This window comes from Labrus bergylta, chromosome 15, assembly GCF_963930695.1.
Source record: "Labrus bergylta chromosome 15, fLabBer1.1, whole genome shotgun sequence".
In the NCBI taxonomy this organism is placed as follows: Eukaryota; Metazoa; Chordata; class Actinopteri; order Labriformes; family Labridae; genus Labrus; species Labrus bergylta.
In genome coordinates this window covers 3,389,786-3,459,238 of record NC_089209.1, presented here as the reverse complement: position 1 = coordinate 3,459,238, position 69,453 = coordinate 3,389,786, and the positions used below count along the sequence as shown (strand labels likewise).

Sequence of the window (69,453 nt, the reverse complement as noted above, 5' to 3'; positions counted from 1 at the left end):
TTCCACGATTTTCGTCTTATTTATGTCGATATCTCTAAATAGCAACTCTGTGATATGGAGTTAATTTGTCAAGACCTCAAGAAAACGACTGTAATTCACTCATTTCAAGAGAAAACCAGACATGTTAACCCTTCTGTACTTTTGCCTGCTATTTGTGTAGTATGTTTTGTTGTTGCATCATTTCTATATTTTGTTTTGCTTGGTAACACTGTAGGCACCTGAGGTTATATACTGTAGGTAGATTTGCAGCTCTAGAGGACCAGCATGCACCTGGGTGGGCCCATGGTTTAAAGCAGCAGGAGCCATGATTTTCTTTTTTGTTTGCTTGCTTGATTTTGGATAAAATTATGTAAAAATGTTGATCCCTTGCATGGACAAAAGACTTATTTTGTCTGCGTACAGCACATCCCTGCTGTGCCTCAGTGACCGTCTGATCATGTTTGATTTAAACGTTATTAACATTTCTTGGACAAATAGCCACTAAAATCACATTCATGTCATTTTAACTCAAAGCTTGGATCGATCAGAAGAATGACTCCGATGACGCTCAACGTTCTTGTGAGTTAAAGTTGATCCAGAAGTTGTTGATCAGTGCACTTCAGCAGCAGGAGGGCGTGCTTCTACATTTTCATAGGTGAGTTCGATGACATCCTCATCATCTTCCTCATGCACCTGTGAAATAAAACACAACAAGTGAGAGTCTGAGAAAAATGTGTCAACAGAGCAAACTGCAGCACCGCCTATGGTCTCACAGGTATCATCAAAGTCAAAGGAATCCTTACATTACATTTTTCAAATCATTCAAGTTAGTTTTAAACTCACATTGTTTCCTTTGTGCAGTGATTTGATGTAGCCTGGAAATAAAGTTTTAAAAAAGCAGTATTAATGTTCTATGAATTATTCATATTATCCAGTCGTATCAAATTCATGCCGTTTGTTTCCTCACCTTTGAGGCTGAAGACCAAAGCTGTGGTCACGATCATTAAGATGAGAGCTGAAAAACGCAGAGCCAGCATGATGTAGCTCAGAGAAGACCAGAGTGAGGCTTATAAGGAAAAAAAAAACAAATCAGTCAATGAGTATCTGCAAAAAGCTAAATAGCCAGTTTGTCAGGGAGGAAGATTATTTAATTGTTTGAAATATCAATACAGCTGTTAAAAAAAAATCTTTAAAGCTACAACAACTTTGTCTTTGTTTCCTCTCATCATTCTTCCTCTACCTCTCTAAAGTCGCTCGTCAATTTTAGCTGTCAGGGAGTTTTAAAAAGGCGAAAGTATCCACTCCTACGCCGATGACAGACAGCTCTACTTCAGCACCAAACTCACCCCCACTCCCTGGTCCATCCAAACCTGGATGGGAACCAATTTCCTCAAACTCAATAAGAATAAAGCTGAGCTCATGGTTTTGGTCCCAGAGGCGCTGCTCAGGGAGGTTGGTGACATCTTACTGGAATCTAACGGGGGCTCCATCTACCCATCCTCTGAGGTCCCAGCCTGGGCGTCATCCTGGCCTCAACCCTCTTATTCCACTCCCACATCAAATCTGTCACTAAATCTGCTTCTTCCATCTAAACAATGTATCTGGACTCCGGCCATCACTCTCTGACTCCATGGCAGAAAACCCTCACCCACGCCTTCATAACCTCCCGTCTGGACTAGTGTAACAGAGTCCTGTAGCTATTTTCCCAACAATTGTTTCGGTCACCTATTAACGGGCGCTGTTGCTTTTTGATCGTGTACACTCACCTTCTACTCTGCAGTAAACACAGCGCACACCGTGTCCTTTCTGAAATGCCTTTAACTGTGGTGTATGACAAGACATAATGATGTCATGTCCCTGTTTGGTGTAGAGAAGACTTTTCGCTTGAGTGATGCCTCATGGAAAGAGAGTAGCTTTTTTTTCTTATGACTTAAATATAGTAAGTTAGTAACCTTTAGTTGGTGGACCAGGATTAGAACCAGGATCAGGATTAGAACCAGGATCAGGACTAGAACCAGGATCAGGATTAGAACCAGGATCAGGATTAGAACCAGGATCAGGATTAGAACCAGGATCAGGATCTGTGATCAGAGGATTGAGTTTAATTACAACATATACATCCACTTGTTTTCTCAAAATACATTATCAAGGACATAAGACTACTTCATTACAATCCATTTACAGAATGTTGAACATGTTTTGGGTCATAGTTGGATTTTCTTTTTGGTCTTTATGGACTCACTGATCCTATATGGTCCTACCTGTGAGGTCAGGTGGGTAGTCAGCCTGTATCTCCACTTTATTCATCTGAACAAACTGGCAGGTGAATTTCCTGTTGTCTCCACTCTGATTCTTCACCTTCAGATGAGAGACGCAGTCTGTACCTCTGGAAAGCTTTTGGACACCTTCAGTAACCTCAGTTCCTGTCTCGTCCAACCAGCGGAGGCCGTTTGGTTGACAAGGGGGACGATTGTTGTATCTCAACAGAGAGCACTCTAATGTGACTTCACTGTTCCTCGTTTGATCAGAGTCTGCTGGAAGCTGAGAGACTGAAAGACAAAAATAACTCAGTTAAAGAAATATTTGACATCCACTGAAAAGTCAGAACTTTCCTTAAAACACCTTGATATGTGTCTGTTCATCTTTAGTCATGCCATCTTCAGTACCTTGTCAAAAACCACAATCTAGACCCTCTGTTTGTTCTAACTGTATTCTTCCTTTTCTGTCTAACCTATTTAAACAAAATAGACTTAACACAGCATGGAGTACAAATGTATTACAAACTGAAACCAGAACACTTTCCATGCTGAAAACCCGGACCCCCTGTGTTCAGATTCTACATTCTTATGTAGAGACAAATAATACATTAAGAGATTAAGCTCAATTGCAACTCCATTTTCAATTTTCCAAATGCTTGTGGGACTCTAAAAAAGTGATTACCATAAGAAAGGAGAAGTTAAAATCCAGGTTTTTAAAATAGTTTATCCAGATATCAACTGGCTACACCAACACAGTCTGTAAGCCTCAGAGGATAAAGCACAGTTAAACAAAAGCTGATGTGTTCGTAGGTTGAGCAAAATGCAATAATTCATCCAGAAAAACAACGTGCCAAAATTATCTGGATAATCATAGAAATAAGACCTACCTGTCAGAAGACTTAGATACACATTGACATCAAACTCTAACTGCTGCTCCAGTCGACACGTGTAGCGACCAACATCCTCAGCAGTGATGTGTTTAATGACCAAAGAGCAGTCTGAGTCCAAACTCAGCCTGTCAGCTCGGAGTGACTCCTCGTTAATCTTTTCTCTGCTTGCCTCAGTTAAAGTCTGTGATGTATCTCTGTTATAAAGCCATGACATCCTGGAGCACTGTGGAGGTTGATTTTGAATGCCACAGGGCAGAGTGACATCTTGATCAGTGTGGTAGAAGCGATAGAGCTCTTCTTGACTGTTGCCCACTAGAAAACAAAAAGGAGAACTGTAAGAATTAGATGAACATTAAAATATCTCTCTGGAGAGAAATGATAAGGTTTTGTTTTTATTTTGTTTTAAAAAAGGACCATAAGACCATAAATAACCATGTGACACCAACATCAGCTGTGTCACTTCCACTTATCCTCCTCCTCTGACATCGATCTGCACACTGCTTACATAAATGTTTTATTATCATGTTTATATCAGCACCCTTTGCACTCCTCATCACCACTATTGTCTTATGTAGGCTTGTATTTATTAGTGTGTTGGTTATTTTTAGCTTTCAAATGACGTCACCATGGACTGTAAATATTAATGTTTGAAGCCTGAGTGATGTCACCCATCTGTTCCTGCAGGGGGCACCAGAGGCTCATCGGTCCATCCTGTCTCAGTCTAACTTTCAGTCAACCTAAAGACAGGCTGAGAGCTGGAGCTCAGGCAGGTTTTAACAAACCGTTACATCGCCCCCAACTGTCAATCATGTCAGCTGCGTGCCTAACTATGGATAACACGTATCGTTTATGAAATCAAAACGGATGAGTTGTAAAAGAAATCACCCCCCATGTGCCGCTATATATATACCTTTTGGGACCTTTAGTTTCCCCTGAACTTCAAATTATGAATCGATATGTTGTTTAGAATTGCCTCTTAATAGTTGTTGTTTTGATGTGTGTGCTCTCAACCAGGAAGCAGATGTTTATTTGTTTGTTGATTTGTGGATTCAGAGCTGACGTCATGATGATGATTGGTTGCAGGCTTGTAGCCACCTCCTGTTTAAGATGTTAGAAGAACTGTTTTCCTGATGAAGGTCCGGTACCACTAAGACATTTCAGTCAGGAATACTCTCGTCATAGATTTCACCATTTATTGTACTTATGGTTACAGTTGTATTTGGCGGTATTGTTTCTGTTCTTAGCTCTCAGCAGTATCAGTGCAGCGTGCCACAGATCTTTGCTGAGAGCGCAAACATTTCAACATTTCAACATAAAAACCGTAATCTGTAAGAGCAGAAGTATTAACTATGTTTGTTACATGTAAGCGATGGTAAGGCATTTAAATAAAATGTTTTAGCATTTGTCACACTTAATTTTTTAAATTTCTAAAACTGATTTCAAAGATAATCACCAGTTTTACAGTAACCAGATCCTTCTGATCCTTAATAGCTACGAAAAAACATGAATACTTATCAAAATATCTAGACTCAGGAGACTTTATGAACCACAGGAGTAATGGAGAGTACACATATTATTTATATTTCCTTAAGTACATCTGCTGACCTCTGATTACATGTAAGAATCTCTCCAAAAAAAGGAATTCTACGCTTATGACAAAACTTTTGATGAACTTTTAAAGTCCTAAAAGAGGCTTAAGGGGTGCCGTTTGCCTAGCGGTTAGGTCGTGGAGGCAAAAATAGATCTTAAAAAAGAGGCATGATAATAATGTTTCTTGTAGTCATGAAAATATCACGATAAGTCAAAGTACAACATGTATTTAAAAAGAAAAGAGCTTTACCTTCAAACAGAAGAGCAAAAACAATGATTAGTTCCAGTCGAGCCATTCTCTGTCCATTCTCTGTCAGCGCTCGTTTGCTCTGACTTTAAACTCACATTGATCTGATGTGAGGCAAACGCTGCAGTTTCCTCTTTGAGGTTGAACTAATGTGTTAAAATAACTTTAAAAGACTACCCTTCCTCCCAATGAGCCTATCGCAGGGCCCACAAGCTTTCATCTTCACCATGTTGCTATTAACAGACTTCTCAAGAAACGCGGAAAAAAAAAAAAAAAAGTTTCACAAAATGTCGACGTTTCAGATGAACAGATAACCAATAATGAGCATTACACTTCCTTTTATGGTGAAGTTGTTAAACAGAAAAACTCAAACAGAAGTAATATAATGTTTTAAATAAGTGAACATGCATTTAAAGAAATCAAACACAGATCAGATCATCTTTAAAGTAAGAATGTGTAACGTTTGACACACAAGTGGTTTCCATGGTTGCTTCTTCTTTCTGCTATCTTGGGGATTTGCAAACCAACTATACTGCCACCTGCTGTAATGGACTGTGTACTCGGGCATGGAACGATGTTAATTATGTGAACGCAGACCAGCGGGGCAGAGGGAAGGGGGTGGTCAGGCACTGGGCGTCATCCTGGCCTCAACCCTCTTATTCCACTCCCACATCAAATCTGTCACTAAATCTGCTTCTTCCATCTAAACAATGTATCTGGACTCCGGCCATCACTCTCTGACTCCATGGCAGAAAACCCTCACCCACGCCTTCATAACCTCCCGTCTGGACTAGTGTAACAGAGTCCTGTAGCTATTTTCCCAACAATTGTTTCGGTCACCTATTAACGGGCGCTGTTGCTTTTTGATCGTGTACACTCACCTTCTACTCTGCAGTAAACACAGCGCACACCGTGTCCTTTCTGAAATGCCTTTAACTGTGGTGTATGACAAGACATAATGATGTCATGTCCCTGTTTGGTGTAGAGAAGACTTTTCGCTTGAGTGATGCCTCCTGGAAAGAGAGTAGCTTTTTTTTCTTATGACTTAAATATAGTAAGTTAGTAACCTTTGGTTGGTGGACCAGGATTAGAACCAGGATCAGGATTAGAACCAGGATCAGGATTAGAACCAGGATCAGGACTAGAACCAGGATCAGGATTAGAACCAGGATCAGGATCTGTGATCAGAGGATTGAGTTTAATTACAACGTATACATCCACTTGTTTTCTCAAAATACATTATCAAGGACATAAGACTACTTGATTACAATCCATTTACAGAATATTGAACATGTTTTGGGTCATAGTTGGATTTTCTTTTTGGTCTTTATGGACTCACTGATCCTACGTGGTCCTACCTGTGGGGTCAGGTGGGTAGTTGGCCTGTATCTCCACTTTATTCCTCTGAACAAACTGGCAGGTGAATTTCCTGTTGTCTCCACTCTGATTCTTCACCTTCAGATGAGAGACGCAGTCTGTACCTCTGGAAAGCTTTTGGACACCTTCAGTAACCTCAGTTCCTGTCTCGTCCAACCAGCGGAGGCCGTTTGGTTGACAAGGGCGACGATTGTTGTATGTCAACAGAGAGCACTCTAATGTGACTTCACTGTTCCTCGTTTGATCAGAATCTGCTGGAAGCTGAGAGACTGAAAGACAAAAATAACTCAGTTAAAGAATATTTGACATCCTATAAGAAATTGGCGACTAACTTAAAAGATCCTTTCAAATTTCTGTTTTGCTTTGTGGATTTTGAACAAAGAAATCATGAATTGAGTGGAAAGAAGAAAAAAACAATTCTCAATGAACCAAACCAGAAATACATTTTTCAAAAGAAACATTTAAAGTTCATTTATCAGCAGTTAATATGCAAATCACTTTAGTTTAAGCAGAAGGTACTTTGTCAAGATCACATCTTTTGAAGTTTGTGCAGCTTAGAGGGTCCCTAATGTTTAGGTCTGTCCCCTGTGACAGTGAGGCCTTCAGTATGAGGAGTTTGTGTTAATGAAAGAGGTGTCTCCATTACTACTACTGTAGATACATGATGGTATCTGTTAACCCTCTGGTGTAGCTCCTGTTCAGTGGCTACAGCAGAGCTGTGGGTTAATGGGAGGGATCAGTTTGCAGACTCCTAGTAGAGTGTAGTGACTAATTTGGATCAGTCCAGGGCCAGAGTTGAGGAGTGGCTGAAGCAGAGCTGTACCAATTTCAAACATTGTCTCTCCTTTCTTGAGTTTGTAGTTTCTAGTAGGAATCTGAACCAGCAGATGGAAGAGGAAGTTTAAGCTCAGATGTTTTGAAGCCCATCTGACAGATAATAACTCATGTGTACCGAGATGGAGCGCAATGCAATATTTCTGTCCCAAAAACATGCAAAAATTCTCTTTTGGTAATCATGGAAGATAAACATGCTTGTGACACTTAGAAACACAGATACCTCATAAAGATAGGCATCATAAACCAGCAGACATGTGCAGAGACCCACATCCTCAGCAGTGATACCTGCCTTAGTTTTAGCTTCACTGCACTGGTTGCCAATCTCCTTTAGAAGGATTTTAACATTTTACTGACAACTTACAAATCCCTTCGTGGCCTTGCACCCGATTATTTAAATGAGCTTTAACTCCCTACTGCTCAAGCCTGCTCGCCGGACCCGAGTCAAGGTTGAGGTCAAAGGGTGATCGGGCCTTTTCAGTTATGGCGGCTCGGCTCAGGGACATTCTTCCACTTTCCATTCATCCGTTCAGCTGACTCTGTTTCTGCTTTTAAAGCCAGCCTTAAACCTAATTTTAGCAGACAGATCATTTAATCAGAGCTCCGGCGTGCAGATTTGAACTCTCCTGTTTTAATGTTTTTACTTTCATTGGTCTTTTTTTTCTTTAACTGTATCTCTGAATCTTTGCTGTTTATGTATCTGTAATTGGAAACGTCTTTTTTAAATTACTTCTGTTCTGAACCCGTCTTGAAAAGTGCTCCACAAAAAAAGTATAATTATTATTATAGGTTTATTGATCTAGGGAGAAGTCAAGAATTAGACCGTACCTTTTAGGTTGAGCACAAAAAAACATGCCAAAGATTATCTAGATAATCGTAGAAATAAGACGTACCTGTCAGAATACTTAGAAACACAAGGACATAAAACTTGAACTCCTGTTCCAGCTGACACGCGTAGAAACCAGCATCCTCAGCAGTGATGTGTTTAATGACCAAAGAGCAGTCTGAGTCTAAACTCAGCCTGTCAGCTCGGGGTGACGTCTTCTCAATCTTTCCATCCTTTGCCTCAGAAAAAGTCCCTGATGAATTTCTCTTATAAAGCCATGAAATCCCGGAGCACTGTGGAGGTTGATTTTGAATGCCACAGGGCAGAGCGACATCTTGATCAGGGTGGTAGAAGGGATAGAGCTCTTCTTGACTGTAGCCCACTAGAAAACAAAAAGGAGAACTGTATCAATCTTTGCACACTGCTTCCATAACTATTTTATCATCATGTTTATTTCAGCATCCTTTGCACTCCTCACCACCGCACTCTTGTCTTATGTAGGCTTGTATTTATTAGCGTGTTGGTTATTTATAGTGTTCACATGACGTCTTTTAAGCTGTTTTTTTTTTTTAACATATGAAAGACAGTTGTTAATTTGTGACGGACTGACTAACGAGGAGATGAGCTCAGCTTTACTCAACAGAATTTGATTAGAGAAAGAAAACCCAGAGAGGAGGAGATTGTGGAGTTAAGCTGTTAAGACACTCTGCTGTCTCTGTGAGGGAACAAAAGAATCTCCTCATCCTTACAACAAATATCATGTCAACTTGATCCACATATTTCTGCCTTTTAGCGGACATTACTAACTTAAAGTGACAGCTGACAGTCATCCTGATATTATCATTAACACATGTTACAGAGGGGAGCTGATAAGCACGCATATTTGGTAGAAGCTCTGGGGGTTTGAGTCTGACCCATAGCCCCTCACTCCCGACTCTCTGTCCTCTAACTGACCTCTCTGTGCTCTCTAATGGAGGCGTAAAGGCACAAAAATAGATTTTAAGAAAATAGGCTTGACAATAGTGTTTCTGGTAGTAATATTTCCCACTACAGTTTCTATAATGGAGTCATAAAAATATCACGATAAGTCAAAGTACAACATGTATTTAAAAAGAAAAGAGCTTTACCTTCAAACAGAAGAGCAAAAACAATGATTAGTTCCAGTCGAGCCATTCTCTGTCCATTCTCTGTCAGCGCTCGTTTGCTCTGACTTTAAACTCACATTGATCTGATGGGAGGTAAACGCTGCAGTTTCTTCTTTGTGGTTGAACTAATGTGTTAAAATAACTTTCAAGCAACTGCCTCTCCTTCCATCGAGCTTGTCGCAAGGCCCACAAGCTTTCATCATCAACTTGTTCCTCTTAAAAGACTTCTCACAGCACGCGGGGGGGTGGGGGGGGGGATGATCCAAGACGGGAATATTTTATCTTTAAACATAAACATCAGGGTCTCTGTTTATACTTTTATTTTATCCTTGCTAAATATATATTTCATTAAGCTGTAAGTGGATAGTTGAGCATTTTTGTATCATCCAAAGTGTTATTTTGGATGATTGAAGAACTGCTCTGAACATTTTCAGCCTTTAGTTTGCAAAGTTTTCTGCATTAAATCCTGTATCAGAGTATAATATGACTGATGATTATACTATCAAGGTTTTTAGGTAAGTCCCCCTTTCCTTCCACCTGTAGCCCTGTCTGGCTGCTGGCCTAAAGAAATACAGCACAGATAATGAATACACCCCAGAGAGGACTATTTATCTCACAGCATAGGGTAATGAAAATGTTGTTGTTTCTGGTGTAGCTCCTGTTCAGTGGCTACAGCAGAGCTGTGGGTTAATGGGAGGTTAATGTGGGTGTAATCAAAAGAGGAAGTGGCACGTTTGGTAAGAAGCATGCTCGACCTGTGGGCAAATATTAACTGGAAACATGAACTACAGCTGAGAGAGGTGATGAAATCATTCTTTTTGATAAACACTAAGCAGTGTGAGAGAGACGTAATCACTAGTCTCCAGAGCCCATCCCATAGACAATAACAATATATGTTACCTCTTTTTAGCCAGTGCTTTAGTCTCTCTAATGGCCAGTAGGGGGCTTCTCCACTGGCTGCTGAAACTAAGTTGATTGCATAGATGTCTCTGAGAAAATGACCTTGTTTCTCACATGTTTTATAACCAAAGTAAAAAAATATGTTTTCCTAAAAGGTTTTCTGGTTTGTATGTCTTTTCTCTAAACTAAAGATGTAAATGTTGACGTCAAATCTCTTCAGAGTTATATACCATCAGTATGGACTTGATGGAACGTTGTTTGAGTTCATGGCTTCACTTTCCTTTGGTACCTGCAGTGGAGTTTTTCTTGTTGTCTCAAGTGGAAGCACTGTTGTCTTCTTCTTTTATTTTACTGTCTTCAACAGTTCAACAGTCTGTTCTGTTGATGTCATCATCAGATAGAAAGTTTTGTGGGCGTAATATTAAAGGTGGAGTAACTAGCATTTCTCATTGCAGCCTGTAAACACAACATTCAAAACGGGGCCCCTCCTCCTGGGCTCATCGCTCCCAGAAGCGCACACTCACTGCAGGACGTGGTGTGTACTTGTACTGCTTGTAGCTACAATGCAAGCTACCGCACCGCATGCTAGCTCAAGCTAACCACCAGTGTTTGGGATCCGCTCGTCCAACAGAAAGCAGACCAACTCCACGTCTTCGGGTGAAGGCTAACACAAGATTCACCCTCATTTCTAAATGAGCTCGGTCCACGTCCGTCATATTCAGTTTGAATCGTGTCCAAGCACTGAATTGAATCCACTCCTAAACTCACTTGCGCATTAGGAAACACATCAGCTCCCCGCCCAGAAACTCTCCGTGTCAAAAGAAAGCATCAAAATCCAGACTGACTCTATCTTTAACGATGTGACAGTATTTAAAAACTTAAGAAGAAGTTCTGTATTTTATGAAAAGCTTGTGTAGAATGTCTCAGGGAATACTTTGTTTCTCTAGTTTCAATAATTAGAGAACATCAGGTATCCAGTGTGCAAACGAGAGTGAGTGTGTGCTATTCATCAGAGTGATATTTAAAAACGAGCGAACAAAGTGACGACCACAACACAGCCGGCCTCAGCCTTTGAAAGTACGAGTGTGACTGGAGGGGTGGGCAAACCTCTTTAGATAGGGATCAGGTAATGTGTCCTGTTTTGTTGTTTATGACTTACTGCCTAATTCCACCAGATGAGTGTTTTGTGGATGAACTACAGCAGTTATGCAAGGCTTCTATTTTTGCCGGATACCGGCGCACAGTGCATCAATTTACCACAGAAGAGATCAAACGGGAAGTTAAAACACCCAGTTTATTTTCAGAATCAAACACTCCATTTTGATGGTTGGGACAAAGACCAAATGTGTGTTTGTTGCATGGTTTGTTGTTGTGTTTATGAGGGTTTTATACGGTTTTATATCACATACATTTTATTATCTCGCGGTGTTACGAGGGAATCTGTAATTACTGCAGGAACTCCTTGTTCTTGGGACTCCAGCCGTCCGGCGTCGCTGCTACTTGCTGCGCTCTGAGAACGCAGCTCGTCGATGGACGAGGGAGCCCAGAGCCGTAATTGAAACAAAATGCACACGTATCTGATGGAAGTTCTGTTAACTTTGTTCCATGTTATGTTTGAAAGAGCTCTCACACAAACAGAAATTGTTCATAAATGTTGAGTTTATTGAAGGATTTTAAGGCCGCTTTTGACAAAAACATTGTTTACATACAGACAAACAGCAAGCGCCTATACTCTGGCTTTGTTGCACTATAAGCTACAACTTTTGTATATGTATAAACTTGATCGTCACTTTATATGAATTGTGCAGATATTAACTGCTCTATGACTGCATATCAGCCTTATACCTTCTTTTTCCAGGATATGATTAACCACCATATTTGACTACCCTTACTCGTTTCTTTTTCTTAACTGTTTTCTTTGTAACTGACCATTTATCATACTACTTTATTTAAATGTAAGTTTCCCCTGAGCACGAAATAATAATAATAAAAAACAACAACAATAAAGGCCACAATTTGCTTCAAACACATTTATAAAAATATAACTTTTGAGGTGGACTTCGGAGAGACAGTATGACAGCTTGCTAGCTTAGCTAACAGGCTGGTAACTAGCCAACAGGTTATTTCCTTAGATTCAGTCGATGTTAATTGTGAAATAAACCTTTTCTAGTTTTAAGACATTGTGAGTGATGTTAGTTTTCTAAAATATGGTAATATATTATATACAGTCAGATTGTCTTCATCATTTTGATATTCTCCAAACACATATTCCAAACTACTGGATGGTGAAAAAACATCATTAGTTTCATTATATAATATTATATCTTAAACATAAAATAATCAAATAATCATCCCTACAGGAGATTTTTATCTAGTTGAGTATTTATTAATTTACCAATAATATTTATTTGAAAATCCTAAACTTGAGCTTGATTAAGATGAGATTTTTGATCATATTGTCTTATGTACGGAAGTGGACAGATACATATTTATTTTTGACTCTGTTTTCCTGATGATTCGATATTTCCAATAATTTTCCAAGATTTTCGTCTTATTTATGTCGATATCTCTAAATAGCAACTCTGTGATATGGAGTTAATTTGTCAAGACCTCAAGAAAACGACTGTAATTCACTCATATCAAGAGAAAACCAGACATGTTAACCCTTCTGTACTTTTGCCTGCTATTTGTGTAGTATGTTTTGTTGTTGCATCATTTCTATATTTTGTTTTGCTTGGTGATCGGGTAACACTGTAGGCACCTGAGGTTATATACTGTAGGTAGATTTGCAGCTCTAGAGGACCAGCATGCACCTGGGTGGGCCCATGGTTTAAAGCAGCAGGAGCCATGATTTTCTTTTTTTGTTTGCTTGCTTGATTTTGGATAAAATTATGTAAAAATGTTGATCCCTTGCATGGACAAAAGACTTATTTTGTCTGCGTACAGCACATCCCTGCTGTGCCTCAGTGACCGTCTGATCATGTTTGATTTAAACGTTATTAACATTTCTTGGACAAATAGCCACTAAAATCACATTCATGTCATTTTAACTCAAAGCTTGGATCGATCAGAAGAATGACTCCGATGACGCTCAACGTTCTTGTGAGTAAAAGTTGATCCAGAAGTTGTTGATCAGTGCACTTCAGCAGCAGGAGGGCGTGCTTCTACATTTTCATAGGTGAGTTCGATGACATCCTCATCATCTTCCTCATGCACCTGTGAAATAAAACACAACAAGTGAGAGTCTGAGAAAAATGTGTCAACAGAGCAAACTGCAGCACCGTCTATGGTCTCACAGGTATCATCAAAGTCAAAGGAATCCTTACATTACATTTTTCAAATCATTCAAGTTAGTTTTAAACTCACATTGTTTCCTTTGTGCAGTGATTTGATGTAGCCTGGAAATAAAGTTTTAAAAAAGCAGTATTAATGTTCTATGAATTATTCATATTATCCAGTCGTATCAAATTCATGCCGTTTGTTTCCTCACCTCTGAGGCTGAAGACCAAAGCTGTGGTCACGATCATTAAGATGAGAGCTGAAAAACGCAGAGCCAGCATGATGTAGCTCAGAGAAGACCAGAGTGAGGCTTATAAGGAAAAAAAAAAAAAATCAGTCAATGAGTATCTGCAAAAAGCTAAATAGCCAGTTTGTCAGGGAGGAAGATTATTTAATTGTTTGAAATATCAATACAGCTGTTAAAAAAAAATCTTTAAAGCTACAACAACTTTGTCTTTGTTTCCTCTCATCATTCTTCCTCTACCTCTCTAAAGTCGCTCGTCAATTTTAGCTGTCAGGGAGTTTTAAAAAGGCGAAAGTATCCACTCCTACGCCGATGACAGACAGCTCTACTTCAGCACCAAACTCACCCCCACTCCCTGGTCCATCCAAACCTGGATGGGAACCAATTTCCTCAAACTCAATAAGAATAAAGCTGAGCTCATGGTTTTGGTCCCAGAGGCGCTGCTCAGGGAGGTTGGTGACATCTTACTGGAATCTAACAGGGGCTCCATCTACCCATCCTCTGAGGTCCCAGCCTGGGCGTCATCCTGGCCTCAACCCTCTTATTCCACTCCCACATCAAATCTGTCACTAAATCTGCTTCTTCCATCTAAACAATGTATCTGGACTCCGGCCATCACTCTCTGACTCCATGGCAGAAAACCCTCACCCACGCCTTCATAACCTCCCGTCTGGACTAGTGTGACAGAGTCCTGTAGCTATTTTCCCAACAATTGTTTTGGTCACCTATTAACGGGCGCTGTTGCTTTTTGATCGTGTACACTCACCTTCTACTCTGCAGTAAACACAGCGCACACCGTGTCCTTTCTGAAATGCCTTTAACTGTGGTGTATGACAAGACATAATGATGTCATGTCCCTGTTTGGTGTAGAGAAGACTTTTCGCTTGAGTGATGCCTCCTGGAAAGAGAGTAGCTTTTTTTTCTTATGACTTAAATATAGTAAGTTAGTAACCTTTGGTTGGTGGACCAGGATTAGAACCAGGATCAGGATTAGAACCAGGATCAGGACTAGAACCAGGATCAGGATTAGAACCAGGATCAGGATCTGTGATCAGAGGATTGAGTTTAATTACAACATATACATCCACTTGTTTTCTCAAAATACATTATCAAGGACATAAGACTACTTGATTACAATCCATTTACAGAATATTGACCATGTTTTGGGTCATAGTTGGATTTTCTTTTTGGTCTTTATGGACTCACTGATCCTACGTGGTCCTACCTGTGAGGTCAGGTGGGTAGTCGGCCTGTATCTCCACTTTATTCCTCTGAACAAACTGGCAGGTGAATTTCCTGTTGTCTCCACTCTGATTCTTCACCTTCAGATGAGAGACCCAATCTGCATTTCTGGAAAACTTTTGGACACCTTCAGTAACCTCAGTTCCTGTCTCGTCCAACCAGCGGAGGCCGTTTGATCGATGAGGGCAGAGATTGTCATATCTCAACAGAGAGCACTCCAATGTGACTTCATTGTTCCTCGTTTGATCAGAGTCTGCTGGAAGCTGAGTGACTGAAAGAAAATCATCAATAACTCAGTTAAAAAATATTTGATATTCGTTGAGAAGTTAGCAACTTACTTACAAGATCCTTTCAAATTTCTATTCTTTCTTTTTTCTTTCGATTTTGAACAAAGAAATCAAGACTTGACTGAAAGATCTTTAAGTGGTGTCTCCATGAACCAAACCAGGAATAAAATGTTCAATAGAAACATTTCAAGTATATTTATCAGCAGTTAATAAAGAAATCACTTTAGTTCAGGAGCGCCCACAGCAAGACATCTCTCCATTGGTGCATGTTATTATGTATATTTCATAAATGATGGTATCTGTTAACCCTCTGATGTATCGCCTGTTGAGTGGCTACAGCAGAGCTGTAACAACTGAATTCATTATCTCTCCTTTCTAGTTTCTAGTGGGAATCTGAACCAGCAGATGGAAGAGGAAGTTTAAGCTCATGTTTTGAAACCCATCTGTCAGATAATAACCAATGTATTCAGAGACTGAGCACGCACAATGCAATATTTCTGTCCCAAAAACATACAAAAATTGTCTTTTGCTAATCATGGAAGATAAAAATGCTTCTGCAACTTAGAAACACAGAAACCTCATAAAGATAGGTATCATACACCATCCGACACGTGTAGAGACAAAGCGGCAACCTCTGGTCTTGAAAAATTAAGCCACTGCAGAAGTGCAAAGTCCCGCAGTGTGTGGAGTGTCCGCTTGAGGCTGGTTCTAGGAACACCGGGAGTCACATACACACCACAGCCAAATAAGCTGCTTTTACTGCATAAATAAACATGTTCACAGCCTGGTACAAAAAAACGAAATTGGTCTGATTAGTTATTGTCATCATGGGCACACACTGTACAGGGAATTAATTTAAACGGCTTTGTTTTAATTTGGGAATGATACATGTTATCCATAGTCAGGCATGTAGCTGTCATGATTGAAAGTACAGTGTGTTTGTCAAGAGGCTTAAAACCCGCCTCAACTCCAGCTCTCTGACATCTGACTGAAAGTTAGGCTGTGACAGGATTTCCAGCATGGCGGCTGCTGATGAGCCTCTAAAGCCCCCTGCAGGAACAGATGGGTGACGTCACTCAGGCTGCGTCCATTAACATTTACAGTCTATGATAGAGATCCACATCCCCAGCAGTGAAACGTTTAATGACCAAAGAATAGTCGAGAGTTAGACAGTAGCTGATGTGTTCTTAGATTGAGCACATTGCAACAATTAATTCACAAACAAACAAAAAAATTCTCTGGATAATCATAGAAGTACCACCTACCTGTCAGAAGACTTAAACACACACCGACATCGTACTGATGAGTATTATTCAGCCGACAAGTGTAGACACCAACATCCTCAGCAGTGATGTTTTTAATGACCAAAGAGCAGTCTGAGTCCAAACTCAGCCTGTCAGCTCGGGGTGACGTCTCCTCAATCTTTCCACCCCTTGCCTCAAAAAAAGTACCTGATGAATTTCTGTTATAAAGCCATGAAACCCAGGAGCACTGTTCAGGTATATATAGAGTGGCACAGGGCAGAGTCACATCTTGATCAAGGTGGTAGAAGGGAAAGAGGTCTTCTTGACTGTTGCCCACTAGAAAACAAAAAAGGTGAACTGTAAGAAATAAAACCTTAAAAGCGCCTACCTTCTCTGGTCCAAACAAATCCAGAGCATTCAGGAGCAGAATCTAAAGTTAGGAGGAGGACATACTGGCTGCTGCATTGTTGTCAGAGAAGCCAGCACTTCAACATAGCATGTTTCCTTAATGTCAGTCATTTTATGATTTAATCCAGTAGATATTTTACAAGTGGGCCTTTAAAAAGAGAGTGAAGTCAATCTCTCTGGGTTTGTCGTTCTCAGATCTGTGTTAACATTGATGGGACAGCGTCTCTCTCAGCTTGTTTATGTTGCAGGAGTCCAAGTCAAGGAGAACCAATGGACTTTCCACACCGAGAAAAAATACTGTTGTGTGGAGAAAGAGCTAAATTTAAACACTTTCAAGAGTAGGTAAATGTTTTCAACAATTATATGAGATAATCCAATAGTTGCTATGATGTTTGGTCCAACAGAAATCATTTGGATAAGGACAGCAGTACCATCAGTGTGTGCACGTGCACATTTGCATCGACTGGCAGTGTTTCTTTCAGTCGATGATGTATGTTTTCAGGTATTTTAATTTTGGGTTAAATGTACTTAATCTTGACGTCCCTTGAACTGAAAACGCGTATCGCTGTAATGTGTTGTGTCTTTGCAATGTCAAATCTCCTGCCTGAACATCTGTCACATTAATGCTTACCACGGCTGAGTCAAAATTGCCCACATAATTTACACAAGAAGGAAACCAGCTATTCTTTCAAGTTTGGTTCAGTATGATATATCTCTTTGGTTGCTCCAGTTTGGTCTCCACCAACTCCTGAAAAAATAAAACCTGAAAAGTGTCTTACCTCTGTCATGCTGAGCAAGTGTACAGTGGATATAGGTTGGATGACAGCATGGTGAAAGAAATGGTGTCAAAACATGGTGACAGTCTAACTGCCAAACTTAAGGCTTCAAAATGTTTCTCCTCAAACCAATGGATGATGTCACACTGCCCAAAATAAAAAAGGAAATGAGCTTGCTGAAGGGGCTTTTCTTAACGTGTCCACTTCCTGATTCCTGAGGACCACTCTGTATAGCCTGGTTGATACTTCTGTGCTGAACCGTATGCTGTAGATTTGTGTACCTACGCAGAAGCCTACGTATGTATCCTCAACAGTGCACCACATGTAAAACATTGGGATACTGAGTCTAAATATGATGAGAATATAAATATATGTTCTTCGTGTCATGAACCTTTGTTTGTTTGAACAAACAAAGGTTAACTAGTAGCCTCAGCTATGAATATTTCATCCATTCATCTATTTCAATTTCATACAAAGCACATTGAGCCTACATGTGATGACATGTGCTTTACAAAAAAATTTGCTATTGATGTCTCCTCTTTTTTTCTCTTCTTTGCAACAATTGCAGTAAAATCAACTCAAATCCATCACTACACTCGGTTACAGTCGCCATGGTTTCCTGTACACAAACAGATATTACCGGTATCCTTTATTAAACTTTTTTAAGAATTAAGAGGGTTGTTGATGCTGTCGAACCTTTTACCACTGTAAAGATATAAACACTCAAAGATATTTTGTATCTTATTCCCGCAAAAAAAACAACCATTACAGTTTACAAGTTGCAAAAAACAATGATGAATGGCTAAATAAGAGAACAATTTGACATTACCTTCAAACTGAAGCACAAAAATGAGGATTAACTCAAGAGGAGCCATTGCCTGTGATTCTCTAGAGACTGGTGATGTACTCTAAGGCTACATGTGTCCGTGCAGATCTATAAATGGAGATGTCATTTCCTTTTTGTGGTTTCTGAGATAAGCAAATCTTAAAACAGCATCACTTACCAGCCCGCCAGTCAACAACCTATCCAGACAACATGGGGGAGATGGGACATTTGTGTGTGTACATGTGTGAATTTCACTGTAGTAAAGGAAATGTCTTCATCCATCCTGAGGAAAGGGAATGATCTGACATTAACATACTTTTTTTAACTTGTGAAAACTTGCTGTCATAGCAACCAAGTCACGGAAGTCCTGAGATAGTCACAGGCTATTTTGATAAGACAATCTTCACACTGTCTCTTGCAACCTGCAAAAACAAGCACAGCTTTAAACTGCATTCATTTACTTTACTTTAGTCAGTTAAAGTAATCACACAATTTTAAAGTTTGAGGAAAGCTGACTAAAATGTAAAGAACAATAAAAGTAGTCACCTTAATTTCTAAAGGGTTTTTAAAAATCTAATATGAGCATTTTACACAAATTTATATTCTGCTAATGTGAGACGTTGTTAAGATGACGCTTCATACTTGCTCACACAATGTCAGTAGTTGAGTGTTTAGATGTTAAAATTACATTCACTTCACACTCCAACACTTAAACCTGATAGAAAAATAAATGTGGCATATTTTAATGTTGAGACGGGATTTTAATGGGGCTACGTCATGAAGTGTAAAGAGTAAGGACTTGGGCTGGTTTCATGCTCAAGGGCGACATCTACTGGATCAAATCGTTGCATATTCTTCATTTAAAAGTTCATACAGTCCTGTGTATCAATTTAAAAAGTAACACAACCGACTGGCAACATATAAATATTCTTTGCTTAACTAAGAATGGACCAAAAAAAAAGATGTTGAATGTCGCAATTAAAGGCAGGGTTGGTCATTTTCTCCAGATCCACTTTTTAAGATTTTGGTTGAAATTGTCTTTAGGTCCAGTCAGAAATTAATAACTCATGTTCTCTGAAAAAGGAACAAAGAAAATCCCTCATCTGTAGCAGTTGTAAGCCTGTAAAAACTTTGACCGAAATTTTTGGGGCAGTATTCAAAAGATCCAACAATGGTTTTAAGATATAAGTAAATCAAACTGTCTCCATCAACAAATAAGCATTCAACTGTTCTGGAGATACAAGGTTTGGCTATGACACTGTGTGTAAATGTGGATGTTTTTGTGTTGTGCGGGGTTAGAAAACATGATGACACTTACATATGTCGAAGGTAAAAGCTTTTAGTGTTGTGATTTTAATGTGCCTTTTGATTTCAACAGAAACGTACATAGTAATGTCATCTGCATACGGTGTGATTCCAGTTAAATGACAGATTCTCCAACATCCTACAGCGTGTGGATAACTTATGAAATATCCAACAGCAGCTCTGCATATTTGACATCAGACATTTAATGGGATACATTCAGACAAGAAAAAGCTGAACAAATCTCAGTGTCATTCAAGGTCAGTTTTTCGAATGAACTCTTAAACAAGAGTCCAGTTTCATAGTGACAGTAGAGCGAATTCAATTGGTTTTATACATAAACTGACTTGATGTCAGTCACTAATGAAGACAAATAGAAATCCTTAAATAGAATCCTCCTTGTATGAAAAGAAATGTTGAAAACAAAATAAAGACAAATGAATGGTTTTACAAATGTAAAACATATAACCAGAAATGTTGATTATCAAACAAGACCATATATTAAAGTTGTATTTTTTGGGGCATTTTTGCCTTTATTTGATATGACAGCAGAAGAGAGAAAGGAATATTGGGAGGAGAGAGTAGGGGACGACATGCAGCAAAGGGCCAAGGTTGGATTTGAACCCACGGCTGCTGCTATGAGGACTACCGCCCCATGGCACACGCGACAAAGCAGCTAGGCCATACTAATAGTTTTCAAACCAAAGAACCAATGAAGGAGCTTGTAATAACATGTTATTTCACCTTTTTTCAGCGCTATTTTTTAATTAAATAATTTACACAGTGAAATTAATAAATAGCCTAAGTTGACAATAAAAACATACAAACATATAAGTGCTCTATAAATGAGATAAATACAAAGGAATGTTAGATCTTCATTACTAAAAAAAAACTAAAAAAAAACTGAATAAACTTTCCAGTTTTACACAAAGTATTCACATCAGTTTTAAAAAAAAAAAACAGGGCCTGAAGTTTTCACATGTTACCGTGTCAAAAGTACAACAAAGAAATGGATCTGAACTGATAAACATCTTTCTGAAAAAAATTGGACCCATCTTCTTCCATCTCTGAAATCTTTGTCAGTGTTTCATGAAGCCCACAAGATGGCGTCAAACTTCTGCTTTATCTTCAAACCTGACACTCAGCAGCTCTCTGAGGCTGTGAGAGACTCTGTGATACCTGACCAGAGTCGACATGAAAAAGACATTTAAAATCATGCAATCGAGTATAAAACTTGTTGTGCGTTTGTTTCTTTTTGTGCACTGAACGCAGAACATGTTCACATTCTGTTTGGTCCACTGTGGTATTTGTGCAGGCAAACACATCAGACAGCCACATATTGTCTCATCTTCTTTAAAACGTCAAGAGCCAAATTAACGTTAAATATCCGCCATCAGGGCGTGCCTGAAGGTTATGTTTACAGAAAGTTTTTTATTTATTCTGGGTATCAGTTGAGTCCTGATCCTTGTCCCTTTGAGGTTGTGACTTCAGGAGAGGAAAGACGGTTCATCTTTAGAAAAATGATCCATCGAGAAGACCCAGAAGCATTTCCTCGTTACAGGCCAACTTTTTCTTAGCTGTCAGTTTTTTTTTACAAGTCAAATTTTGAAGCAGTAACCAAAGTAGGAGTTCCAGGGTTTTTCCTACAAACCCAATAAAGTGTGTTGAAGCTTCTTCTGCTTGCATATATTTTCAACAATCCACCTTTTCCAGAATAAAACCTAAAGTTTTGTGCACTGGAGGTATTTCTTACTCTGTGCAAGTGCTTTGAGTGTCAGCAACCTTACGTCTCCTGCAGAGGAGCCTTGAAGGAGACTTAAAGTCTGGGGGAAGTTGGTGTTGATTCTCCTGCCTTGTCGGCTGCCCCCCCAGCTGGCTTGAATCCACTGCAGATTGTGGCTGTGCTTCATCAGACTTCGCTCACCTCCAAAGCCTCCGGCCTTTCACAGACATCATACTTTGCATTAAAACCAATAGCACCCTCAGGTAGTTCATGTAGAGCTGTGCCTGGAATGCCTCCCAGGGGGAGCAGGGAGACGTTTTTAATGTCTTCAAAGATTCAGTGAGGTGGCAGGCTCACAGCGAGGTTTCACGGGAGAAGCTGATGGAGGGCTCCAGCTTGACTCCGTTGGTTTTCTGCTCTAAAGGGCAATCCCCGGGACACTCAGTCGGAAGCTAAGAAAAAAAAAGAAAGAAAGAAAGAGAAGACATTTCAAACGACTGTCAGCTAAGAACTTGTATTATATGTTATGTGAAAAGTTTTTAGATAGGCCTATATAAGACAGAAAAAATATATCAGGTCATGTTGTCATCTTTAAATTCACTTTAAGGCCGAGTATCTTTCAGACCAAGTTGAAAAAAATAATAGTTTTGATTATATTTCTTGAATTCTAGACTGTTAGAACAAAGCTGGTGATGTGTGGCCTCCTCTCTTAACGGTGCGGCCCCACTGCATACGACAATTCGCAAAATTTCATGCAAGACCTCGCTTGTCGCCTAGCCTTTCTGCTGCTTGTGGGCGTGAACCATGGCCTGAATAAGGAGCTGTCAATCACAGCAGAGCGTACACCACAAACTTTTTATTTCGGCCAAATGGGTTGGCCGAAATAATAAAGATTCAGAAACCACATTGCACATTTCACGCACCAAATGCTTCCAGAATGAGATGGATAAAAATGTATTTTTATATAAAGGAAAAAGCAAAAGTTGTTTCCGGTGTGAATTCTGGGGAAAACAGCCTTTCCTGTCAATCCCGGGAGAATCCAGAATATCCAATCAAATGGCGGATCGCGCTGCTCACATCGCACTCATTTGAATGTAGTTCACTGAAGTTCAACTTCTGTCCCACCCCTTTCTCGCATCTTGTGCCTGCGCCTGCTCGCCAAGCATCCCATAATCCTTTGCTCTACTCGTCATCTTTAGTGGAAGCCAAAGCTTAGGTTGGAGGAAAAAGAGAAAGCAGAGGATGGATGTGATGGTTGTCTTCTCGAAAGGGCACGTTACAGTGACTCAGCGGGATGGAGGGAAGATTGAAGTAGAGGAGGATTGAAGAGAGTTCAGCCGCAGGTTTAATGGCCTGGCTCGTCTGGAGGCTGATTTGCGGGACACCTTCAGAAACCATGACAGGGAATCAGCTGGTAGAGAGGTCGGAGTCAAGAAGAAGAAAAGGAGTTCACTGCTTTTTGTTTGTTCAGAGGACCATGGACACAAAAAGATTCACTGTCCAAACTGGGGGGGGGAGGAGACTCTTTTCAGGGAGAGTTGAGAGCAGTTCAAGAATCTGTCTCATCAGGGTCACCTCATGGGACGCCAGGAAAAAAAAATAATGAACAAAGAGACGCTCAGACGAAAAAATGCTTTTTGTTCTAAAAAAGGGCAAACCAGGAAAACAGAGAGAGCGAGAGAGTCAGGACATAATAGAGCAAGAGGTGCAGGGACGAATGGATCCCCCCTCTGTACCGTCTTCGGAGGTGGTAGCAGAGGCGTTACAGAGGCGAGACAGGATCAGCTGAGTCAGCAGGAGAGCACAGCGCTGTGTGTGTTTTTTCTCGTTTTGCAGCTTCAAGTCCTCACATCTCTCTCTCTTTCTCTAATTCTAACTGGGAGGAGCGGACGTAAGGAACAGACGCAAGTGAAGGAAACAAGGAGACAGTTAGTGTAAAACAAAATGACCCACTTTGAGAGTTTTTCATGCACTTACAGCGAGTAGGGGGTTCCGGTTTGCTTCCATGTTGACATTGTTTCGTTTCAGTTCTGACTTGATTAAAGCTGAAACACAACACAAAAAAAAAGAAGTATTACTTCTCCAACACTTGGTGTAACTAGCACAAATAAGCAGAGTTACCCACATTCACACACACACAGCCTACCAGTGAGCAGGATTCCCAGGAAGATCCAGGCGCACAGGAAGAGATTCCCAGACAGCGGGCCGTTGTGTGTGGTCAGTTTGCCCTGAATCAGAGTGAAAATGATCCCAAAGATCTGCACAAACACACAAACACACACACACAGGTCAAAAAGCAGCACTAAACGAATGTCTACTGTCTCTTTAAAATCTGTCGTATCTGTGCAGCATGGGCCCGCTTCACCCTCTGAACTGCACGGTACATGTCAAAGCAGCAATCATGCCCGGGCACGGTACTGAAGAATCGTGCCTAACGCCCTAAAGTAGCCCGGACTCATATCTCAAAATGTTATTTACAGCAGGTCTTGAGAGAGGAACTTTTTGAGACCTGAGCGAAAGCATTGAGGAGTCCAGATGACGTTCCTTCAGACTCTGGGTAGGTGACCTCCACCCCAAACTCGAAGCCCAGAGGCAGGTAACCCGTCATGAAGAACCTGAAACACAGACATCACCCAGGAGAGTAAATTAAGTCAAATAATGCATCTATTCTTCCTGCATGTGTGAACACAGCCTCAAACTATCTCAACAAAACCTCCCACAGATCCAGAAAATGGAAATGAAAAGAATAGGTAGGCGGTTTTAAGGCGACCTCGCACATGGTCCGTTTTGGACGCCCCTCGGTTTGCCAGATATGAGAGCAGTTATCAGGTCAACAGGTGTTGCAGCGATGGAAGCGGTCAAGAGAAGTGGTTCAGATAGAAGTGATTGTACCCGACCTAAAAAGCCTCTGCATGTTTCTAATAAGCTCCACGAGCAGAAACATGCTCAAACTAGGATCAATATTGGAGATGCTTTTGAAAAATGGAGAGAGGTTAGAACACAGAAAGGTTTACAGACCCATGCAGAGCTGGATAAACACTGAAGCTTCAGAGTCCACCACATGGTGACCTGAGTGAGCATCCACTCTAGAGGGGGGGGGGGGGACAGCTCTCTATGATGTTTAGAATTTAGACTGCAGTACCCATTTTAAACACTAGGGGTCAGAGCTACAGTGTCTGATGATACAGTAAGGTCATTTCATGATTTAATACAGTAGATGTCTTACAGATTGCTCCTTTATATTCCACTGAACTGAACTATTTTGTCATTTTTTGTTGTTTTCAGATGTATGTGATCGTCTTCTTTTACATCTTGTCTGTTTTTATGGATCAGTAACAAAACATATTCGTTCCTATTATGAATATTAATTTTTCTATATTTTAAACATCTTTAAAATTAAAAGGTTTTAATTTTAAGGTTTATTTTGGGGATTTTTTTGCCATTATTTCAGAGACAGGACAGCGGGAAAGGAGCCACAGGTCGGAATCGAATCCGAGCCTCCCGCCTGGAGGACCACATGTACGGACCACAGCCTCTGCACATGGGGCGCGTGCACTAACCACCAGGCTGCTGGCGTTGACGAGGGCTGCAAACTGTGCAGAGTCGTTGGTCTTTCTGATCCCGCTGACATATCTAGGAGTGTGAGAGGATTCTTGTGCAGCCTATTGTTGCTATGCAATGTGTCATATCACAATGAAGTGTGTTGGATTCTGTCTAACCGCCTCAGGGCTGTACCGACAGGAATGTGAGCAGTTTGACTGTCAGGTGTTGCCACAACAACATGAAGAGTCTTATTGCAACGACTGCTTCTCTGAGCTTGAAAAGGTCAGACGTCATCACTAAATACTCGTCTTTACTCAAGAAATCCTAATTCTATTGTTCCTCTCAATACGGGCACACAGCAAAGGTTTGAATATATCGCAATAAATTAAAAAACTACACACACACACACACACACACACACACACACACACACACACACACACACACACACACACACACACACACACACTTTCATTAAAGGCTTTATATGTGATTTTTTGATCCAGCAGATGTCGCCCTTGAGCACCAGCATGAAACCAAAACAACTCGCGCTGCATTGTTGTGTTAGCATGCTAATGCTAGTGATCTTTATTCTGCTGGTATCTTCACACTGCATGTAAATTTACCTGAAATGAGCGTGATCTAGAAACACAGTTAAGCAGTGAGTACAGTATGTTATTCTTCTTTTCTCTAGTCCCTCAATTAAACAACTTTTATACACGAGGGGAGGAGTCAGCCGGCCGTCCGGGCGATGTAAACAAAGTGAAGATAGGACTCTGAAAACTCTGAAAGCATCACAGACAGTGGGACTCGGGTGTTACACCCATTGTAGACAGTCATGACTCACAGAGTTATTTTCAGAGGATATACTTGATTTATATTATATTTAAGTGTGAAACATCTCAAATAAAGACTTTTAAGAACATATATTTTAAGGACACTTTCTAATAGTCTCATAGTCTTACCCCAGGACTCCAGCAGTGAAGAAGACCAGGTAGATGTTGTTGAGGTTCAAAGTGAAGGTGAAGACCACCATGCCCAGAAATGACAGGATGTACACGATGAGTGTGGTGATCCTGCAAAGACACTTCAGTCATTTGATTTATTTAATAGGAAATCCCCCCACCAGGCGCAAAAGTCATAGGCGCAGGATAGAGGAAGGTTTTATATTATTGTTTTTGTCAACAGATGTTTGCATCCTGCCGTGTATGTTATCAAAACGTGGTAAAAGGGTGAACGTGTTGCCTACTTGTATGCCTTGGTGTGGTCCAGCCACAGGCCACAGAGGATGGAGCCGACCATTCCAGCGACAACCAGAGTCAGACCAATTCTCCCAGCATTCAACTCCTGGTTCTGCAGGGGGAGAGGAGGGGGGTGGGGGGGGAGCAGAGGAGGAGGATATGTTCACAAAGCCTTAGTAGACACAAACAGCTGACACTACTGTGCACCTTTAATCCTCATCAGACCCGATACAGGTGGATGCAAAGGTTAAAATCCCGGATAACAGATGTTAAAAGAGGAACCTCTACAGCCTACTTCATCTTGGATTTGGCGCTGGTGTTGTCACGATACCAGATTTTTAAACTTTGATGCAACTCTAGTAAAAATCAAATAATATTGGGCGGCCAACTGGTTAGTTTGTACGCCCCATTTACGGAGGCTGCTGTCGTCAAGGGGACGGCCCAGGGTTTAATCCAACCTGGGCCTCCTCCTCCTCCCTGCATGTCATTTGCATCCCTCTCTCTCACTCTCCTTGATTTACATTTCTCTCCATGGTCCTGTCTCTCTGATAATGGTGTAAAAAGACCAAAAAGAAATCTAAAAAAAGGAGTGATATTGATCTTCATACTACAAAAGCTGCTGGAGCATTTTGACCTCTCCAGTCTTTCGCTCTTCATGCACCTTGTTAGTTGGTGAAGTTGTTCCAGAAAATCCCGCTCTGCTTCTTTTTTCTCTTGCGGAAGCTTTTTCCCTGCCAAGACTCAAATGTTGCCAAGTGTAGTTTGTCTAAGGCCTAGTCCACGTGTAGGCTGGATTTTCCTCCTCTGTTTAAAACAATAATCCTGTCCACAAACGCTCAGTTCTCAAAAACATCTGCATCTGCACTGGAAATCAGAAAAAACGGCTGTCACGAGCAAGTCAACAACGATCTCTGCTGGTTAACATAGTGGGAGAGTAACTGTGTCTGTATGTGTGAGCATTTAAAAAGACAAGTTAGCAACGTTAGCACCAGCACTAGCTCGGTAACGTCTGTCATCGCGCTAATCTCACGTAAACAAAAGTGACAGTGTCGCTCAATGACGGCAAACAGAGAAGAAACAGATGCACAGTGTGACGTTACAGGCCCAAAACTCCTCGTGTACACGTAGACACCTAAAAACGGAGTTTCTGTAAATCTTCACCCTGGAAGGAGTTTTCCAAAAGGTGAGTTTTCAGTGACCCTATAATGCAATTTGTGTACGAAAGACCAAAACACAAAAATCTATGTTTCCAAAAATACCCGCCTACCTGTGGACCAGGTCTAACTTCTAATCAAACATGTCTCCATACTTATCTTTCGGGTCCAAACAAACATCTTATTCTAACATATTAAAATAGAAAATAAAGCTTGAATTGCTTTTAATAAGCAATGAAAATCTGACATGCCTTTTTTTCTGCTTATAATATCATGAAGTACGATGTTTGTTTGGACTTGTCAGATAAATATGTTTTATAATAAATGTACTGAGATATTTTGACAAAAGATTAGACTAAATGCACTTGTTGAGATTCAAGGTTTTGCAGCTTGGTAAAAAAAAAAAAGACTCAAGGTGAAGTTTGTTTTTTTAACCTTCTGTACTTTTGGATACTTTTAATCAATATTTTATTGTTTTAAAACTCATGATATGGAAAAGTTTTGAACCTTTTGACAACCTTAGTCACAGATGGTGTCTACAGCTGAGGAACTGAATGAGCGCCGGCCTGCCTGTGGGTCCTTCATTGTTGTGTGAGAGGGAGAACAAGAGAAGAGCTTCAGAGTGAATGAATCCGTCTTTCTATCATTTTGCCTTTTGTGCGTTTGTGTAGACACTGATAGTGTTATGGTGGGTAGCAGGCATGCGTGGAAACGGCTAATGAACTCGGACAATAAGCTAATGTCTCATCAAAGCCATCTGATGTTTTCAAACTTGACTGGCTCTCTCCCTCCATCTTTAGTCTTCTCTCTCAACCACCATCCTCCTGTGTCGAGTCTTTTTATGTGCTTTTTAAACATGAATGGAAACACGTTGGTGTTCTGACTGAGAGAAGTCTGTTCTATTATTAGATTGTTTGACCTGCTTTGTAACTACAAACTGTATTCATAACCTTTAAAATGTGACAATAGCTGAGGAACAACACAAAGATCGACAGAAATCTGAGAGCTATTCTTTGTGTCGTCAGTACTGAAGAGAATGGCCGATTCCCCTCCAGCAAAGACTCCCTCAATCTCTGAGAACTCTTTGTCCAAAACACAAGGGACAAAATAGCACACGACCGTCAGACGCCCCTCAGTTTGTCAGATATGAGAGCAGTTATCAGGTCAACAGGTGTTGCAGTGATGGAAGCGGGCAAGAGAAGTGGTTCAGATAGAAGTGATTGTACCCGACCTAAAAAGCCTCTGCATGTTTCTAATAAGCTCCACGAGCAGAAACGTGCTCAAACTAGGATCAATATTGGAGATGCTTTTGAAAAATGGAGAGAGGTTAGAACACAGAAAGGTTTACAGACCCATGCAGAGCTGGATAAACACTGAAGCTTCAGTGTCCACCACATGGTGACCTGAATGAGCATCGACTCTAGAGAGGAGAGGAGGAGGGGAGACAGATTTCTGCAGTACCCATTTTAAACACTAGGTGTCAGAGTTACATACTGCTCCTTTAGCACTTACAGCTCTTATTCTGTTGATAATATATGAACTGCAAAGAAGAAAAATTGAAGTTGCTGGTTGTACTAGAGGGAAATATTTGGAACCACCAGGTTTTATTAATGATGAAGCAACACTTTGAACATGTGACCTACCACATCATCATCCAACCACGGAGCCAGAGCTCTATAAAGATCCCAAGATTCTTTCTCCCATTAACTCCAAGCGGTTTGTGTGTTTTACCTCATAGCAGGCCAGGATCATCTGGTTGAGAAGCGTTGAGACAGAGTAGAACGACCCGGTCATTATTCCTGCAAACAGAGAGAGCGAAAGAAAGACACGAGGGGAGTGTGCAGTTAGTTTCAGCCCTTTCAAGTCTTCAGGGAATCTGTCAAGCATGAAAATGAATTTGACCTTGACGAATATGTCTTGAGTTTGATTGTGACAACAAGCAACCCTGACAGTAGTGCAAAAAACACAACAGTGCAAATACAAGGTTAACTTGTAGTCTGCAGGTTTACTCTTTGATGCTTCTTTTTGTATTCAAGTCAACTGAATGTTAGTTAAATTGTAAGAAAATTCACGGTTTTCTCATGGTCTCAATACCATTATGACTCAAATTTCTGTATAAAGACCTAGCAACACCAAGTCATACTCAATACGTAAGAGGGAGTGCTAGATTCTAATTACACAACACAACTCTGCACGTGAAACTCCACAAAGTGCTAAATATTACCTTAGAAATGTATAACGTTTTCGTGTTGATTTGGTTCTGATTCACACTTACCGTAGCTGATAAGCAGGAGGATAAATGCTTTATTTTTTACAAGGTTGATGATGGACTGTTTGTAGGAGTAATCCTCTGGAGGGCAGTCTGGAAGGACAGCCTGGGCGTGACTAGGAGGGAGGGGAGGGTGGTCCGTAATGACTGTAATACAAACAGAAACAATCAAGTTTTAGGTTAGCCTGCTAAAATGGTAAACCCAGGACAGCTCATTGAGGAACTCCAAAAGTCTTTAATGTTATATTAAAACACTTTTAAACTCATAAAACCCACAGAAATGATGAGAAAGAAAAATACACAAATAGAGGGCAAATACAGAGTACGATTTGTCATCTAAATTAGCCTTTAAGATGTACTGTGTGTATGAGGGAACCCAGGAGAGCTTGCTTAGGAACTACAAAAAACATTTTTTTATTACAAAAGTTCACAACTACAACTTGCAAAAATCAACTAAAGTAATGATAACACACTTACTGGACTGTTAACTCAAAGTTGTGTAGATTAAACGGTGCAAAAAGTACATGCTTTCTCTCTCAAAAAGAGAGGCTACACAGTCAGCTCGCTTGTCATTCATGTGATGATAAAATCAATTAAAATTCATAGACAGCAACTATGTATCACTTTTTTCCTGCATCCTTGGGAGGCTTTTATTTTGGATACACGTAGGAGTTTCCAAGTAAAGAGGTTTGGAACAGTTTACCTAAAGAAGCCTTCAGGTAGCAAAAAATTAGGGAAACCGGGACAGCTCCTTGAGGGACTCCAAAATGCTTAAATGTTATATTTGAACACTTCTACAGACATAAAACTCCACATAAACTGTTCAATACTTTTAATCATGCCTGGTTTAAATCTACTTTAAAACAAATTATAATCCAAATACGCTCTAAATTGAGTTGATTAGATAGGTTTAATATGAGCTTAGCTATTTCCACCTAACTAACTCACTCTTATTCCAATCTAAAATGCCATTCATACTTGTGATTCATAAAACCCTGACCCTTACCAAAGGTCTATCCTTGACCTACACCTAATCCTATTATCTTAAATCTAAACTCAAATTCTTTCTGTAATATTTTCATCCTTGTGAGGAAAGCTGGCCCTTAAAAGAAACGATTAATACACACTGCACACCTCTGTTCTTATGTACCCAGGTACGCCTGTGGTCATCTCACATACTTTTGAAGTAAATGAACCATAAATCCCTGGCAACTGGAGCAGATGGCAGCGCATATGTATGCTACCTCCCATGACAGGGCAAGGCGGCGTGTGAATGTGTGTGTCTTTGTGACGTGTGTACCTATGATGGTGAGAATGAAGAGGACCGTAGAGACGGCAGCTGTTCCATAAAACATGACGCTGATGTTGTGACCCGTCAACTCAACATCATCTGTTTTGGGGACCAAAACTGGAGGAAGCAGGAATCCTATGGCCGTTCCCAGCTAAGAAACAAGAGAAACAGAGATGGAGAAACATTGTCATAAACACTGCTGTGATTGTTATAGTGTGCATTTTCATATTCCACATCAATTTTCCTTTGAAACACTTCGGAAGTTTGAGTGTCATGAACGGTTGGAAAACAAAGAGGTGGACCCAATGGCAGATACAAAGAAAACTAAATTTATTAAACAAAAAGCCAAAGGCAAACAAAACTCACTAATTCAAAATGTGCAACAAAAAGCCAAAGGGGGGAAACAAGGAGCCACGAGGAAACACTCGAAACTCCAACATAGACGGACAAACTACATTCTACTTACAACGATGAACAGACACAGAAGGGAAGAAACACAGACAAGGGGTAATCAGACAGAGGCAGGAGTAAACACAAGACAAGAAACACTGGAGACTAGAACTACAACACAAATCAAGAAACACAAAGATACACAGTGAACAGCTATGTTACAGTGAATGTAACATAACCACTAGAACAAAGAAATACAAGGATAAAAAAACTACAAAATAAAACAGGAAACACTTAAGACTAAACTATGAAACATTAAGACAAAAACACACAAGGGAAACATGCAACACTAGGATGGACAGGAGAAATTAAAACATGGAATCCTAAATAAGACCAAATCATGACATTAATGATCATGAAGAATAAAAGAAACATCCTGTGGATATTATACTGATGGTACATATTCAGTATTTTGGCATGTGGATTGACTCTGTGCTTAGCTTTAGAACACATATGGATCATTTCATCAAACAAGTAGATTTGAGTGCTGGGGCTCTTTATCATTATGACATTGTTTCATTTTGAAGGTTAAAAAGATATCCAATAAAACAGATCATGAAATATAACTTCTAACCATATAAGCTGCCTTGTTAACTTAGGGTTATATGCACCTTTAAGACACGAGAATATACAAATAATTCAACAATAGCCTATCAATAAGAGTATTTGTGGCACTGCGCACATACTGACCTGGTTCCCGAGCACGGCCGTTGCACACGCAGTAGAAACCTCCCGGGGTCCGAACCACACCGAGGCGACCCGGGACGGCAGGCCGAGGATGAACACCTGCGCCACGGAGCAGATGACCTGCGCAGTGACGGTGACTCCGAACAGCTCGGGGCTCACGCTGGCGCACTTGAGCCATGCGCCGGCGCAGTTGAGGCCGGCGCCCAGCAGGGCCGTGAGCCGCAGACCCTTTCGGTCCAGCAGCCAGGTGGCCGGGAAGATGAGCGGCACGTAGGCGAGCATGTAGACGATGGAGAGCCAGTCCACCTTGTCGCTGGAGACGCCGTAGTACTGCATGAACACGTTGGTGATGATGCTGTACTGGATCCACTGGAAGGCGTTCACGGAGGAGTACAGACTGAAAACGAACAGCACAGCGAACCGGCGCCGGTAAAGTCTCGTCTCTAGCATCTTCCCTTCCTTCTCTTCCGCCTCCTCTCCTCCTCCTCCCCCTCCGTTAGGCAGCATCGCCTCTCTTTCATCCGGCTGCACCTCCTTCTCTCTCTCCCGTTCTTGCCCTCGCTGGTTGTAGTTCGCCTCGTAGGATGGCACGGCTGCGTAAGGCGGATCCGCGGCTGCTCCCTCCAGCTCCAGGTTCTTCCTGCCGACCGTGATGTCGTCAGGTGCGCCAGCATCCGCGCGCAGATGCTCCTGCACGAGCTCGCCGGCAACCATGATGCTCGTGGGAGACTTTGTCTCCTTTTCACTGAGCCGCCAGATGAATATTAGGGGCGAGACAGGAAGAGAGGAAGCGCTGAAAAGAGCGGTTTCCTCATTCAGTTTCCTATTTGTACGCTACTATGCATGCAGTCAGGAAGTAGTAACATCCAGAATAAAACGACATAAACATTAGAATAACCTTCTTAAACTCTGCCCTACTATTGGTGTCTTCCCTCTGCGCTCTGGCGTCAGCATGCTGCCATCTATCTCTCTGTCTCTCTCCCCTTCCTCTCCGTGTCGCTCTGTCTTTTGTTCAGCCCACACTGACGCCTGCACACACTGCCTTCCGATGCTGATGAGCCAATAGTAGCAGAGATACAGCCTGTAGTACGACTGCCAGCCAGGGTGACTGTGTGAATGGTAATCCCTGGCCAATGTGGAAGTGAAGCCCCGTTTCCACCACGCGGTTCAGTTCGGTATGGGGCCATATGGTGCGCACTTTGTACTGTCAGAAGTTGGGAATGGTACCAAAATAACCCATCCGTACTGTCCCATTTTCTGTTGGTAGTCATCCTTTTGTTTTAGTTTGTAGAAATAGCATGTAAAGGGAACAACTCCTGAGCAAGTGTCGAGCTTTAATATCAAATAGTCAATTTTGAAGTGTGACAAATTATGACAATTTGTTTTAGTTCGCTATGAAAAACCTGAAAAAATCATCCCAATAAGAGTAAAATACGACACTGACCTAATGTAGGGTTATTTTCACCAAGAAGCAATCCTTATAGCTGAGAAATAAAGGCACAGAAATATTGCCAAAATCAGAAGTTCCTCCAGTGGCCACTAGAGGCTGTCTCCAAAAGTGAGTTGTTGTTTAAAGCCCGAAGGAATAAATATAAATTGGTTTCTAGATATTTCTTAATTCATTTCAAACGGAGAGGGGAAGATTTAAAAAAAGTGATTTTATTTAATTAAGGTTTAAGATTAAGCATAATTAAACGCACATTATGTATATTCCGCCACCAGGGGGCTCTCATTTAAAACAATAACAAGAAATGACGTCGAGGCTGGCTGGGAATCATGGGAACCACTCCGAGTTGACCGTAGTCATGACGACCGGGCAGAAGAGAATATGTTCACAGACGAGCTAATGTAGCCGAGTATAATTTACATGACGTTTCACAGCAGCACATACAGCGACAGCAGCAGTAGCCGATTTCTTACGTAGTGGTCTTTGACGTAACATCTGGGGTTCCCACGACAACGATAAACATGTCCCGCCACAACAAAACACGTTCCCTTACAGCTACAAAATGAAGGATTTATCTGACTTTGATAACTATTGGGAATATTTTAGGTAATTTAATTACTCAACAAAAAGTATTTATAACAGCTTTAGTCCATTTTTTTTATATTTTAGTGTAAAAATTCGACATATTCTACCTCGTCCTCATGGAGGCTCTTATGACATGAATGAGGATAACGTGAACAGGAGTTAGCTGGCAACAGAAGACGTTGACAGCGGGATAAAAGAAGAAGAAAAAGGAGGCAGCAGGATGATGATGTCAGAGAGCGGGGAGAAAAAGAAGTTATGAGACACGATAAGAAGTGAAACTGACACCAAATGTTAGAGGATATAAATATTTGAGTCCTGGGGCATTTTGTGTTCTTCAGTTCATCAGATATCCCGATGAATCGTTACATGATGGTCTCACAGTAGATCATTATCATGAATGACCCTGCCATTCACACCCATATCCTTTACGTTCTTTGTTGTCTGTTGTTGTCAAAAAAGTCTAATGCCCAGATCAGTAATGATGAAACCAATCCATAAAAATGACAAACACACACCCTGTCAGTGCATGCTGCTTTACGGTGATTAGCCCGTCCATATGCTCAGGCCATTATCTGTTCTAATCCTAATCGTCGTTTGACCCAGTGAGGACTCCACTACAGCGGGTAGGTAGACGTCCGATCCTGCACGCCATTCACACCTAGTTAACAGGTACATTTGAAATGAAATAAAACAGACTTGTACAAGCTCATTGTTTACTTTACAGTGCAGAGTACCTGTCCTAAAAGTACCTTAAGTTCTTAACCAAATACCATCATGGAAAGCAGTAATGCCTGCTTAACCACACACTACACACCCACTAAGGATTGTCTAACGCTACACCTGCAGCCACGCCCACGGGTGATGTCACAGCAGTCACACATCCTGGAGTGCACTTTTGTCTCACTGCAATGAGTGGTAACAGTGAAATCACAAAAGGCGGTCAGTTCAAGCAGGTGTTAAATTGCTTTGAAATATAAATGTCCTAGATTACGGTTGTTTTAGAGTTAGCAAAGAGGTTTTTTAGAGTCATTGCAGTGCAGAAAGATGTATTTTGTTTCAAGTAAAAGTCAATCTTGTCCAGCTCTGACCAGTCTTTCTTGGAGGATTTTGTTCTTCTCCCTTCTGGTTGGAGGTACAAGATATACGCCCAGTGCTAAGATCAACAGATGCAGATTTTTTGCATGTTCATTGTGTATTAATGTACTTAATCTTCTTTAAACCATGACTGCATTTCCCAGCAGCATAAGAACTTTATTTATAAATACCATTCCAGTGTCATTTTTAACAGTTACCTGTTTGTAGTCCATCAGGTTGTGTTTCACTGTCCTATGTCTTTTTTTTTTGTGTGTTTTCGTCCACTCCTGTAAATCAAATTTCCCTAGGGACAATAAAAGTTTTAATTTTTATTAGCTTTAATATAATTATTGTTATATTTATTTTACAGGGCTGTATAAATGAATTAACCTCCAAAAGGTTTATGAAATGAACAGTACATAAATTCACAATAGTCTGACGTTTAGTTTCCACTCCTTCTGTTGGGTCTAGTTTTGTCCTTGGAGGATCAAATAACATGTGTTGAAGAGGATTTTAGTAAAAGTAGTGAGCTCTCACTCTGTCTCTGTTTTCAAATACTAAGAGGGGGAACAAAAGCCCCTTCTTTTGGACCAAAGGGCCCCAGAACTTAAAGCTTCAGGGACTTCTCTTCAAGGAACTAAAAGGTTCTTGTGGCCCGTAGTAGAGTACGCTCTCTGTGGTTATTGTGACGACTAAAGCCATAACCACCATAACAGAAACACGAAAATGAAACCATATCAAAGAGTGTGTGAACAGATGTAGCTGTGTTAGGATGAAACAGTAGATTTTAAGGAGACAGTTTAATATATCATACATTTTATAGGCAACTATACCTCAGGACGTGAATCCTTACATTTTAGTTTGCTCAGTTTTCCATGAAAAACAAGTGCATGACGTTGTTTTTGTTTTCTTTAGATATTGTGTTATATCTCCCTATTTCAGGAATAAATAAAAAAAATGGTTTTCCCGTGATGACAAGGTAATTTCAGTCGTTTTCTCAAGATCTTGAGAGCTTAACTTGTTTTAAGGAGAAAAGACTCAGGATTTCAGCAGCGTTCATCTCAAGATATCAACATAAATCTACAGAAATCAACTGGATATAACCCGCCATCGTGGCGATTAACAGTAGAATAAAATGTATGAATAGTTCGCTTCAGGGTGTGCACTTGTGGCTTTTTAAATATGACATTATATATCGTGATTTTGTGGTTGAGAGTCTTTATTTCAAAGAGTTGTCATGGAATTGATGAGACATAGGCAAGCATTTATTGGCTTGTTTTACAGTAATTTTTTGAAGAGAAAACAGGACAAATTAGTGGAAAACAAAAAAGTTTTAAAGACCTCGAAGATGCAAGACTTACTAGAACTCTTTAAAAATAATCTGGTTGCCTCAACTTTCGAGAGAGTAACACCTCCTCACACTGTAAAATATCTTTGCTGCACTTGTTAGCTTCCTGGAGTTTCTTTCTCGTCGCCATGGTAACGCTAGCCTCACCTCACCAGCTACACACTCTGGATAGTTTATAACACAAATAACACAAACACTTTAGAGATAGAAAACATAATGTCCGGGTCAGAGGAGCGGGCTCTGCTGGAGCTTAACCTGCGGAGGGAGACGTGGTGTCAGGTGGAGGTGAACCCCCGTCAGTCCTGGGAGAGGACCGAGAGGAGGCACTACCGGAGTCACCTGAGGACCAGCCCGGTCCTCCTCACGGCGCTGACCGCCGGACCGCAGCGAAGGCCGGCCTGCAGCGAGCGACCTCCCCCGGCGAAGCTGGCGGAGAGGAGGCACTTTGAAGAGAGCTGTAAGAGACTCTACTGACCTCTCCAGTGCAGATATAAGTAGTTACATTAACATACGGGTTATTTAAAGATTTTATGTTTACATTAATATCGTTTAATTGTCAAAAATAAGAGCGTTAAAAGTTATTTTTTATGTTGATGTGACAACTTAATTTGACTTTTCCCCTTTGATTGTATTAATTAAAACTGTCTCATCTTAGAAAATAACATTTAGCAATATACTGATAATAGGAAACTCCACTGCACACCCTATTTAAATGATTTAAATGTCTTTATAGACACGTCATGGTCATGAAAGCCTCAATACAAACTCATTTGAGCATGCACAGTCAATAAAGGAAATTAAAGTGCTTCAGATGAGGGTGTCTTACAGTTTGTGATGTCATCAAGGGAATAGTCTCAATCCTGTTTGAGCGCACATTTTCTCAAAAGTGGAGCAGGGGAAAGACGGAGAGGATGGACTTTTCTCATCTTTGGGGGGTTTGTAGACAGACTAGAGACACATGCTGAAGTGTATATTGCATAATATGTGACCTTTAAAGCTGTGCATTTTTGAAACAAATCTTTTGTCGTTTATGTCTCTCTTCTTCTCTTGCAGATAAATCTCACCTGGTGTAGACGGCGACACCTCGACAGGACCCCATGAGCTAATACAACGAGCAGAACATGAGCCTAAACACTTCAACCTTCAGTATTTTATTTCCATGCACAGAGAACATAATACATCATGATACATGACTAATAATACCCAAAGGACAAACATGTCATCACATAACTTAATTTAAACAATCGCTGTATTTATTTCCTTGTTGTTACCTGTTTCTAAAAAGCACCTCGTACTGTCTGTTCCTGTTAAACTTGAAATCCTGTTGGCCTTAATAAATGTGACTCAAAAACAGAACCAGTGTGAATGATCTCTGCCACTATCACATGTTCATAAACTTCATAAACAGACAAAAACCGGCCTAAAACATAATGTACTTAAAAAATAAACAGCTGGCTTTCACTTTAGCTTCCAAATGAAGATCTGGAGGTTGTTTCCACTTCTTATTTTTCAGTCTCTGGATGTTTTCAGATATTCTGGCTCCCTGAGGATAAACCTTACCCTTCTGAAACATGTGAGTGTTAGCGCCTGTTGGCCTTGGGGAAAAGTCTGTATGCATTTTGTGCGGTGACGAGTCGAACAGTTTCTGGCGACACACCTTTGACGTCAGCGATGTAGCGACAGGACAGAACAATGTTACAAGGCTCGTTCCTCACCTGGGTTAAGAGTCAGAAAGCGACAGGCTGACATAAAGACGTTTACAGTACTGTGTGTGAATGCAATGATTTTAGGTGTTTGGAAACGTACATGCTTCTCGAGCCCCAGTGCAGGAGAGTCCGTTTCCAGACAGATGTGTTCCAGCGGGATCTGCTTGATCAGTTTGTCTCTCTGTGTGGAAGTAGTTAAAAGTCACATATCCTCCTCCTCTTCTTCAGTGTAAATAAGTCTCAGAGCTCCTCAAAACATGTGTGTGAAGTTTCTTGTTCTAAATCCACTCTGATCCTGTATTTGATCGTGTCTACAAACCCCTCTATTTCAGCCCTGGTCAGAACAGGTTGTTTCTGTGTCTGTACCTTTAAATATGTAAATGAGCTGTGTCTGACCACGCCCCCTCTCTGGAAGGGCTTTGGGTGTACTCAGTGCTTTCTCTCTCCATGTCCTATTGTTTACGGTGAGAAGGCAGACTCAGAGGGCAGAACAAACACCTAGCTGTGGGAGTGTCACCCACCTGGGGGAGGGGCTACTGCCCTTTGTGATGTCATGAAGGGAAAATATACAAACGGCCTGTTTGAGCACACATTTTCTGAAAAGTGGAGCAGGCAGAAGACGGAGAGGATGGACTTTTCTCATCATTGGGGGGTTTGTAGATGGACTATAGACATTTATTAGTGTTTGAAGTGGATTTTGCATAAAATGTGATCTATAAATTAAATACAAGTATGAATCCTGCATTAAGAGGTTCAGACTCCATGTTCACGAAGCATTTTTTCCGGTCAGAAAAGCGCTGGCTGTGTGCTCGGTGGTGCTTGTATGCAACGTTTGTGTGCTGCACTTCCATCCTGTCTCTAAACGAGATGTTCTATTGACACAGTTTGGATTGTTTTAAAACAGTTCTTTAAAGACGCTGCACACCTGTTGGTTTCTGCACACCGCTGGTGGAAACGAGATGAGGTACCCGGCCTTCACGCCTTCCAGAGCTACAGACGGCTTCCCAGCAAAGTTATGGAGCAGAGCTCGACTGATACCTGTTTTAAAAAATGAATAAATAACAGGAGACGAATCATTAAAACTTGAATCCTGCAGCCATGTCAATGTAGACAGCAGTGTGGATTCAGTGAAACCACCTTGTTCCCGCATCGTCTCTATGGTGACCTTAGCAGCTGATCGTGAGTGGACGTTACTGGGCAGGAAACAGAAAGTAACAACAGCGATTTAATCCTGCTTTGTATATCCAGAGATTCACATAAACACACAGATAACTCAAACAAAATTTAACTTGAAAATGAAAGAGAGCCATTCTATTGTGATGATAAATCAAAATACAACATAAGAAAACAAACGCCAAAATTTGTGTCACGCTTACACGGGTAACTCGAGCTCTTTGGCGACGCTGAGCTGTTTAATGAAAACCGCCATCTGGTCGTCTTTATCCTGCTGAGTGGGAGCGCACCACGGCGTGAAGTCCAAACCAATCTGGAGACAGAAGTGCAAGAAAAACGCTGAGAACTTTTTAGAGATGCACCGATCCCAATCAGGGCAGATACTGATGCCGATGTTTGAAATAACGATTTAGCCGATTGCTGATACCGATGTTTGTTCATGACTTCTTTTGGTGCAATGGTGCATTCAAGTGGTGTCGGACACATCAGGTCTTAAAGAGGACATATTACCCCCCTTCTCCATCTTTTCAAACAGTCCCCTGTGGTCTAAATGAAACATCTGTGCTGTGCTCAAAATCTAACATGAATCAAGCACCAGAGGAGGTTTGTGACCCTGTATAAACCAGCTCTCTCAAAATGCTCCGTTTTGGTGTGTGTGTCTCTTTAAATGTAATGACCCCCCCCCCCCCCCCCCCCGAGTTTTCCCAGTAGACATCACTCCTCTGTAGAGAGAATAAAAATGAAGGACCTGCGCAAAAGTTTTGTTCTAGTCTGGGGGTGGAGTCCATGGGTGGAGATAGCAGGGGAGGGGAGGGGATTTTTTTTTTTTACCAGAATCCCACTGTGACATCACAAGGAGAGCACATTTGAAACGGAGCATTTTTCTCTGTGTTGTAAGACTTATGCAGACCACAAACAAAGGACTGGATGGGTTTATTTCACATTTTGTGGGTCAGTAGACTCTCAGGTTACCCAAATAAATGTTCAGAAACACTGTACAAGTGGATTTCTTATAATATGTCCCCTTTAATTATTTACAGAGAGCGATTGTTACCAAGGCGAGGCAAGTTGAAAAACTGAACATAAAGAGCATTAGTAGGAACTTTCACTGCTATGTCAGGTGTTGCTAGACGGGAGAGCACAAACACCTCGTGTTCTGAGTGAATCGTTGTATGGAAGTGTATTCACAATGTTGGAATCTTACATATGAAAATATGTTGAAGATTGTCTGATTTTCACAGGATGTCCGGGAGCGAAGCCAAAGCAATCTCATCCATTGAAGCATCAGTCCGTCTACATGGCCCCTCAGTGGCTTTGAGTTTAGGTTTAGCCGCCATAAATAGTTTTTGCTTCTCATGCAATTAATGATTCTAGGATATCAGAACTGCATTTCTGATAATGAGGCCCAAGACGAGTCAGTCCTAATTTTGTGGCATAAATTTGAGCTAAGTGGAAGTCTTAGCTTCAGAGATGGAAAACCGGCAAGGTAAAAATGCATGTGGGATACAGACTTATGGAGGAGTGGGGGGAGGGTGTGTGTGTGTGTGTGTGTGTGTGTGTGTGTGTGTGGGGGGGGGGGGGGGGGGGGGGTATTCCTACCTTATCCAAATAAATAACAGACATGAAATGGAAAGTGGAGCGTGGAACTGTTGACTCAGCTCTGTGAGGCCTGAAATCTGCTCTGACAGAACACACACATTCCTGAAAACATGCCCTGCGACCACAGACTACAGCAAAGTGTGTGTGTGTGTGTGTGTGTGTGTGTGTGTGTGTGTGTGTGTGTGTGTGTGTGTGTGTGTGTGTATCTTCTGTCGTCATGACAGAAATCAAGACTGACAGGGGAAGAAAGGATGAGGAGGTGAGCGGTTAACTGATTTAATTCAGCAGGAGTCACACATCAGTTATGATTTATATCCAAAGTGTGCTTCACCTTAGCTTTATATTTTTGTGAGGACCAATTAGAGTGTGTGAGACGAGGACGTTTTGTCTTTTAGGTTTAAGATTATAAGAAGTTTCAGGTTCAAGCCGGGATTATACTTGTGCCTCAAATATGCGCCGTAGCTTCATGTGGCCCTGTAGCTACATACTGAGGAGGTCATGTATGAAGCCTGATGTGAACCTCCTCACTAATGTAACAAAGCGCCCAAAGGCCCTGTGATTGGACCGCTGGGTAGCAATGCATATCCTGCATTTACAACATTTAGGAAATTGCTGCCTTTTTCAAAAATTCTGCAGATGGAAGAATGCTAAAAGCCACTTTAATCAACTGCTGCTCAATATTCATCAGCTCCGACTCCTATATAACACGCTCAGGTTCAGTCGACATGAAACTGGCAATAAGACAAGCTTAGAAATCAGACTGACCACTAGGTGGAGTATTGTAGAGTTAGGTAGACACACCAATGTAACAGTATGTAGCGCGTCACAGAGGTATAAACCAGGCTTAAGAGGCTAAGAGATTTATAATGTGTCGCTCAGTCACCGGGTCCGACAGAAGTCACAGCTGCACTGATAGCGTTGCCCATGACTACGACAACCAAGGTCACTTTGCTGCGTCTCTCCTCATATCGGTCTTGTTTTTGCAGACTCAGCATCTGCTCTCCTTTATCTGAAACCTCACACACTGGCTGAGTCCATGAGAAGCTTTCAGATGAGAAGACATTCATCTTATTAGAGTTATATGAAGTAGAGCAACATGCCGCTGACTTCAGCTTCATCTGAAGGCTGAATACCAATCCTACAGGATGCACCAGTAAGACACTGTGTTACATCTGCTAATGTCATTTCTCCTCATGTCATATATAAACAACTTCAAATTAACACACCTGAGTCTCCTGAATCTTTCTCTTGTGAAGTCAGGTATCTATAAATTTCCCCAACAGTTATAAGTAGGAAGCGGTGAGGTGCTTCCATATCAGAAGTCCAAGACAAAAAATTGACAATGAAAGATTCACGTTGTCATGAAGAAGTTAGAAAACATTCAATGTGACCGATTTGTCCCTCAATTCTAAATTAAAGAAAACAAATAAGGAAAGAAGAGTTTTAATTTATCGGACAGCAGGAGCCGAGTTCTCTCCAAATGAGAGAGTCTTACTTTCTCCCATATGTCATTTAAATGTATGAATAATTGGTTCAAACAGCTGTAGAGTAAAAACGGTGAGCGCTCTACCTCTCCGATACCAACAAGGCGTTCTCTGTGTTTGTAGAAGTGAGGCAGGGCGGCATCGAGGTCCTGTTGAAACAAACAATTTCATTAGAAGCTGGAGTTGTTTCAGAGATTTATGCAGAAAAAAAAGTAGAAAAAAATATCAATCTCTTCTATTTTTATCGAAGTTTTTTGGCATGGACATTTTTGTCCTTAGTGACTTAAGAGGGTAGTAAATTAAACTGATGCCTGAGGGTTAAAGGAATACAGTAAGAACCTTCAGATTCAGGTTTTTATTTCACAAAGCCGCTCTACTTCTAACTTCCAATGTCAGGAAGTATTCCTAGGCTGTTCAGAGAAATCCTTTCAGCAGCTCCATCAGTCAAAAGTATGAAACCAGAGTTAATCCTGGATCAGCTGACCTGCTTCAACGGGGTATCAAGAGATTGGAAAGGATTCGATTTCAGTCTGCTGTCTGAGAAAATTACAGCAGAAACTCTCAGGAGGATTAATTTTCACACATTTCTGGGGATTTTTCCACTGCGAGTCATATTTCTGTCCGAGTCTGTGACCTGTCCCGAATGAAAGAGGGGTCCTTCAAATAAGCAGACGGGATTCTCCCTGTGAGTGTTTCAAGATTTCAGAGAATACCATTGTTTGTTTTCTAAGCAAAGTTTTAACAAACAAAAAAAGATCCAATTCAAAGGTTTCTGCTGTAACATTTACACATATTTAGAAGCTAAATGTCTCTTTGTCTTTCCAATGACAGAAAATTAAAAACACACCTTCACCTCCTCCTGAGGACTCAGAGATACTACCTCCCCTTTTTTTACTCTTATGCCCTCGCCTCCTGTTATTCAAAGCAGGAACAACACTGAGTAGAGCGGATAAAGTTACTCAACTCACCTCCCAGGAATAGTAAAGACAAAAAAATATAAATATAGCTGAGATTCAGACTGTTTTCCTACCTGAGGTTTTACGCTGTGCTGCTCGGAGCCCCCGCCGACCTGCAGCGGATGGATACCGAAACATGGAGCCACCAGATCTGGATAACTGTGGGAAAGAATTCACCATAAATAATAAATACAACGCTGTCCAGCTGAGAGACGTTCTGATTCTATACATCAAGAGTACATTTAGTTCTACAATTACTGTCAATACAGTTAGGAGGTTTTCCCAAGCGGCCTCACAGTGTTGAAAAATGAAGCCGATTCAGAAGGGAACGTGCAGTTCCTCGAGTGTCCACCAGAGGCTGGCTCCAAAAGCTCCCGAACTCCCATTGACACCCATATTAAAATCAGGTAGCAACTTCCAGTGTTGAAAAATGAAGCCATAAGGGAAGGGCAAAAATCCTGCAGTTCCTCGAGTGTCCACTAGAGGCTGACTGCAGAAGCCCCGGAAGTCACATACACACTCATTCAAAAGAGCCAGTTTAACAGCAGAAATAATCAAATTGGTTTAAGGAAATAATGTCTTTATCAACAAATGTTTAAGTTCCCATTTAGTAACCAATGGGTGGCTTTGTCCATGTTTAGTTACAGTCTGTGATTAAAATGCTAATTTATGCACAATTAGGGGCATGGCTGATCTGACTGACATGTGGGCACGTTGTAGTTTATTAATGACGCTCCACCTCTTAGCCTGTTTCTGACTGACTGAAACGTTTGAGACAGTATTTCCAATATAGCAACAGACATCGTTGGGCCTCAAAAGTCCCACTTCACAAATAACTTCAGGCAGAGGCTGAAATGAAGGTATTTACTGACGGCAGTTTCACATAAATGAAGGAGTTTTTTGAGCTGCGAATCATGCAAAGAGACTCCACAGGTTTCACAGAATGAGAACATGAAAGGAGAATATGAGGATGATATGGGATCTTTAAATAACACGACATAATATAAGTTTGTGGGAATGACACTAACTACTTGACTGGGACTGATTAAAAGACATCACCGTTCCTGCAGCTGCAGAACTCTTTCAAACTCTCCAACTTCTTCTGTAACTGCAACCAGAGTCTTCAGCCCGGCCTAAACACACAAAAAGACACACAAACACACATTTGCTCTTTTTCTAAAGTCCGAAAAGAGTCTGCAAATAAAGTTTAGCAAGGTACAAAGAGCTCACAAGCATCTATAAGAGTATCACAAAGTACTGAATTGAAAAACAGATAACTGACCTCTTTGGTCCTTTGAATCACATCCTCCAGATCCTAGAAAAAAAAAGTTAGTCAAATAAAAAACACTAGAAATGTCAAAACAAACAGCAGCTAACCACATTCATGACACTTAAAAGACAACAGTGTGTATTTATGATGTTCAGTTAAAAAAAAACATGTGATAACTGATTAATATGAATATTTATGGTTTTAATAATAATAATTAAAAGTATATTTACATCAAATGTCTCTTTAACTAACGTTAAGTGATCCAAACACTTTCAAATATAGTGTAACAGATTGTTGTGTTTGGTATGTGTACTGTATATCTCATTCGCTTTTAGAGTGAAGTGTCCCTAGAGAGTCACCGTAGCTGTCGTAAAGCAGTTGTTGTTGTTGTTGTTGTTGTTGTTGTGATCCTGTTCGTGGTACACAGGTGTGTGTGGAAGCTGACTTATCGAAATTCTTGTTGTTTTGATTTCTGGCCCTTGTTGAATTTTTTTGTCCTTGCTCCAGTTTGTCGTCTGCTTACATTTGTCTGATGTTTTCTTTAGGAAAAGTTTGATTTTTATTTATTTATTTTTATATATAATCCCCCCTAGTCTTGATTTATGTTTGAATTCACTTGTTCCTGTGTTTGCTGTTGTATGTTCATCTTCTTTAAGAGTTTGTATAAACATTTTTTGTATATGTTATATTTGTCAATAAAGACGGTTAAAAAATAAATAAATAAAAACAGGTGTGTGTGGAATAAAGTGGAAGCCGTGGATAAAGAAGCTCCCCGCCTATGTGCAGTTTATTTATTTATTTATTTATTTATTTATTTATTTAGAACGATTAAAAAAATAGATGAAGATGAATGAACAAATGGAAAAAAAAATCTGTATAAAATAAAATAAAATAAAATAAAAAAGCCAATTTCAATATAATATACATTTGACCCGTTCGAACAGTCTATGGTTCGAACACCATTGTTATTGTTTTCTGTATCCGGTCCGACGAACCCAGAAAGCTCGGTTTACAATAGCGACACACTGTTTGGTTAACTTGGTTCCTACCTCTTCAAACTCACGGGCTGATATGTGACAGTGACAGTCAACGAAGCCTTCCTCCATGAAGCCAAAAGAACACGACTTAAAACAAAACGGTGATATTTGCAAATGTAGTCCACAGAAACAGAGCTAACGGAACTCTTGTGCGGCGCAAACTGACGCGCTGATGTTATGGTTCCGGGGGGGGGGGTGCATTCGTCGACGGACCAGGAAGTTCCGGTTTTGCGTCAACAAATTATAAACAAAGTTGGCGGTAAAGATGGAGCCCGTAGAGGCGAGAGAAGCTGCGCCCAGCGGTGAAACAAACGAGGAGTACAGAGTGCAAGTTACGTCGAAGAAACAAGTAACAGAGCAGATAAATAAACATAAAGAAACTCTGCGGGAGCTTCTGGACCGACAGCCGGACGTCGACGAGGAGACGAAGCGGCTGTTAGTGCAGGAGCTGCAGGCGGTGAGGCCCAACAAACAACCACTATTAAACCCTTTAAACCTTTATTATACTCACTTTATACTGGAGATAATCTGTGTGTTTAAACTAATTCACCTGTCAGAATAACCTTCTGTATCTATGTGTAAAGATTTACTTTTGTTTACAGAGTTTTTCAGGATTATCCACCAAATCTCGTCTGAAAAAAGACAATTTTGTTGATTTCTTTGTAGCTAACATAAATTAACACTTCAAATATTTGTATTCAAAGCTTTTTACACTTTTATTAACATCTAATGAGTAATTCGGCTTAGTAACTGTGAGGGTAAATGAGAGAAAACTTGACTTTACACTTCAGTAGAGCCAGACTGATGTGTGTGTTTTGGGCTGATTGATGTTAGGAAGAGAGAGAGAAACCTGAAAGTGATTTAAGATAAAACTTTATTGATCCCCAGAGGAGGAATCCGGGCGTTACAGCAGCACAAAGACAAGAAAGCTCAAAAATACAAATTACACATTAAACAGAATAGATTAGATAAATAAAAATAGAAACTGGGGGATATATACAAGTACAAAATGAATGATGAAGTTAAGTATTCAGAGAGTTGAGACAATATTTAATGAAGATAAAGTGACAAGTGATTAAAGTGACTTGGTATGATAAATAAATAGCAGCAAGTAATGTAAACAGCAGAGAAGAGAGACAGTGTTGTACCACAGTAATGCAGAGTGCAGTTATATAATATAATGTAATATAGTGCAATATGAACAATATAGTGTAATATAATGAAATGTTATATAATATAGACTAATATAATAATATAATAAAATATATAGAATGTACAGTATATATGTGTATATACACTAAATAATAATAATACAATGTTAGTAATGATAATAGTGAAGCAGGTCATGTGGGTAGTGTTTTATGGGGGTGAAGTTTAGTGTCAGGATGGTCTGTTATTGTTGTCATAGGCTGCTGTTGTACAGTCTGATGGCAGTGGGCACAAAGGAGCACCTGAAGCGCTCTGTTTTGCACCTTGGGGGGGAGGAGGCGTTGGCTGAAGGAGCTGCCCATCTGCCACAGCTCACCATGTAGAGGGCTGATATGTTTCTTACATTTTTGTTTGATCTGTAGAGATAGGTAGATATATACACGTTTGTTGTGGCCAGATGGAAATACAAATGATTTATGGTTAAAAAAAAAATGCAAAAAAAAAAAAAGCCAAACATTAATACTTTAGAATTGTTTGTTTACATTATTGTTTTTCAGCTTTTTATAAATTGATTTGGGGTAATTTTGCTTCGTTCCTCCCTCTTTGGAGAAACCGGTGAGTCGTTGCTTTGGTCATTTCATGGATCGCTTGTGGGAAAAAATCAATAATCAATCACCCCTTGATACTGAGTGATAAAGCTTGTTGTAATCCATATAGCGCCCTCTGCTGGTGACAGAGAACTGCTAGTGTAATACAATTAAACAAAAAAATGAAATGCTGTTTGACTGGTGAATGAATCTAATAATATCAGCCATTTGATTAACACAGATAGTCACTGGAGATATTGGACGATATTACCTAATCAAAGCTGTGATAAAACTACTATTGTTGATGTCAACTCTAAATTGCTGTATTAGAGTTTATTGCGTTAATTATTGACAACTATTTGTATCTGTGCAGAACTTTGAGGCAGCTGTTCAAGAGAACGTGTTGGTGAACGGAAAACCTTGGGAGGAAGCACCCGATGATGAAGGTGATACACGCTGCCTCCTTCAGCTCTTTTGAAATATGAACATTAACATTTCATTCTTATTGAGAAAAAGGTGTTGTCCTGAATTAAAGATTATCCCGATTTAATATAAAATATTACACCGGGCAGAGAGCGAGGCTGTTGACCTGGAGCGCCTGCTTGATGACACCATCGTTGAGACCACTAGGAGGCGCCGTACGTACCCGAGAAAGATCCTGCCCCATGTTATCCACTCCCTGAAAGCTGAGAGGAAAATCATGGTAGGTGTCAGAATATGTCCTTTTACTAAGGTCTGACAAAACACGGCTGCTTTTCAGATTCAACAACACTGTTACAATTAGTGACATCTAAAAGCGTGCGAGGTGCAGCTCACGTTACCTCATCAGACCAATGAGGAGACACGCCATCCAAACAGACAACAATTGATTTTAAATTCCCACAAGCTGCACAATAATTGTGCAGCATCCAGAGCTGCTGTGTCTTAAAGTGAACTTTACCAACGTCTGCTGTGTTTGTTTTTTTAGGGTCTGTACGAGCAGACAGTCCAACCTCAGGAGATGGTCAGAGATCCTGAACAAGGTAGAGACCTCAAATCACTTAGCCTGTAGATAAACACATTTTAAACATTATTTAATGTTCTCTCTGTGCTAAAAATAGAAACTTCAAGTTGTTATCTAAAGTATAAACCCCGCTTTGTTTACAATCACTTACCTAATCCTGCTCTCACTTTACTTCTTTATATTTCCTTTCTGAGCATGGTTATTTATTTATTATTTTTATCCGTTTTATTGGTTGATATTTATTTCTCTTAAATGCCCTGATTGGAGGAGCACTTAAATTATGTTTATCATTTTTATAATTTCTTTGTGTATTTTATAATCTTTAGTAGGTTTTAAATAGTTTTCCTTCTCTCTAATGTGTCACATGTGGTGTCATCATGGATGTCACTATCGTGCTGGCTGAAAGAATTCCTCATGTCCGGAGGTTGTGGTTCTCCAGACGGGCGGTTCAGGTCCGTCCTGGCTCCTTTCCCGCTCTCTCTCTCTCTCTCTCTCTCTCTCTCTCTCTCTCTCTCTCTCTCTCTCTCTCTCTCTCTCTCTCTCTCTCTCTCTCTCTCTCGCTGTTGACAATTTCTGACTCTTGAGTCTCCACTGTTCTGTCTCTGGAATCAAAGCATAAAAAGTCCCAATAACAACCTAAAAAAAAATGAAATTCAGCTGTTCAATGAGTGTTTGGCTCCATGCATGTGATTAAATTCTTTTTGCAATTTTCTTTTTACCAGAGAGCATCATGAACGATCTGTCAGCAGCAGCTCCTGTGATGGTGAAACAGGCCATCCAGGTCATAAAGGTAACACACAAAACGTCTTCCTTTTTTTATCAACATGTTTATTTTTCATTAAAAAGCTGCTTATTGACACGTTTTTTTTTTTCTGTAGTCCATCAACACCCTGCAGAAACAAGCCGAAGGCCTCTGTGAGATCCTCAACATGAAACCGAGTCACGCCTCGATGGAAATCCACAGAGAAGTATTTGGATCTAACGGCCAATCAGACGCTGCCCCGCTTCCTGTGAACGGAGGGACAGGGAGCAGGCAGCCAATAAAGAGAGCCGTGGAGGAAGCAGCAGAGGCAAACTGTTACGTGCCGCTCAGTAAGAAATCTGCGGCAGAAGAAAAGCCAGAGTGACAAATCCTGCCGCCCTTATCCCAGAACAATGGTGATGGCGTGATGTCATGGACTAATTGGGTTTCTTTTTTCTCCTCACTGTTTTGTCTATAAACCCTTTAAAACATACAAAACAGGGATTAAAATGACATTACTTTTGGGATTAATCATCAAACATGTAGTTACTGATCTGTGACTCATTATGGACATGAAAAAAAACCAATATTAAAGATTAAAACTTGTAAATAAAAATAACTGTTGTCCCCAGCAACCTCTACAGTTCTAAGACCGGAGTCCTTAAAGGTATGATGTCCAACATTCAGAGCAGATGATTTAAAACAAAGCTGCCTCTTCAGCGCAACACTTCCCCTCATCTCCCACCCCTACCTTAGTGATCCGACAGAGTGCAGCCGTTTCTATTGTTACGCCTCCACCAGAGTGCGACCCACAAATTCACCCGATCAAACAAATCAAACACCTTACAATAAGTAAAACTTACTTACAATATTGAAGTAAAAAATAAAACCTAAAATCCTTGACTGAGCAGCACAACTCCAAAAGCTTTCCCTCCTCCTGAACTCTGCTCTGGGTTGTTGTTTTTTAAGATTTATTTTTGTGCCCTTATTGAAGAGATAGGACAGTGGATAGAGTCGGAAATCAGGGAGAGAGAGAGGGGAATGACGTGGGAAAGGAGCCACAGGTCGGATTCTAACCTGGGCCGCCCGCTTGGAGGACCACAGCCTCCATACATGGGTGTACCTCGTTAGGCGATCAGTCACTTCACCTGGGCAGAGCTGAAGACAACAGAAGGGAAGAAGAGACAGGGAACAACGTACAGCATCTGAATCTGTTGTCTGTGGTGTATGTTATAAACCTTTATGCCCTTACTAACAGCGACCCTAAGTGGGCGGGGCCGTCTCTCTTCCTCCACACGGTGGCGACGCTGACGATTTAACAGAGACGGCTTCATGTGAATAAAACATTCCTGATACTCTGAGCTTGACTTGAACTGTTATTTTAATATATATGTACTTATCTTTTTGTACACTTTTTTTTTTTTTTTCTTAAAGACTGATGTTGCAATATTTCTATATTGTCATAACGTCTAAATACTCTATAAAAACAATAAAAAACCAAGAATGTTCCTTTTTTGTCTTGTCTGTGGCTCTGAGCCTCAAGTCCATTTTATACCTGCTGAAGATGTCACATAAACAGGAGAACATTTGTACTTGGACTATTTTACCCCGGCGATATTTGTGCTTTTTTCATGTAGCATTTTGGTTCTGTATAGGATGAAGGGACATCATGTCACCAAGTGCAACAGTCTGTGCCCCAAACATGGAGGTAAACTGTTGCCCTTGAGTCATATGACTTCACTGAACTGGCTCCGCTGCTGCTTCTTTTAAAACGGCAGTGAAATTGAAAGGTGAATAGAAAGCTGAAGTGAAACCGCAGCGTATTTTCAGCCTGGTTTGTTTAGACTTTCTGGTTACTCTGCACAGTCCACAGACAGCACGTTTCATATTCTGACACACACAGAGTGAGCAGGATATCCTCCTGTTTTTTTATTCCTTCTAAATTTAATGCAACCATTGTAAAAAAATCTGTGATGTCAGACTGTGATTATTCCTGCAAATCATATCGGGAGAACAGCAAGAATATCCATCTCTACGAAGGATGTGAGGTAAGAAAACAAAACAGGCTGTTTTATCATCTCTTTTGGTCTTGTCTTGTTTTAGGAAGATGATTTCTTATTGTTCAAACGACACCTTATTCAGATCGGAGGTTAAAGTGGTGCAACAGACACAAGAGTCATATCCTCATGCTTAAAATCTGTTTTGGTTTCTGCGAGAGATAGTGGATTCTGGTGACTTAACGTCACTGTTGTTTGTGACGAATGCTGTGATTTTAATGCTTTAATAAATTTAAATAGCTTAAAAGACATTTGTTGGAATAAATATATAAACTATTACAATTAACTTCACCTACAACGACATGGAGGCAACTCACAATAATAAGACCAACAACTTTGAGGTCACCAAACTGTTGGTCCCCATAAAGTGGTATTTGAATGTGGTCCCCAGATAGATAGAAAAACCTGTTTGTGTGTGTGTGTGTGTGTGTGTGTGTGTGTCTGTGTGTGTGTGTGTGTGTGTGTGTGTGTTGCAGGGTTCAGGGGATGAAAACAGGAGGCTGAAGAGGAGAGAGAGGAACAGAGTTTCAGCAAGAAAGAGTCGGAACAGACAAACGCAGAGAGCTGACCTTCTGCATCAGGTGTGTGTGTGTGTGTGTGTGTGTGTGTGTGTGTGTGTGTGTGTGTGTGTGTGTGTGTGTGTGTGTGTGTGTGTGTGTGTGTGTGTGTGTGTGTGTGACTGTTTTCAGATTGGACAGCACAACATCTCAACTCAAGTGAAGCCAAAACATTTGGAGCTCCTTCTGTTCACTGGCTGCAGAGTATAAGCTCCGCCTCCTCTTTACAGATGGGACAAACTTTAAAATCAAAATTCAAGGGCTATCAAACGATTTATTTAAATCGCGATTAATCACTGAATTTGAGTGGTTTATTGCAACATTTACATATTTAGTTGCGTGTTTGAAATTCCATTATTTAGCTTTTAATATCAGTTTTTGGTTTGCTTTCATTCTGACTTTTTTTTACTACTGTCTTAAACTCAGGGTTCCCTACTTCCTGTTTGGACACAAACCTGCTTTTATTTTAAAAGAAACTAATGAACGTCCGGTTGATAGATGGTTACGACATTAACTTAAAGTCCCCTTCAAAACAGAACTTCGAAAGTATCTAAACTCGTGTTTTGGTCGTACTTCAAACCGAAATGGGATAGAACCAACCACAAGAAGAAGGCGGGGCATAAAGTTGGGATAAACTTGATTAGACAATTAACTTGGCACCTCATGTGACCCTAGGCCACCAAAGTATTATTCTATGGTTATTTTAAACAACTGAAACTGACACACACTACTACACAAACTAAGCCTTTGATTAATAATATTAGAGGTCTGATTCTTGTCTTGTCTTCCATCTCTTCTTCTTCTTGTCTTCTTTCGTCCTCTCCTATCCTCCAGGCCTGTGAGCTGTTGGAGCAAAAGAACAGAAAGCTGAGGAGCGAGGTACCTACAAAAATAAATAAACTTTTAAATCACTACCGACCACTGCACCAGGTCACACTTTATTAATTTTCTTTCTGATTTGATTTTTTTTCTTTACCCGAAAAAGGAACAAAATAAATCTTGTTTTAACAAAATGAGTCGCTACAGTCGAGTGAAACAAGAAAAGTAATAGATGAATATCTGTTGACTTGTCTACAGGTGGATTCTCTCTCTGAAGAGCAGCGCCTGCTGAACAACGCCCTTGTGGCACATGAGCCCCTCTGTCCCATCATGCATTGCTCCTTCACCTCATCCACCTTGTCCAGCCTGCAGCCTGACACCAGAGAAACCCACTCTGTCTGAGGCAAGCAGTTATGACTCCTACCACGCAGTATGCAACAAAATCATCTGAAGATACACACCGTGTTATAATGCAGTCAACCTCCAGAGGGCGCCCTTCACCATGATCAGAGACAAACTGTTTCTTCAACAGACAAGAGGACTGAACGCCTACTGAACTTACAGTGAACTTATAACCAGAGTGAAGAGTGCCCTCTGCTGGTGGAACCTGTTACTCAGCTAATCAGGTCCAAAATGTAAATACAGTAATAGATATTTTCCATACGGCACCTTCATTTATATAAAAAAAAAAAAATGGTTTGACTAAAAATTCAGTTTGAAATAAATATTTAAATATTGAGTCTAAATTGTTGATTTTGGTTTGACTTTGCGTAAATTATTTATATTTTTGGGGTGGTTGGGGCGCGCGTCCCATGTGTTGAGACTCTCATCTCAAGCGGTGGGCCCGGGTTCGCTTCCACCTGTGGCCTCTTTCCACATGTCATTCCACTCTCTCTCTCCCTGGTTTCCGACTCTGTCCACTGTCCTATCTCTGCATTAAAAAAAAAAAAAAAAAAAGACCCAAAAAGCCCAAAAAAAGAAATTATTTATATTTATTCAGAGGTTTTCTCTGCTCTGTGAGAGGATAGGATTAGCTGCATCTTAAATGAGAAAACAAACACAAGATATTTTTGAAAAGCAATTAAAAATAAAGATAAGAAAACTGAAACAAATTGTGTGGTTGTAATCTCTGTACAAAATATTTTAAGACATTTAAGTAGTATTTTTATGATGTTGTAGTAACAAAGAGAAGAATTTAAAACAGCCATGCTACATATTTTCCCACCTTATTTACGCTGGTAACACGACCTAAAAGTGCATCTTTGATGAAGAATCTTAAACGTTTATAAACATCTATGTGTGGTTATAAATCAGTCATAAGTACTTGTTTTGTGTATTTTCAATTATTAAAGAAGGAAAGCAAATGTTGCACCCATAAAGAGACAAGGACTGTCTTCTGTTTGGCAACTTTTTCCACATGTTTAAGCATGTTTAAAAAGTGCTTCTTCTTTTTTCGCGATCTACTTTTGGGTCCTGACCCACCAGTTGAGACCCCCTGACGTAAATATTAAAGTTATTTAAAAACAGAAACGTCTATTTAGACAACCTTAAAATCAGATATATGGCACTTTAAATTTCAGTAAAACACAGATATATTGTATATTGTCAAAGAACATTTCAAAATAAAAGTATGACATGTTTAAAGAACGTTACAAAACAGAATTACAGAACATGAAATCAATAATGGAAATATGAAACAATTAAACATTAAAACACAAATACATGCCAGGATAGGTTAAGATCACAAATGTATAACTCCATTAGAGGGGCACTGGCAACGTACTTTCCACATGTAATGAGTGTTGGACTGAGGAAGTAAAAAATATGAGGATACATATGCTTAAACACATGGGGTATTAAGTTTGTGAGATACCTGTGCATGTGATATATTTATGGACTGACCAGATAATAGATTATCAGTGTCTCATGTTTTGTTTTTCAATCTGCTGTATGACCCATATTTTGTTTGTTTTAGATGATTGAAATGAAGAAAGCAACTTTGAAATGAAGCTCAAGTAAAAAAAGAAACACAACAAATCTTTAAAAAAAAATAAAAAATGGATACACTGACCACAAGCAAAATATATAATGAGATTAAAATAATCAAGTGAGGTAAAAAGTAGAGACACCTTGTTGACTTGGTCTTGCGATAAAGGATCTGAGATAATTCACAGAATAGACATCGGTGTAATACGTAATGTTGTCACAGTTTAAACACTTACTTAAACACTTACACTTACGCCTCTTCTTCCCTTTGGCTCTGTGTTTTCCCTGCTCTGTTTTACTGGCTGGTTTTAAAATCTTTTTGGTGTCGCTCCTTTCTTGTGGCACACGATGTGAACCAAAGATACAACACAATGAATGAACATAAACAACTAAAATGTGACACATTTAGGGAACATTATACAGCAGAAAATACACTTTTTACAAACTGAAATATTATCCTTTAATTTAAATGTAAGACATCAAAAACTGAAGAGAAATTGGAAGAGTCATGTCTTCATATGGCAATAAAGTCCCTACAATTCTATAATGTATTTTGATGATCAATCTTCTTTGGTAAATGGGCTTGAGCTTGTACAGCGCTTTTCTAGTCTTCGGACTGCTCAAAGCTCTTTTACACTGCAGGTCACTCATCACATTCACACACTGATGCTAGAAGCTGCTGTGAAAAGAGTCCATTAGAAGGAACTAATCACATTCATACACATTCATATGCCGAAAAAGCAGCAGGAGCAACTTGGGGTTAAGTGTCTTGCCTCAGGACACATCAGACATGTGGCATGTCATCACACGACAAGTATAAAAACCACAAAGAGGGAAGATGCTTCCCCAAAAACCCACAGCAGTTATTACCAGCAGGCATTTCAGTAAAGGATGTATGACAACTACAATAAAAAACCACCCTGAGTGTATCATTACCGCCCTGTGATTGCAGACATGTTCACCAACATCATTAAGTGTCTTTCGAAACACGTTCATGCCGGGACATGACCTAATTTTATCGACGCTCTTGAGGTCATTTGAAGCCACAGACATGTCAGAATGAATAAATAAAGTCTGTGTCACCTACATTAGAATAGAAACAAGCAGTCCTGGTTACGCTTGATGGCTCGCTGCGAAGGTTATAGTTCCTTATTTTTGACCACAACAGCATCAAACTTTATCTACTCTGAGGTTCTCTTTCATTTCTCCTTCCGCTTCCACGATGAGATGAATGAAAAGTGCATCTCGTGTGAAACGAGCTGACGCAAACCAAGCGCAGTGAACGGAAATGGAACTGAACAGTTACTGCAGCAGACTTATGGGAAACTGCACAGATGGTGATTCTTGAATCGCCTAATATGGTTGTGTTGGATAGAAAACTCCTACTGGTGTGCCAAACTTCATTCACTGGATTCTACCTGCTGCTTAAAACAAACCCTGAGAGATTGAAATCTTCGAGCAGTTCCACTCCCTTGACCCTCCCTCTGCAGGAAACAAAGGGTGCAGTAACTGTAACTGCCCTCAGCACATAAGCACAATGAATACCTGCAGATTTCTAGGGAAATCAGATCAGATCAGATCTCGGCTTGTTTCCATTACCTGGTAAGTGAAAACAACAGAAATGACAGAATATTACATCAGACTCCTTAGCTGCGTTCAGACACAGCGCAGTGGTCTGATGTTGTTGCTTCGGGGCTTAGGACTGAGCTTTTACTTTACTGCTTAGGAAACGAGGTCAAAAGTCAACCTACATCACTGATCATCACTGAAACCTAAAATACATATATTCTTAAATTTATGACTTTCTTGTATTCTTAATTTCTTATATATGTAACTCTGACACCTAGTGTTTAAAATGGGTACTGCAATCAAAATTCTTAACATGAAGAAAGCTTCTCCCCCGCTAGTTAGCCTACGTTTAACACACAGAGGTTCATGATAAGAACATATATCTATCTTCTAGTCATTAATAGACTTGGGATTTTGTTTTTTTTTACATGTGGAGCATCAAGAATGTAGACCAGATCTTGGGGCTTGTGGTCTGTGAAGTTTCAACACACACTTACATTTTTTAGGAAGGTGCAAGTCAGGCGCAGGCTTCTGCGTAGGTACAGGGCTACGCCGACCTACAGGGTATGCTACGGCGTAGTACCGATGCAGAGGTATAAACAAGGCTTTACTCTACCATGGAAAAATTATTTATGTGGGGGCGTTGGTAGCCTAGTGGTTAGTTAGTGCGCCCAATGTAGCCAGGCTGAAGTCCTCCAATCAGGCTTAAAATCCGACCTGTGGCTCCTTTCCTGCAGGTTTGTCCCCACTCTCTCTGCTCTATCCACTGTCCTATCTCTCTATACAAGTATAAAAAGCCCCAAAATAAACCTTAAAACTATTATTTGTGGTCACACCAAGAACAACAAACACAAAAGCAACCAAATAAAAAAGAAGCACATGCAGGAAGTATCATCCCCCAGCTCCCCCACCCCCAAACATTTACACACACTTCTGCTGAATTGTGGACGGATTTCTTGTGTATTTCTCTGGAAGAGTCACGCAGTAGTGCCAAGACAGATGTATTCTCATTAAAGATTATTTTGTATCTTTGCCTGGCACTCATGAGGTCATCCTAAACGATGTTATATGCATTAACTAACCCCCAAAGTCTCCATGTATACTTAGAGTAAAATTCTGCAGAAGGTTGCAATTACTAATTCCTTAAAAGTTACTTCATAGGTGGATTTGAGTATGCAACTTCCCTGTGCCAAACATCCTGGTGAGCTTTCTCTTTCTTTCAATGAGGAAGTGAAGAATGAAGTCTTTGTGCTATGTGCTTAAGCACAGTACGGGACGACTTTGATAGTGTGAGTGCGTCCTAACTCCTCAGATGCCAACCAGAACTCAGGGGGGAAAATTTGAATTATTTCACAAAAAAATGGAGAAATTAAGAATCATTTCACCCTCCAGTTTTGATCTACTTTTGAGTCAAAGCAGCTTGGCAGGAACGTTTCTCTTCCCAGTCACACAGATACCATATTAAAAACCCTCCTTGGACATTTTGACCACTGATACACTTACATAATATTTGGTGCAGTTTGCCTTCATTAAATGTCTTTAAAACTCCTGGGGATTTTTTTTGTCTTGCTTCTTCTACCAATCTTAGTGACTCAAACTCTGATTCCTCTTGCTCAAAAGTTTACCAGGAATTTTCCTGAGGAAGGACTTTAATAGAAAGCAGCAGCAGAGAAAATCTGAATTGCACAACAGAGAGCAGTGTTCATTGAAGTTTCGCAGTTGAAGCAAAGAATTTGCAAGCCATGTTGCATCATGTTGACGTTGTGGATCGATGACAAATTTGGACGTTCTTAGGCAAGTTCAGTTGCACAAGTAAACGGATTTCTGACCCCATCAATAATGGTCACTGAAACTTCACAATTTCTACAGAAAACAGGACACAAAAAAAACATCTTCTTTATGGAAGAATTGTATTGGCAGAACAACTTTTAGGGTGTGTTTGAGCCTGAATATAATGGTGCTGTATTCATTGTGAATTGCCCTCCGGGGGCTTGGAAAGTATTTAAATCAATTAATCAATCATTATCGGTATATCGGCAAGTCATAACAAGTGTTATCTCAGGACACTTAACAAAAGAGAAGATGGGATAAGATGCAGGAAGGATTTCTCCTTTGTATTCCTTGCGTTTCTGTTGTCCACACTTCCTTGTCGCTGAAGTGGAGGTTGGAGAAGGCCTTGCATGAATGAGGACGGCGTTGGATGTGGTGGTTGTTTCTGATTTTGAGAGACTTTGAGACCGAGCAGATAGTAGGAAAAAAATAATGCAACATTTTTGGAGCTATTTGCGATTGCAATAGGGCTCAACAGTGTGATCCCATTCATTTTCTCCATAATGGATGTGAATATTAGCCATGATGTCATAACCCTCTAACCATGAGCTGAGTGTGAAACGAGGGTATATGTTCCCGACACAAGTTCGTCTGATATCAACCTCGTTTTAAAAACAACATGATTATTCGTTATATCTTGGAAAAGAGCTTCACTACCCACGATCATAGAGTGTCACAGCTAGGTCTCTGATTGGTGGAGCTCACTGTTACCATGGCAATGTTTCCCGCCCCTTGCCGCCGAGTGCAAACGGACAGTTTCGCTAGCAGGCTAGCTAGTTAGTTAGCTAACACGAAATGAACTAACAACCTTGTCATGCTGCAGTGAATGTAGTTTATATATTCAAAAACACAAACTACAAAATAGAATAACACTCAGAGTAATAGTATGAACACGATAACAACGACTAAAGTTACATTTAAGAAGAAGCAATATCATTGGCAATGGATTCTATGATATGTAGTTCCTTGACTTTGGGGGAAAGTTCTGTACACAGCTTTGTACCTTTGGCTTTTCACCGTTTTTGGCGCAGAATCAAATATACTGTAGTCACGAGTATTGAGGTAGCTGGTTGTCATGGTTACAGGCGTCAATCTTTTGCTGTAAGGACTTTGTAAGTTGTCAATGGACGATTTGAACAGGGGAAATGTACTTCCTGAAGCACTAATCGTTCTTGAGAGTTTTTCCCCATCCGAGTCCCTTCTTTACACATAACAGCTTTACTTCCTTGTCCTATTTTGTATGTAATTCCCCACTTTATTAACGTGTAACCTTTGAACAGCTACTTGTAAAATTTGCTTGATTAAACAGTTTTTCTTCCCTCCACATTCAGTTGTATTGTCCACTAGATAATGGTTTATTCAGAGTGTTGGGTTTAGTTGTGTGCAGCTTCCTTAAACACATTGTGGTTCCTTGTACTCTGTTAATATGACAGGAAGTGAGTCACCTCTTTTATTTTTTTAAAGTGCAGTGGTGGCTTATTTTACCTGGTGAGTGTGATCAAGTGTGAGCTGGCACTGACACTTTCAGAATCATATGCTTGTGTGTTAAGCTGTGACCATTGACCTCAGCGACACAGGATGTTGCCGTTCAAAGATGATGACACGGCTGTTGCATCAGTGACCTTGCCTCCGCTTGTGATCGAGTTGCCTCAGTTTCCCCCTCAACTGAGAGAATGACAGAGCATCTTTACGCTCCTTACCCCTATGCTACAGGCATGTGTGTGTGTGTGTGTACTTTGGCCCCATGTTGACCAATATCCTACGTGGGATGAACAAGCACTAGGGTGGACCACAGGTCACTCACTCATGACACTCCACTGTTTCACCTCAGAGCAAATGAAACAGAACCAGGTAGCAACATCCTGCTCTGTGACCAAAATGATGAAGATGATAGTACTTAATACGTTTTTTAAATGTTTGATACTTTGATACTTCTCACTGCCATGTGTACAACCGCTGTAATTTTTAATGATCAACAGTTTTAGAAAGTCCCAAAGCTTTAGAAAACTACACATTTTAAGTCATATTTTTGAACCCAAAGCTGCTGATCGACCCATTATAGGTCCAATATGTAGAATGTTTACACTAAAATATCTAAATTAATTAAGATAGACCTATAATTTATTTTTGGCTTGAGGATAGCGTTCAGAAATTACTGAAGGGAAGGGTATCTACAGCCTCATATTTTTACAAGCCAGCTGAACATACATTTGATATTGGATTAACTAGAACTTTTCTGATATGATAATCATGTAGTATGAACAAAAGTAGTGGTTAAAATCTGTCATTATCTTCCTGGAATGAAGCCCGATGTGAAAGCAAATCAACTTACAGTGACCTCGCTTGTGACCCAGAAATGATCTGAGAATAAACTGAACTGTACTCTGCCTTCCACGAGGCACAGAGAGTGTTGAAACTCCTCACTTCTGCTTCCGCTTCAAGTAAAAAACAGCCGTACTTCTCCAATAAGAGCTCGTCAGCTAGAAAGAGATGAACGTTAAAAGAGGAAAACCTGCAAATGAACACAGGTTAAAAACGTCCTTCTCTTTTCTGAGAATCTGCAGCTGAGCCCGAAGCAACTTCACCCTCGTCTACTTTGAAGAAATCAAGTGATGGAGAACTGTATTTGTGCCATCAAAATAGCAGAAAAAGACACATTGAGGACTATTTTTATCATGACAAAAGAACAAAATGAAGCCTTCTTTAAATTAAAAATGCGTTCATGTCAGTTCCTGTTCTCACCACCACTGTACCCCCGTCACTCCCATCAAACTATGTAATTAAAACCTGAAGAGACGACAGCGGAAACTTGATTCACCTCTGAAAGCATGCTATAACCAGATGAAATATGTTCTTCCTCAAGTTAATCCTTTAATGGGATAGAGAAGAATAACATGAACCATGTTGAAATCATACCTCATACAGGATGAAAGAAAGGTTCAGTCTCATTAGAAACATGCAGAGGCTTTTTAGGTCGGGTACAATCACTTCTATCTGAACCACTTCTCTTGCCCGCTTTCATCGCTGCAACACCTGTTGGTTTGACCTGATAACTGCTCTCATATCTGGCAATAAAGGGGTGTCCAAAACGGACCGTGTGGGGGTGCCTTAAGACTTCCTACCTTCTCCGGTCCAAACAAATCCAGACCATTCAGGACCAGAATCTAAACTAAGAAGGAGGACTGGTGCTTTGTTGACTAAACCACAGCGATTTCTATGTTCATATTATTTAATACAACAAGCCTACAATGTGCCAGATTGAGGATGAAACCAAAGGAGAGCAGTGGGAGGAACGTGGTTTCTGTAATACGTTCTAATTGGCATACCTGTTGGGAATCAAACACTATTTAAGCAAGATGAAACATTTGCCCTTAAGATAACTGAATACCAATTACTTTCTCACAGTGGTGAACAGCTTTGGACTCTTCCCCAAGTTTCAGGAGTCAAAATAGACGACCAAGGGGTTCCATTCACCGGGATGACTCCGTAAGATTGAGAGCCAGCTATTGATCATGTGCTATCCAGGCTAACTTATTGTACCAAACCATTGGGGGGGTATGTTAGTGTTTCCCTCCTTCACCTTTGAGTAAGTCAGGCTGGGTAACAAAAAAAACAAGGGATTCCAACTTTCAGGCAGAAACCTGGATTCATTGTTTATTGTTTCTTGGTAGTGAGCCGTTAGGGTGGGGTTAGGCGCCTGAGGGCTGATTAGCTGGTTGTGTAATTGGATAATAAGCTGCATATCACAGAGGAGTCTATTTAAGAGATCTTAAACACTTGTGTTATTGCAGAAAGATAGTACATTAGCCGATGATGGCGAGCCCCACCCATGTAGTATGAGACTTCATTTGAACTTTTGCTGCTTTGCTAAAGTGGTCATGATGGATAGGCCAGGTCTTTATAATATAACAATAAGTAAGGTCTTTTACCTGCCTTTTGTAACATACCAATAAGTAAGGTCTTTTACCTGCTTTTTGTAACATAACAATAAGTAAGGGCTTTTACCTGCTTTTTGTAACATAACAATAAGTAAGGGCTTTTACCTGCTTTTTGTAACATACCAATAAGTATGGGCTTTCACCTGCTTTTTGTAACATACCAATAAGTAAGGGCTTTCACCTGCTTTTTGTAAAGTGTTTCTAGATAACACTTGTTATGAGTTGATGCTATACAAATAAAAATTGATTTATTGATTGATAGAGAGGAGGGGGTGGGAAGGACAGCCCTTTTTGGACTGCAGTACCCATTTGAAACGCTAGGAGTCAGAGTTACATACTGCTCCTTTAAGGACATATGTAAGGTGATTTTTACTTTAAACTTCCTCAGATTTCCCTGATTGATTAATTGAATCTGATAAGCAGTTGCATTTTTTGTTAATCCCAGAGATTTCTGTACATCCAGTGGTGTTATTTTTCCAGGTCGGGGTTCTTGTTGGTATTTTACATCTTATCTTCACAGATATGAAGTCATCGACTGGTACAAGAGACACTCCTCTCTCTCTCTCTCTCTCTCTCTCTCTCTCTTTCTCTCTCTCTCTCTCTCTCCACCTCTGAACAGGCAACATGTCCAGTCTTGTCCATTTCTTTTGCACAAACAGCTGCCGTGACTTCACATGTAGGAAGATTTTAACTGGAGTTATGTTCATGTTATGAAATGTCTTACATCATAAAATATTGAGCCATGCCAATCATCCTCGAACAACATCTTCTTCTCTTCTTCTCTTTGGATTTATGCTTTCTATAAACTAGTATAGTCCTAAAAACTGATTTTTCACACATTGTTCTTATACCTTTCTACATTTGATATATTTAAGTTTAACAATGAGGTTGATGCTGCAGAAACTGATAGAACAAATAACTGAAACAAACGTCAACAGCTAATGGGAGATACCTGAATTTTTGGGGCTTTTTATGCCTTTTTAAAGTTTTTTTTTTGGAGGGGAAGGGGGGATTTGAGCCTGTGTTGGATAGGAAAGCTAAAGAGGGATGTGGGGGATGAAATGCAGTAAAGGTCCTAGGTCAGATTCTAACTCACGGCTGCTACAATACAAAGCAATATCAGGCTTTTTCCAGAAAACAACATGACAAAGAGATGTAGCATTTGCAATACATATTTTTAATTAACAAAGTATCAAAAACAAAAGTTGACAGATCACAAAGATGGAAGTACACAATGGTAGTAGCAGTGCAGTTGTACCTGACAGCCCATCATTTATTGGTTTAGGCTATGACGCTGCAACAGTCGAAACGCTACCGACAAAATAAGAACGGCCTCCAGTAGTAGAAGTAGGCACGAGAGATTAGAAACACATTAAAGTGCCCATTAGCTATCTATTACCCATGGCTAGCAACAAGACATTGAACAACTTCATTCACAGATATAACATACGCACTGTGAACACACGCAGACGCCTGCGTCCCTTTAACCGTGTGACTCTCACGAGTTGATCCTTTTATAACACATACCATCGATAAAACAAACCTTCAACCATGCAAACATAAAATATAAAACTTCAGTCCTCACCGTGATCGATATACAGTAATATGCGGTGCGTACATAAACTAAAACTCCTCTATTGCAAACTGTGTGAAAATACTTCCCTGTTGGGTGGAACCTTAGAGGTAACCATAAACGCTAATGCTAAATGATGCTAACATGATGTACAGTGTTTAGTCTTTTTGGTGAAGGGTTGTGATTTCCTGGAAAGGATTGAAATACCTCATTGATGAACTCTTCAAATGAATTCCATGATATCTGACTCTTAGCTCTTGTTGTTTTTTTTTACACTACCTCAGTTATAAACCACGTTTCTCTTGAGGGATGATTTCACTTGAAAGATAACAGACCAGAGAGAGGAAAAAGGAGTGGAGGGATGGACACATATTTGGCAGGATTTAAAGCCTGATAAAGTCACAACAGACAGAATAATATCACATCATCTTGCACAACTTCCAGAGTCAAGCATGTTAAGGAGCAGCCGAAAGCCGATGCAACACTTCTGATACCTAGCTAACGATATCTAGTGAACACACAACTTCCAAACCAAATGTTGTTAATAAAATACACTTTAGAAAAAAAAATTACAATCTTTTTTTGTTTTGTTTTTTTTGCTCTGTCAAGACCAAAAGAGGCATATGGTGTTTACATACAGCAGAACAGACTCAATGCGCAGTCAAAACGATACACAAGATTTCAGGTAGAAAAACAATACTCGTGCTTGTGAAGCTTCATCGTCACAGAGGATGCAGAAAGCAACACTAGATTTAGTTTAGTTTAAGAGGGAACGCAGTGACAAATAAAGTGAACTTGCGAAATTATAAACAGTAATCAATTATTTTGGGCAATTTGGTTGCCGGCGAATTTAACAGTTTCAGAGAAAAGTAAGGTATCATCTGCATATACGATTATATTGTCTTTTTCATTAGTAGGGATGTAGGATGCGACTAGCTGACTAAACGCTGGTCAGCACTAGAATTAAAAGTCGGTTAAACGCACAAATAGTATTTCATAAGTACGCTGGCCCTCAACCTTGTAACACCACTAGCCAAGGCTGACCGCTGTAGCCCAGGCTAAGGCTAATGGCCCTTCTCTGCTCGCTGTGCTTTCCTGATGTAAACAAATACAGTGAAAAGATAGCATCTCGTTGCTCAGTACACATGGAGATTAACTTGTCTGTACGCCATGTCAGGTTTAACTGATCAATGTGTAACCACATTGAGAACAGGACTGTGAACATTAACCTGCATCTAGCATTGTTTCTAAATGTTTTCGTATATTTAGACTACTTGGTTAGTCTGAATTCAATATTGGGTTAATCAACTTATTAACTCGTCGCATCCCTACTTTGTACTTTTTGACTTGTTACATACAAACTTGAAAACCCTGTCTACGACATACATATCCCTTTTGTGGCGATGCTGATAAATCAAACAAATTGACTTGTACTCTTAACATATGAAGTCAACTTCTACGGCTAGCATGGTCCTGAGTGGTTAGTAGTAGCAGCGAATTTAGCAGTTCACATCGTACAGCAGAAAAGGGTCGATACGGCTATTACATGTCATACAGTTGTTACTTAATAAATATACTATTTCCTATACTAAGCACAAATAACAATGTCTTTTTTTTTTTTTACAGTCAGTGACTCGACACCCAAACACTCGTTAACACACTCACACAGTCAATATGTCTCCAATTGCTTGACATAATGTGCCTTGATCACCTTGAATACACACTTTGGTACAAAAATCAGACTCTGAGTCAGGCGCTTAAAAACTAAAAAAAAAAAGCTGTTAATTTGAAACAAATATGATGGTTTTGTTCTATTTTTAGTGCTTTGGCTTCTGTCCTTGGTTTTGACTGTTAAAAGAAACACAGCGCATGTCAAGGTGCAGTCCATTTTATGTCACTTTCTGCTGTCCAATCAGCAGCTGCGATTTCAGGGAGTGGTGGGTTCTGTTGTCACTCTACGCCTCTCTTTCTCTCTTTGGACAGCGAAGGAGACGCAGGAGTCATCTTAAGGTGGCGTATATTACACGGCATTCTCAGGTCATAAGTCTATATGGCGGCTCCACCAATGGCAGCAAGTGGAGGCTTTGCCAGTGTCTCATAGGTGACTGGGACACTGAATGTGATCGAGGGTCAGAAACCCGGCGTCTAGAGGTGATACCGTGGACAGGGATGAGGATAAGGTGGAGGAGTCAGCGGTGTTGGTTGCAGCGATGGAGGAGGTAATGTTGTGGAGTTGTAAAGTGCTCTCCTTGATGTGCTGGATGAAAAGGTTCCTCTCGTCCTCGGGCGTTTGGCCGTTCTGGGCTCGGACGATGCAAGTGGGTCGGTGCAGGTTGAGCATGTAGACCAGCTGCTGCTTCTGCTGCTTCAGCTCCTCGATCTGAGCCTTCAGGTCGGCGTTGACGCTCTCCAGTTTCTCTGATTCCTGCAGGCGAGAGAGGGTCAGAAACATGTAAACCAGCCTTTCAATTTTAAGGGATTTTTTGCGATTGTCAAAAATGTGGAAAGAAAAAACTGATTTTCATTTCATTTCCAGAATTGATTAAAATTGAAAGCTACCTTTTGCAGACCCTCTGTCTTCTCCTTCTTCTTGTTTCGGCACTTAGCGGCAGCGACCTTGTTCCTCTCCCTCCTCCTCTTCCTCCTCTCGTACTCCTGAGGTGTCACCTGACAAGCCGAGAGAAATACAATTTGTCAGTGTTTTACCCTTTAAATAAAAATCTACATTCTCGTTTTCTTCTTAACTAAGAAGCTCAGGTGGTTAGCTTCTCTCTCTGCCTCACCTCTCTCCTGACACCGGACCCGCGGGGGTTGCTCTCTGACGCTCTGTCCTCGCTGGAGCTGGCGCCGTCGGAGCTCATGTCGGCGCTGAGCCCGTTGGACAGCCTCTTGGTCTGGATGGCGAGCCGCAGCTCCTCTTTTACGAGCGGTGTGAAATTGGTGAAGTCGTCCAGGGTGAGAGTGCCCGGCGGGGAGAGGCAGGGCACCAGGGCGGAGCAGCTGATGTCAGCCAGCGAGGGACCCGAGTGCTGCAGCATCATTCTGGGAACACAGGGAGAGTCACAGAGTTAATACTCAACTCAGACAAAGTCGAGTCGAGGTAGGAAAACAGCAGATCACATAATTTACAACCAGTTATGCAAATTTGTTCATTACAAATTCTAAGCCGTTCAAGACCTTATAAGAATTAAAACCAAGAGTGGCCTTTCTTTTTCTCATTATTATACAACAAAAATGCAAAATTGGTTGCTATGGTAACGAAACATGAGCTCTACACGGCTTTAATTTCTACAGAAAAGGTATTAAAAAAAAGGTAGATTGGTGGTATTTTTTGCTGCGTCATAATGACACAGATCACTGAGAACAACAAGCATGTACAAACACGAGGCTGGCGAGGATCACTTCTGTGTTTTGTTTTTTTTAAATGTCAAGAGACAAGAAGTTATGTAAGGTGAAATCATGGTCACACAGCCAAATCACCTTTGCATAAACAAATATTTACCTAAGGCCACCCACAATTAAAGGGACCCATTAGAGGGCGTGGATGTTTGTGTTCCGCACAGAGAGAGGCACAGAGCGTTATGAGCGTGATAAGGTGATCGTGAAGTTTTAGATTTCAGCTCGGTAAGAACAAAACCAAAACAAACACATTTATGTAACTGCACTTTTAGAGAGTCGTTCTGTGTTGTGTGTGTGTCCAAGAAGTGTCACAATAACCAGACGTACCGCTGTGACTGAATATTTGTTCTCCTCGTTTCAGTGTCTTCACCTAATTAACTTTTTTAAGATAGATTAGATAAAGTTTATTGTCCATGCCCAACAGTGACAGGAAGTCTCCTTTGACTCGTCTCAAACTATAAAATCAAAGTAGAGACTTTAAGAGGGGGACTGTTAGAAACAACGGCTGATAAAAATGGTCGATTTGATTCTGTTCTGGGGGTTATTGTTGACGAATGAAGGATTCTTTGTAGATGTTTTTGTGGGCCAAAGGGACTTTGTAGCGTCTGCCTGGTGGAGGTAACTGGAAGGGGGGTGTGAGGGGTCCTCTGTGATCAGGGTGTGAGGGGTCCTCAGGGTGGCTCTCCTGATCACAGAGGGGTCAGAGAGGGTAGTTTGGGATGAACAGATTATTTATGCTGCCCTGATTAATTATGGATTAAAATTAAATGAACCTTTAATCAATAAATACAGCGTCTTCCATTTAATATTTAAAGTGTTTGCCCGCTGATGTCAAGAGGAAACTTTGTCATGAAATCTGTAAATGACAAAGATGTGGACGATAACATCCTGAGACCAAATCTTATTGTCTTATTGTGAAGAAGTGTTTTAAAACAAGCGGGGATAAATCTCAGAAAGTGTCAAAAATAAGAGAAACAAGCTTCATTACTAGAAATCATTTCAAAGATTTGTGTCTGTTTCTATGTTCAGCACATGATTTAAACGAGAAAAAATGTGTTGTTTACATTGTAGAGTTCGTTTTTAAGAGAATAACACAAACTCCTAAGTATTAAAAACTGTAAAAACGAACTTTTAATTACAAAATCTTTAAGTTGAAATCCATTCTGACATCCAATTTGAGATCTTTGAGTCGTTTTAAAGTTTGAATTGTTATTAAAAGATGATCAAATACTGTATAATAAACACACAGATCTATATTAAATACATCTATATAAAAGGGTTAAATAGACTTGAACTCGCTGGATCTATAAATGACAAGGATAAATAACATCCTTAGAAAATAATTTTTGTATATTTATTAAATATTTATTTATTAAAAGTTTTATGGAAAACACAAAATCTCTCAAAAAGTGTTTGAAATTAAACAAACTTTACAAATTATTTCTAATATTTGTGTCTGATTAAATGTGTAGCTTTGATTTAAAAGATTTCTTCATATATCGTCTTGTTATTTTTATTTCAAAGCTCACTTTTGAGAAGTTAACAACAACTCAAAATTTAATAAAAAAAAGAGCGAAATAAACTTTAATAAACAGAATCTATAAATTAAATACATTTGTGTCATCTTTAAAATATTTTAATGTCATTTTACTGTTTTTAAAATCTGATTGTCGGCCGACAAATGAAATATTAACTCTCTAATAAAGTTAAAAATAATAAATAAAAATAAGACTTCAGATCACAAATAAACTTCTTAAACGTCTAAAAAGTATTTGTTTTGAATATTTCCTCTCAGTCTGATCGGTTTGAGTCAGTTTGAAAGTTTGGCTGAAGCGTCCCGGGAGTCACGGAGGAGCGCACACCTCCGCTAACCGGGACACCTCCACCTCCACTCACAACAAAAACACCTTCACGTCCCCCCCTTTAAAAAAAGAAGTCCATCCTACCTGTGCGAGCTGCGGGTTTGTGCCTCAGATGAAGTGGAAAGTTGTAGAAACAGAAAATCACAAAGCGCCTCTTATATTCAGTCGCTTCAGTTTCTCTTCCTGCCGCGCAGAGCGATGAGTTGCTGCTTGTCGTCTCTCAGTTGCATCACCCGTATTTATAAGGCTGGGGGGCGGGGCCTAGAGACGCAGCGTGGAATGACAGCCGAGGGGGGGGCGGGGTTTGGAGGAGGGAGAGCACAGAGGGTGACGTCATCCTATTTTTAGAGGGCTTATCCTTTCGATGATGCAATCCAGCTATACTCCGAGCTGCTCTGCCTTAACGGGGCAGACTCCCCCCTCCCCTCCCTTCCTCCTCCCTCCCTCCTATTCTTCCTCCCTTTTTTTTCTTCCTTCCTCCATCTCCCTCGAGTGTTTTCCTCTTCCTCCTCTTTTCCTCCCGATCTCCTTCATTCGCTTTTCTTTTTCTTCTTCATCTCCTTGACGTTCACTTATCCTTTCTTCCCTTTTTCACGTCTTTCTTGTCTGTTTTTTTTTCCTCCAGCTTTTACAACTTTTTCTCTCGTCTCACCTTTACCACTTTTCCTCCCTTCCTATTTTCTTTCCTCAC

General features: G+C 40.4%; 7 protein-coding genes across 7 annotated transcripts in view; 2 read left to right on the top strand and 5 right to left on the bottom strand.

Annotated features, from left to right (window-relative positions):
- LOC109999851 (uncharacterized) overlaps positions 1-6,584 on the bottom strand; it is a 7,479-nt gene extending 895 nt beyond the window's left edge. Inside the window, exons 1-8 of the mRNA XM_065964164.1 lie at positions 6,323-6,584; positions 4,968-6,142; positions 3,125-3,439; positions 2,241-2,528; positions 1,932-2,060; positions 947-1,045; positions 823-854; positions 1-672 (exon numbers count right to left, since the gene is read on the bottom strand). The exon at positions 1-672 is cut by the window's left edge and continues 895 nt beyond it. Coding sequence (XP_065820236.1) covers positions 589-672; positions 823-854; positions 947-1,045; positions 1,932-2,060; positions 2,241-2,528; positions 3,125-3,439; positions 4,968-5,013 — 993 coding nt within the window. The 5' untranslated portion in view covers positions 5,014-6,142; positions 6,323-6,584 and the 3' untranslated portion in view covers positions 1-588. The remainder of the gene's footprint in view (positions 673-822; positions 855-946; positions 1,046-1,931; positions 2,061-2,240; positions 2,529-3,124; positions 3,440-4,967; positions 6,143-6,322) is intronic.
- Positions 6,585-11,693: 5,109 nt separating this feature from the next.
- On the bottom strand, positions 11,694-18,401 carry LOC114921440 (uncharacterized). Its single transcript, XM_029281416.2, has 7 exons — positions 18,356-18,401; positions 16,364-16,678; positions 14,795-15,082; positions 14,522-14,614; positions 13,537-13,635; positions 13,413-13,444; positions 11,694-13,262 (listed from the first exon to the last, which is right to left on the bottom strand). The coding sequence occupies exons 1-7, from the start codon at positions 18,399-18,401 to the stop codon at positions 13,179-13,181; spliced, it is 957 nt and encodes a 318-aa protein (XP_029137249.2). The 3' UTR covers positions 11,694-13,178.
- A 1,274-nt stretch (positions 18,402-19,675) lies between these two features.
- Positions 19,676-33,733, bottom strand: flvcr1 (FLVCR choline and heme transporter 1). Its single transcript, XM_020654989.3, has 10 exons — positions 32,016-33,733; positions 30,885-31,026; positions 29,591-29,731; positions 29,047-29,114; positions 26,170-26,273; positions 25,886-25,996; positions 23,887-23,992; positions 23,524-23,635; positions 23,355-23,422; positions 19,676-21,829 (listed from the first exon to the last, which is right to left on the bottom strand). Exons 1-10 carry the CDS (start codon positions 32,724-32,726, stop codon positions 21,731-21,733), a joined length of 1,662 nt encoding a protein of 553 aa, XP_020510645.1. The 5' UTR covers positions 32,727-33,733; the 3' UTR covers positions 19,676-21,730.
- A 2,949-nt stretch (positions 33,734-36,682) lies between these two features.
- LOC109999845 (spermatogenesis-associated protein 45-like) lies at positions 36,683-37,822 on the top strand. The gene is made up of 2 exons (XM_020654992.3): positions 36,683-36,923; positions 37,520-37,822. Exons 1-2 carry the CDS (start codon positions 36,683-36,685, stop codon positions 37,537-37,539), a joined length of 261 nt encoding a protein of 86 aa, XP_020510648.1. The 3' UTR covers positions 37,540-37,822.
- On the bottom strand, positions 37,602-45,854 carry tatdn3 (TatD DNase domain containing 3). Its single transcript, XM_020654990.3, has 10 exons — positions 45,704-45,854; positions 44,667-44,699; positions 44,444-44,517; positions 43,459-43,543; positions 42,515-42,577; positions 39,549-39,658; positions 39,310-39,365; positions 39,098-39,210; positions 38,273-38,353; positions 37,602-38,181 (listed from the first exon to the last, which is right to left on the bottom strand). The coding sequence occupies exons 1-10, from the start codon at positions 45,758-45,760 to the stop codon at positions 38,047-38,049; spliced, it is 807 nt and encodes a 268-aa protein (XP_020510646.1). The 5' UTR covers positions 45,761-45,854; the 3' UTR covers positions 37,602-38,046.
- Positions 45,855-45,893: 39 nt separating this feature from the next.
- Positions 45,894-50,680, top strand: nsl1 (NSL1 component of MIS12 kinetochore complex). The gene is made up of 6 exons (XM_020655002.3): positions 45,894-46,148; positions 47,801-47,873; positions 48,000-48,130; positions 48,395-48,449; positions 49,153-49,220; positions 49,309-50,680. Exons 1-6 carry the CDS (start codon positions 45,957-45,959, stop codon positions 49,555-49,557), a joined length of 768 nt encoding a protein of 255 aa, XP_020510658.1. The 5' UTR covers positions 45,894-45,956; the 3' UTR covers positions 49,558-50,680.
- Positions 50,681-63,084: 12,404 nt separating this feature from the next.
- Positions 63,085-68,978, bottom strand: atf3 (activating transcription factor 3). The gene is made up of 4 exons (XM_020654993.3): positions 68,847-68,978; positions 66,285-66,543; positions 66,061-66,168; positions 63,085-65,926 (listed from the first exon to the last, which is right to left on the bottom strand). Exons 2-4 carry the CDS (start codon positions 66,540-66,542, stop codon positions 65,597-65,599), a joined length of 696 nt encoding a protein of 231 aa, XP_020510649.1. The 5' UTR covers position 66,543; positions 68,847-68,978; the 3' UTR covers positions 63,085-65,596.
- Positions 68,979-69,453: the final 475 nt, after the last annotated feature.

What these genes read in the sequence shown, in the direction of transcription:
- LOC114921440 (XM_029281416.2), bottom strand. Translation starts at nt 18,401, where the DNA reads ATGGCTCCTCTTGAGTTAATCCTCATTTTTGTGCTTCAGTTTGAAG. An exon ending in GTGTTTAAGTCTTCTGACAG is followed by an intron (nt 15,083 to 16,363) that starts GTAGGTGGTACT and finishes ATTTTCTTTCAG; the next exon opens with TCACTCAGCTTCCAGCAGAC. An exon ending in TCCTGGTCCACCAACCAAAG is followed by an intron (nt 13,636 to 14,521) that starts GTTACTAACTTA and finishes TTTCCTTATAAG; the next exon opens with CCTCACTCTGGTCTTCTCTG.
- nsl1 (XM_020655002.3), top strand. Translation starts at nt 45,957, where the DNA reads ATGGAGCCCGTAGAGGCGAGAGAAGCTGCGCCCAGCGGTGAAACAAAC. An exon ending in GGAAGCACCCGATGATGAAG is followed by an intron (nt 47,874 to 47,999) that starts GTGATACACGCT and finishes TACACCGGGCAG; the next exon opens with AGAGCGAGGCTGTTGACCTG. An exon ending in GGTCAGAGATCCTGAACAAG is followed by an intron (nt 48,450 to 49,152) that starts GTAGAGACCTCA and finishes TCTTTTTACCAG; the next exon opens with AGAGCATCATGAACGATCTG.
- flvcr1 (XM_020654989.3), bottom strand. Translation starts at nt 32,726, where the DNA reads ATGGTTGCCGGCGAGCTCGTGCAGGAGCATCTGCGCGCGGATGCTGGC. An exon ending in CCTCCTGCTTATCAGCTACG is followed by an intron (nt 29,115 to 29,590) that starts GTAAGTGTGAAT and finishes CTCTGTTTGCAG; the next exon opens with GAATAATGACCGGGTCGTTC. An exon ending in GACCACACCAAGGCATACAA is followed by an intron (nt 25,997 to 26,169) that starts GTAGGCAACACG and finishes GTGTCTTTGCAG; the next exon opens with GATCACCACACTCATCGTGT.
- atf3 (XM_020654993.3), bottom strand. Translation starts at nt 66,542, where the DNA reads ATGATGCTGCAGCACTCGGGTCCCTCGCTGGCTGACATCAGCTGCTCC. An exon ending in GGTCCGGTGTCAGGAGAGAG is followed by an intron (nt 66,169 to 66,284) that starts GTGAGGCAGAGA and finishes TCGGCTTGTCAG; the next exon opens with GTGACACCTCAGGAGTACGA. An exon ending in AGACAGAGGGTCTGCAAAAG is followed by an intron (nt 65,927 to 66,060) that starts GTAGCTTTCAAT and finishes TCTCGCCTGCAG; the next exon opens with GAATCAGAGAAACTGGAGAG.
- tatdn3 (XM_020654990.3), bottom strand. Translation starts at nt 45,760, where the DNA reads ATGGAGGAAGGCTTCGTTGACTGTCACTGTCACATATCAGCCCGTGAG. An exon ending in GTTCTGCAGCTGCAGGAACG is followed by an intron (nt 43,544 to 44,443) that starts GTGATGTCTTTT and finishes TCTTTCCCACAG; the next exon opens with TTATCCAGATCTGGTGGCTC. An exon ending in AGCACAGCGTAAAACCTCAG is followed by an intron (nt 42,578 to 43,458) that starts GTAGGAAAACAG and finishes TTGTTTCAACAG; the next exon opens with GACCTCGATGCCGCCCTGCC.
- LOC109999845 (XM_020654992.3), top strand. Translation starts at nt 36,683, where the DNA reads ATGTCCGGGTCAGAGGAGCGGGCTCTGCTGGAGCTTAACCTGCGGAGG. An exon ending in GAGGCACTTTGAAGAGAGCT is followed by an intron (nt 36,924 to 37,519) that starts GTAAGAGACTCT and finishes CTTCTCTTGCAG; the next exon opens with ATAAATCTCACCTGGTGTAG.